The sequence below is a fragment of the Bidens hawaiensis genome, unplaced genomic scaffold (genome assembly GCF_021521415.1).
Source record: "Bidens hawaiensis isolate Kalapana, Puna unplaced genomic scaffold, B.hawaiensis_p1.1 tig00009541_1, whole genome shotgun sequence".
Lineage (NCBI taxonomy): Eukaryota > Viridiplantae > Streptophyta > Magnoliopsida > Asterales > Asteraceae > Bidens > Bidens hawaiensis.
In genome coordinates this window covers 597,435-657,280 of record NW_027491709.1, presented here as the reverse complement: position 1 = coordinate 657,280, position 59,846 = coordinate 597,435, and the positions used below count along the sequence as shown (strand labels likewise).

Sequence of the window (59,846 nt, the reverse complement as noted above, 5' to 3'; positions counted from 1 at the left end):
TTACAATCATAGTTTAATCATCATTCAAAACATTCATACAAACCTATTTATGTATAGGTTAAGTACCATTCACAATCAATCAATCAGTCAAGGTTTTCAACACCGACGGTACAGATGAATACGTTAACCTTTTCAATCAGTCAAAACTTATTTATACTCAATGAGACGAACGGGTGTTTGTCTTAACGAGTCAATCAATGTCTACATGAGATCGTGTAATCTCTAAAACGTTATAATACAAAGTAGAGAATAAAATCAACTCAGACCGAAACGCATATGTATGGATCCAAACATAACTGCCCCAATCAATCAATCAAAGGCAAGGAAGCCGTGGGCTGCAACGGTCATGACCAGTTCTCAGTTCAGGGCCGTTTGGCTCGGGGAATACCGTTATGTGTGTAGGGCAGTGGTACACATACCGGAAGTAGTAATACTTCCGCTGAGTTTGTCAAGAAAACTATGTTTGTATTTTAATCGTCATTCAAATGTTTTATTGAGTCATACGTGTTCACCAGCATATAGCTGACGTATTTTCAAACCCATTGCAGGTAATTAAGATTAAATGATATTAGCAAGGATTTGAGTCTATATGAAGATAGAAGCGCATGACGAGATGGCTCCGTTTTTTATATAAAATCCTTGTATTATGAAACATATATTTTGTAAACCGATACTTGGGTATTTAATTCCCAAGTAAATTTTCAATGTAAATTAATATTATATTCAACCTAAAGTCTTCCGCTAAAATTAATCCATAAACTCTGATATATTTACAAAACAGGTACCAACTTGTAGTCACACGCCTAGGTCCTAAGTCGGGGTGTGACAGGTTGGTATCAGAGCCATCGGTTTCAGCGAATTAGGTATTAAACGTTAGTACCTAAGCTTTAACCATTATTATTGTTGTTATTATTATTCATAGGGATAAGATAGGATTGGTAAACCTCCTATCCCTAATCTAACTAAATGCAGATGTCTTATACTAACTACTTTGGTCGTAGACACCGAGTAGCCATTCGAACAAAACCGACAATCATTTACGAACTTTCTAATATGGAAAGTAGCAATAGTTATTATACTAGCTTTTTGAATCACAATCAACCAATCAATCCGGTGATACCCTGTGGAAGTCAACCCGTGTATCTCCCAGGTAGTCAACAGTTCCCCATCGAAATTTCTGATGACACCATTGAAGACATTCCAACGTACTATCCGTCCGACATCCCAATATATCATCCTTCTGAGGAACCAGAAGTGCAGAGCAAGATCAAACAGGAAACCGAATCGGAGTCATCAAGCTGGATGAATTGTCACTCTGATCAAAGGAGATGGCAATTTGGATCTCCATCACCAAACTACCGATACCAGATCCCACCGACCACCGCTGAACCAAGCTGGAAACCAAAAATGAGGGTTACAATGCCCATGAAAAGATAACTTTTCAAGCACCAATCAAGAACCCTTATGAATCCGGCGAGGATCCTGAAGAAGAGGAGGATCCCGAGGAAGAAGAGAACGAGAATCCCGATTTTCCTCCATACTTAGGACCGAGACCATCAATCTCCGAAAAAGCAAAGGATATTCTAGAGGAGGCAAATCTCATCGAGGAGTTTTATACTAACAATATTCCCGATGAATAAATGCATGCATACGTTGCTAATCCGAATCTTTATCCAAGGGAAAATGCTTATCTCTTCCCAGCCACATCTGCGCCAACGGGATATCCAAACCTGCCAAATTCGGTGATGGACGAGCTGAGGAATGAGAAAGTTGACAAAAAGAAAATAGGGAGAAAGATTGCCAAGAAATGTGACAAGATGAAGAATATTGTTACAAAATGGATTAAGGATTAGAAATCATGGGTGTGTATTATTGTAGTTGTTGTAATCCTTTTTCTTGTAAAATAAATAATGTAATATAAAGTGTGTCTTTTCTAAATCTTGTTTTATTCATGTAACAACATGTCTAAAGTAAACAGTAATCCAGAAATTCAAGTAAACAATAAAGGAAAGACAATTGAAGAAATTTTACAAGAAAAAGCTACCGTGGAAAATATACAAGACATACCACAAAATTATGTGCTTGGTATCCACGATTTGATAAAAGAGGCTGTAAATCCAATCTATGAAATTCTGAAAAATGATCCAAGTAGAACCGCCTCACAATCCAACAAAAGAGCAAGTCGAAGTGAAACGGTTAATTCAAAAAGAGAATCAAAGAAAGAATCCAAAAAGGAATCGGAAAAGAAGGAGAGTAAGAAAAAGGAAACCGAAAGAAAGAAAGAAACGAGTGATGCAAGTTCAACGGCTGAAAACGACCTACGTGAGAAAACAAAGAAACTCAAAATACACGAAGGTTGTGATTTCAAGGTATTCAAAGTGTGTAGCCCCAAGGAATTTCACGGGGATAAAGGCGTGATAAATACCCTCCGATGGCTGGAGGAAATGGAATCAATTGTATTGATCAGCAAGTGTACGGAGAGTGAGAAGGTGCAATATACTTTCCAGATGTTCAAAAGGGAAACATTAGAATGGTGGAATACCCTGATTGGAATCAAGGGTAGAGAGAATCTATACAATCTAGACTGGGCAACGTTCAAGGCAATGATATTAAAGAAGTTCTGTCCGATAAACGAAATGGATCAAATTCAGACTAAACTGTGGAACCACAAGGTTATAGGAACAAATCTCAAGGAATACAACACCAAGTTTCTTGAGTATTGTAGAATCGTGCCTCATCTGGTCACTCCTGAAATCAATAAAGTGACACGATACATATACAGATTGCCAATCGAAATCCGTGACTTAGTTCGGTCACATATGCCGTCCTCGACGGAATCTGCTATGGAGTTAGCCGGATATTTGATGGATGGGATGCTAAGAAACAGGGATGAGAAAAAGAAGGATGATGGAAAAGTGAGTGTTGGTGGAAAGACGAAGAAGACGAAAAAGAAAAGAGAAGGGGTATTTGTGTATAGTCACCCCATCTGCAAGTCATGTAGTATGAGACATTTCGGTAGATGTCTTCGACTAACTAACACAGTTGTATGTGGATTTTGCAAGAAACCGGGTCATCTGGAAGCAGATTGCAGGAAAAAGACCGGAGTATGTTTTGAGTGTGGCGAAAATGGACACTATAGTACGGATTGCCCAAAGAAAAAGCCGATGACAAATACGGCAAGTGGCAGCGGTATCAAGACCGATGCTAAGAAGGGAAACGCTCGTGTCTTTATGCTAGACACTCAAAAGGCAGCTGACATACCGGACGTGATCACCGGTACGTTTCCTATAAATAATGTTTATGCTAGGGTTTTATTTGACTCAGGTGCAAACCAAAGCTTTATAGATTATAAATTTTGTAGTCTATTAAATGACCCTTTAGTTAAACTAGATAAACATTATGAAGTAGAAACCGCTGATGGAAGTATAAGTAGAATAACCGAAGCTTTAGATAATGCCAAAATTTCTTTAGCCAATCACGTCATACCTGTACGATTGTTACCCATGACATTGGCAGGTTTTGATGTAGTATTAGGTATGGACTGGTTATCGTTTAATCAGGCACGTATCCTATGTAATGATAGATCCATCGACATTCGAACACCTAATAATAAAACTATTCGTATAACCGGAGATAAGGAAGGAGGAAAGGTAGGAATCATTTCCAAGATCAAAGCAAGTCATTGCATAGGTAAGGGATGCCTCGCATTCATGGCCTATGTAACCAAGGAACCTGAACCCAAGAAGATGGAGGAAGTGCCAATCGTATCCGAGTTCCAAGATGTATTTCCTAACGAGTTACCACGAGCCCCTCCTGATAGAGAAGTAGAATTTAAGATCGACCTTATACCAGGAACATCACCAATTGCCAAATCACCTTATCGTCTGGCACCTACAGAAATGAAGGAATTGAAGAAGCAGTTAGATGAACTTTTGGAGAAAGGATTCATAAGACCAAGTTCGTCACTGTGGGGAGCTCCAATTCTGTTTGTAAAGAAGAAGGATGGGTCGATGAGAATGTGTATAGATTATAGGGAGCTAAACAAGGTCACGATTAAAAATAAGTATCCACTACCAAGAATCGATGATTTGTTTGATCAGCTTCAAGGAGCTTGTTGCTTTTCCAAGATTGACCTAAGGTCGGGTTACCATCAATTGAAAGTGCAAGAAGAAGATATTCCCAAGACAGCCTTTAGAACCCGATACGGATATTATGAATTCACTGTTATGCCTTTCGGACTCACTAATGCTCCAGCAGCTTTTATGGACATGATGAATCGGATTTGCAAGCCATACTTGGACAAGTTTGTTATTGTCTTCATCGATGACATTCTTGTTTACTCAAAATCCAAAGACGATCATCAAGTTCATCTCAAGATCATACTCGAAACCCTAAGTCATGAGAAATTGTACGCCAAATTCTCAAAGTGAGAATTTTGGTTGTCCGAAGTTCAATTTCTTGGTCATGTTATAAATGAAAAGGGTATTCAAGTAGACCCAGCAAAGAGCGAAGCTATACCAAGTGGGAGAAACCCAAGACACCGACTCAAGTCTGAAGTTTTCTAAGCTTAGCCGGATTTAACCGACGATTCATTCAAGACTTCTCCCGAATAGTTGTCCCATTAACTTCACTCACAAGAAAGTCAATTAAGTTTGATTGGGGACCGAATCAAGAAGAAGCATTTGAAACACTTAAACAAAAGTTAACTAATGCACCTATCCTGGCCTTTTTAGAAGGATTAGAGAACTTTACCATTTACTGTGATGCTTCGCACACGGGAATGGGATGTGTTTTAATGCAAGGAAAGAAAGTGATTGCTTATGCTTCGAGACAATTGAAAGTTCATGAAAAGAATTACACCACGCACGACCTTGAATTAGGCGCTATAATTTTCGCTTTGAAGTTATGGCGACATTACTTGTATGGTGTAAAGTTAACGATATATACTGATCACAAGAGTTTGAAGCATATATTTGATTAAAAAGAGTTAAACATGAGGCAAAGGCGTTGGATGGAAACACTCAATGACTAGGACTGTGAGATCGTATACCATGGAGGGAAAGCCAACGTTGTGGCTGACGCCTTAAGTAGAAAAGAACATGAAAAGCCCAAGAGAGTCCGAGCTCTTAGATTAGAACTCAAAATTGATCTAACCAATCAGATCAAGGAAGCTCAGAAGTTGGCACAGGAAGAAGGGAACATTAAAGCCGAAAAAGAAAATGGTACTATTGAACAACTAATCAAGGGAAGTGATGAAATTCTTAGACTTGGTACAAGAATTTGGGTACCAATGGTCGGAAATATAAGAGACAAAATTCTTGAAGAAGCACACAAGTCAAAGTACATGATGCATCCGGGTAGTGATAAGATGTATCACAATCTTAAGAATGATTACTGGTGGATTGGTATGAAGAAAGATGTTGCATTATATGTAGCCAAATGCCTAACGTGTTCCAAAGTAAAAGCCGAACACCAAAAGCCATTAGGATTGCTTCAACAACCAGAGATACCCATTTGGAAATGGGATATGATAACCATGGATTTCATTATGAAGTTACCAAAAACTTCTCGCCAAAATGATGTAATCTGGGTTATTGTAGATAGACTTACGAAGTCTGCTCATTTCATTCCAATTCAAGAAACGTTTAGTATGGATAAGTTAGCACATTTATACGTTGAAAACATAGTATCCTTGCATGGTGTGCCGCTATCCATCATTTCTGATAGAGATAGTCGATTCACTTCAAACTTCTGGTCAAGTTTTCAAAAATCCATGGGGACTCGACTAAACTTAAGTACTTCTTACCATCCCCAAACTGATGGCCAAAGTGAATGTACGATTCAAACATTAGAAGACATGCTTCGTGCATGTGTCATTGATCTAGGAGGAAGTTGGGATACCCATCTTGCTTTAATAGAATTCTCGTACAACAACAGTTATCATACGAGTATCCAAGCAGCACCATTTGAAGCTTTGTATGGACGTAAGTGTAGAATACCTGTATGTTGGTCAGAAACAGGTGAGAGCCAGTTGTTAGGACCTGAAATTGTTCAAAGAACCACTGATCAAGTTATACAAATTCGTGAACGATTGAAAACGGCGAGAGATAGAGAAAAGATCTATGCGGACATTCGTCGCAAGGCATTGGAATTTAAAGAAGGAGATAGAGTGTTGTTGAAAGTATCACCTTGGAAAGGTGTGGTACGATTCGGAAAGAAAGGAAAACTAAGTCCACGATTCGTTGGACCATTCAAGATACTTGAAAGAATCGAACTAGTTGCTTACCGATTAGAGTTACCCGATGAAATGAAAGGTATTCACGACGTGTTTCACGTATCCAATCTTCGCAAGTGTAAAGCCAATGAAACTCTTGCCATGCCATTGAAAGATGTTAAAGTTAATGAGAAGCTTAAGTTTGTGGAGCAACCAATTCAAATAGAAGATAGTAAGATCAAATTTCTCAAACACAAACGACTCAAGCTTGTGAAAGTCAAATGGGATTCAAGACGAGGACCCGAGTATACGTTGGAGCTCGAGTCAGAAATGAAGAAAAAGTATCCCTATCTATTCTAATAAATCTCGAGAACGAGATTATTCAAAAGGTGGGGAGGATGTAACACTATGTCTTTTACCCTCTTCAATTGAGGCCTAATACACTAACTTAGATAGTACAGGGACCAAAAATGTAAATTCTGAAAATTTGAACCCAGCGCGATACGCGACGGGATAACCTTGATCCCATCGCGTAGCGCGATGACTCTGATGAGTCACTGGACACGTGTCCAACCACGTGTCAACATGTGGCACGATATGACAGGCCACGTGTCACCACCGCATAAGGCGGCGCCAAATTGCGGCGCCGCGGTACGCGACGGGTCCCATGGAACCCATCGCGTACCGCGATGGGGTCCAATTTTGGCTATAAAATGGGGGTGACGGGCATGAGCTCCATTCATCCCAAACACACCTCTCTTTACACACACATAGCATTGGAAAGCGTGCCCTATCACCGTAACAAGCCGACATGTTGTTTTCTCGAGATTCGTGCAAAGAACAAAGTCATAATCAAGTAGCAATCACATAAGCGAGTAGATCAAGATCCTGCCTTATCTTATTATCAATCTAAGTACCCGCATTAAGGTAGGAGTTATGTTTAAGTTATTTAAATTATAGCTTAGACTATCAATCGAGGCTATGGTCTTTAACCTTGATCGTATTTTTCATATCATTCACAATCGTGTTTTCATAAAGTTACTTCATGATGAAGTAATGTTAAACAAAAGATATATTTTGACGGGCATGTAGTAACTGGAAGGGGGATATCACTAGTAGTAAGTTTCTTTCCTAAGGAAAAGTAATTCGTATAAATCCTAATCAACCGAGGGACCCATTTACTTACCTGGAGAAACTTACCAACGTGTTGAAACTATTAGGCCAAAGCATGCTATATCAAACGTCACATAAAACAAAGTGTTTTCATTCATAATCAAAGATAAACGATTTCAAGGTTAAGCTTATAATCATAGTTTAATCATCATTCAAAACATTCATACAAACCTATTTATGTATAGGTTAAGTACCATTCACAATCAATCAATCAGTCAAGGTTTTCAACACCGACGGTACAGGTGAATACGTTAACCTTTTCAATCAGTCAAAACTTATTTATACTCAATGAGACGAACGGGTGTTTGTCTTAACGAGTCAATCAATGTCTACATGAGATCGTGTAATCTCTAAAACGTTATAATACAAAGTAGAGAATAAAATCAACTCAGACCGAAACGCATATGTATGGATCCAAACATAACTGTTAAAGCCCCAATCAATCAATCAAAGGCAAGGAAGCCGCGGGCTGCAACGGTCATGACTAGTTCTCAGTTCAGGGCCGTTTGGCTCGGGGAATACCGTTATGTGTGTAGGGCAGTGGTACACATACCGGAAGTAGTAATACTTCCGCTGAGTTTGTCAAGAAAACTATGTTTGTATTGTAATCGTCATTCAAATGTTTTATTGAGTCATACGTGTTCATCAGCATATAGCTGACGTATTTTCCAACCCATTGCAGGTAATTAAGATTAAATGATATTAGCAAGGATTGGAGTCTATATGAAGATAGAAGCACATGACGAGATGGCTCCGTTTTTTATATAAAATCCTTGTATTATGAAACATATATTTTGTAAACCGATACTTGGGTATTTAATTCCCAAGTAAATTTTTAATGTAAATTAATATTATATTCAACCTAAAGTCTTCCGCTAAAATTAATCCATAAACTCTGATATATTTACAAAACATGTATCAACTTGTAGTCACACGCCTAGGCCCTAAGTCGGGGTGTGACAATGGCTTAAACTTGTGTTTTGTTTATTTCTTAATGGCGTGTTTATGCTTGTTAAATTATACAAATATATGACAACTTTACTAAAACTATATCATGCATTAATTTGGACGTCTTGTACAAAAATCTAACAAGCCCAAACCGTGAAACCAAACTGTTACTAATGGTTTGGTTTGGTTCGGTTTAGGAGCTCTATGTTTTTGTTTTGGTTTACAACAATAAAAAACCGTTACCAACGGTTTGGTTCACGGTTTAACCCCAAAACGTGAGCAACCCTACTTGTGAGCAATGTTGCAAAAATCCCGACTAGGCATAAATTAATCCCCGATTAATCGCTAATCTCCAGTTCACTGATTAATTTTGGGCTAGTCGGCTAATTAATCGGTCAACGGTCAAATCCAGCTAAAATCCAGTTTCCGACGAGATTTTGACAAAATCAGCGGTTTCTGGCGATATTCTAACAAAAACTAGCGGCTTCCAGCGAGATTCCATCCAAATTCCGGCCAAAATATGTTTGTGTATGTATAAAACTGAAAATTATATATAATAATGTGTGCGTGTATATATAAAACTGAAAACAGTTCGACCCGATTAATCCCGATTAATCGCTAGTCCCCATCCCACCGCCCGACTACCGACTAGCGAATTTTACAACACTGCTTGTGAGTAGTAAAGAATATGATTGATTTGAATTGCATGATTAAAGTATGAGTGGAGGGATATGTTAAAGTACATGATTAAGTTTAAGTTGATAAGTTCGAATGTATTTTTGATAAAAAAAAAATTGCTATGCTTAATTGATTTGTATTTAGTTGAATGTGAATGCCAATCTCCGTAGCAAATCAGTTTTGTGAAACCGGTTGTATATAGTTGAATGTGAACTCTCTCTATAATTTACATTGATTTGTATTCCCTTAATAAATCTCCATGGATTTGGGTAAATATGAGGTGATGATTAAGACTCAGAAAAGGTGGGTTTATGAGAAAAGCTATATGACACTAAAAAAAAAAACTAATTCAAGCAACATCGAACGGATAGTTGTTTTTCCACTATGCTATCGCGTGTATAGGCATTATACATGGTAAGCAATGCCCGGGTCTAAAAAAAAACGCTTACAACAAAGAATTTAAAAAGATGGAACGAGTCGAGGTGAACAGACCGATATCAACAAATGTGACGAGATATCAATTACTAGAACATGAAACGGTAAGAGCGAATCATTCAAATATGAATGAAATAATAAGTCTAGTAGAGTTTGAAATGCCGCCCGCCATCTTCCACATCCACCACTAGTCCATCTCGAGTTCTGGCAAAACAAGAATGTGAACATGTTTCTTGTTTGGCATGCTAAACATATAAGTTATACGAGCACGTAATATTTGCATGCTAAACATATAAGTTATACGAGCACGTAATATTTGCAAACGAATAAGTTAAGAGACGTTGACTTGATTTCTCCCAAATCCCAATCGATGACAAATTCCATACTAAACTCGATATAAACAAAAACTAAACTCTCAATACTTGTAACAATAAAAAAAAACCAAAACACCATAAATCATTCAACATCCTTGACATACCTGACTGCTTTATAAAAATCAAATAAAACAAGAAATAATTAATGAAGCCGAGCAATGTCCTCGGCTAAGAAGGATGAAACGAAAACAAGTAAAATCTGCTAGAAAGTTATACGCTCACGTCCTGTGTACAAGAAGGCAACAGATTCAAACCATACGAGTATGATGAAAGAACGTTTATCTCGCATTCTGCCTAATCTTGATCATTCGTTTCAGAGTCGCTAACCAGAAGCTGCACTCGTCCCAGTCACTTGTCGTAAGATCCACCTTTTACAAAAAAAAAAAAAAAAAAAAAAAGGTTACATTGTTATAACTATAATCTGAATAATTGAATATTTATTTTACACAAATATATGATACCTGGATTTTAAGAGCAGTAGTAAAATCACCACGATCCAACGACTGACAAAGCTGCACAAGCTTTTCCGCCGCATTCTTTGATATGTCACCACTATTTAGCTTGGCAAACAAGGCACCGAGTTTCTTGGAGTTGTCATCAATTTCCCGTCGCTTAGCTGGCGCAGCGTTTGACCCTCCCAAGGCTTCTGATGTCTCTTGAAAAAGTCTTGTCAAAGTTCCGATAACCAGCCTTTGCTGGGCTGAAAACATAACAAACAACATTCATTACCAACTAAACATGAAAAGTTAGTAGTTAATAATAATAATAATAACAACTACAACAATAATAATAATAATAACAACAAAATTTACCAGGAACATTTGACACATCAGCGGTCTGCACAGTTGGAGGGGCGGCAGGAGGGGCAGCAGGCGGTGGAGTAGACGGCTGCATTTGAGCTGAGGAAGTTCTTTGTAACCCTGTATTATTATTATTAACAGGCATAAACCCTCTGACTGGTGGTGTCACACCGTGTGGTATCTTTGGGCCGGTGGTTGCAACCATTGGAGACGGAACAGGCCCAAGTGTAACAGGGCCCGGTGGGCCAGGTTGGTAAACAGGGTTAGCATTCCCCAGAGACTAAAGGTTTAGCAGACGTTATACAATCTAGTAAAAAACAATCAAGAAGGCAAAAAAAAGTTATATATAGTATATACATACAGGGTATAACTGTGAACCGAGAGTCGGTGGCTGCTGGTATTGGTCTGCATTTCTCATAACCGGAGGTGTTGTGGGAACAAAGACTTTCGGTGCAGGCTGAGTTGTAACTGGTGGTGGATTAAATCCCACCTAAAACACAAACTCATAAATAATATCAATCAATCAATCAATCATACCCAGTAAAATCCCACCGACAGCAAAGCTATAAGTAGGGTCTGGGGAGGGTGGGATGTAGGCACACCGTACCTCTATCCAAAGGAATAAAGAGGTGGCTTCCAGAGAGACCCTCGGCTCTAAGTACATGTGTATGAAGCAAAATAAAGGAAATCAAAGTTTAACAGTTATATAAAAACTACTACTAATATTAATAAAGGAAATCATAAATAATATCAGTATATCACAAATAATACGTATATAAAAAAATATAAGTTTAATTATTAACGTACAGGTGGAATATGAGCTGCGGGAGTTGGAACAAAGAGAGAAGGTTGTTGTGGCTGTTGATATTGAGGATTGTATAACGGTTCGGGTGGTTGTTGATAAGAGCTTACATCCTGCATGGTTTTTTGCACTGAATATATTGTTTTATAATTTTATAATATTTTTTTTTAAAAAGTACCTGGTAATAGTTTCTAGAAGGTTCCACGACAGTGTTTGTTTGCTGATTTGAACCATACACAGCTCCCATTTGTGGTTGAGTGTGAACATAATCTCTAGACTGTGTTGTCTCTTTCTCTGAATAAACAAGCATATAAAAGAATTTAAAGAACATGAAGAAAATTCAAAAAAAAATGGCCTGGTTTTATTGATACTTTAATAAGTCTATAACAGATAGGCATGTAAGTGAACTAAACGTTCAGTGAACTGTTAAATAGGAAGAGCGTTTATGTTCCTTAATTTAGAATTTGAACAAACATGAACAAATACTTAATTCGTTTAACTAAACAAACGAACAAGTACACATCTCACATCCGTTCATTCCTTTATGTCGTTTATATCATTTACATTCATATATATAATAAGGATTTTCTAACATGTGCCCTAAGGGCACATGTAAGAACCATTAGTTATGGAAATATTCTTATTGAATCTATAACTTTATATTAATTACACTAATAACTACTATATTTAGCATTATATATTCTCTTTCTAAATCTTACCTCCATTGATAACTACTAAATAATTTTTTTTATTCCCTCTAAAATTACTATTTCATCGCCCACCATTTTTATATTCATTTATATGTAAAGAATATTCAAATATGAAAGTAACTATTGAAATTCTTATAACGTTTCCAAGTGTTGAACCAACTCAAAATCAGCTTGCTCCGATCTAGCGATTCAATATTCGGCTTGCAAAGAAAATGACACAAGTTTTGTTGTCAAGCATTACAAAGCGGCTCGATGGCATAAGGTGGTTTGGGATGGTAAGATGGCTGACAGGACTTGAAAAACTTTGAATTTGTCGGGATATTTTGTCGTCATGTTTTGAGTGTTCTTTTCCATACGGGTTGCTTTGAAATTTCTTTTAGTTATTGGCTATCACAATGGAGACGATAAGAGGCTCAATTCAATAATGTCTCTAAATTACACCAAGAAGGAACTTTGGATATTACATCAACTTTTACAGAAAATAATGATCCTATAGCTAATGCAATTGAGTTGGTTCAACACTTGGAGATGTTATAGGAATTTCAAAAATTACTTTCATATTTGAATATTCTTTACATATAAATTTATATGAATATAAAAATGGTGGGAGATGGAATAGTAATTTTAGAGGGAATTAAAAATTTTTATTTAGTAGTCATCAATGAAGGTAAAATTTAGGAGGAGAATATATAACGCTAAATATAGTAGTTATTAGTGTAATTAATATAAAATTATAGATTCAACAAAAATATTTCCATAACTAATGGTTCTTACATGTGCCCTTAGGGCACATGTTAGAAAATCCCTATATAATATATCAGTTCATTTAAGTCCATTCATTTGCGTCCGCTTATATCATTTTGTTTGTTCATTTACGTTTGTTTAAATGTTCATGCAAATTATTTGTTACTGTTACTAATTACATATCAAATTGGCTTTTATATTTAGAATCGTTGAACCAAATTTTAGGAACAAGTCATTTAAATGTAATAATAATTAAATATCGAACTTTTAACACTTTTACTTTTAATTGGTGTCCGTTTGTGTTCATCATTTATGCTTGTTCGTTTATGTTTGTGAACCGTTTGTTTATAATGTTGACAACCAAACATAAACTTACGTTCATTTTCTTAACAAACGAACATGAACACAAAAATCCCTTCACTTAAACGTTTATGTCTGTTTGTTCAGTTAACTTTAAAACAAACAAACGAACACATACCTGGTTCAGACGAGAGTGCAATACGATCTCTCAAAATAACAAGTTCAGGTGACAAATCTTCGGTGCCCATTAGTTTCAAATACTCCATAGCCGTTGTCAACAGGCCTCGACTTGCTAATATTTCAGCATACTTCTCAACAAGTTTGCATAAAGAAGCACTGAATCTCTTCTGTCCGGTTGCTAAAGCAAGAACCACCGTCTTCTCCATTAAATCCTAATATCAAAAAGACATAATTAGCCTTACGTTATTACTTCTCAAATAAATAAATAAAATTAAAAACTTTGATAACCTGAAGTTGTACAACATAGGAATCACCCTTGTGATCACTAGTAACATTCTTCGACCAAATTTCAACGGTTTTATCAATGTTGCCGGCACATATGTAACAAAGAGTTGCGGCTAGTGTGTTACCCGCAGCTACAAGCCTAGATGCAAGGGTGTCACAAAGTAAAGTCCATTCTTCCCTTTGTGCAAACTGTAATTAATCAACAGTAATTATAACAGGAGTCATTAGAATAGTAATTAATAATAACTCTAGGAAACTTACCGTGCATAGAAGAGCAAGCGTCTCCTTCCAGGATTTCAGTGGCCTGGTATTAACCAGACTAACTAGATCATTATTCACCATCGCAGCAACAACCTGAGTTCAAGAAAAATATACAAATACTTAAATTAACTCAAATATATACAATGAGCAACCTGTTATGAATAGTAACTTTAATATTTTTAATTCAAGTTATAAATTTATAATATAGCCCCCTAAGCTTTAGTTCACTTACTATTTGCCCAACCAGGTTACGACACATGGAACACTCGTTTTTTCGTTTTTCCTATTATAGCTTTTAAAATACAATGTTTTATTAAAATTCCAAATGTACCGTTGCAACGTGCTTAATTTTGCCTACGTTTTGGTGTAAATTTAATTTGATTCTACGTTTCAATGTAAATTTCATTCAAAAGTTTTCGTGATAATGTACAAGTCATCGAAGCACGACCGTACAAACCATCAAACCTGCTTCAAGGTTTCATCTTTTCATAGTTTTTTTTATCTTCCTCTTATAACGTTTATAATATGATTCTTCTATAAAACTCCGGAATTCTCGTCTTAACGTGCTTATTTTTATCGGCATTTCGCCGTGAATTTTGTTCACAGGATGAACACCAACATACAAGTCGTCAAAACCAATACCTACAAAATTTTAACACCCCAACCGCAGCATGCGAGTTTCGTCCACTAGTTTAAATAATTAAAAACTTACATAAAATACACGTCTTTTTTCATTTGTCCTACTTTAATAATTTTTCTCAAGAAATACAACCTAGGTAATCTATCACACTATCAGTAACCTGATGACATGGCAGCTGTTTTTAGTTTACTATTTGTTCCATTGTGTCATTCAGTCACTGACATGTCAGTGTATTAACCGGTCAACAGGTAACCAAAGATGTAAGTAGAACAAGAAACCATCTTTAAATGAAACCGATGGTACTTCATGTAATTTATCATAATATTAATGGCAGAGATATAAAATAAAATTAAAATAAATAAAGATATAACCTTTAAGTAAGGAGAACGGTTCTTCTTCAGGTATTGATCTCTCGTGGTCTCCCACAACGAAGCACCACCAACCTGTGCAATAACCAAAGCATCCGCCATCTTATCAGCAGCTATGCACAGTGCAACAGCTCCCTTATAATCTCCGACAACCAAAGCCCGTTGTACAGCATCATTAAACGAAGGGTCAGCGGACCCCACATGTAAATCACCTTCCTTTGATGCTTCTTCAAAATTAGGAACATATTCTTCGGTGTTCTTTCCAGGAGTAGAGACAGGTGTATCGCATTTAGGACTTGGAAGATTGTTGAAGAAGTCTTCCCCGTTATCGATCGGCGTTTGGTTGCCAGCTGCAAATGGTTCTTTGCTTGTTTCTTGTTCTTCAAAATTTAGGGAGTTTAATTCTTGAGATAGTTCTTGTACTTCGTCGTTTACTTCAGGTAAAGTGAAACCAAGATGGTTCAAAAGCTTTGTTCTTGCTGTTCCGTCATCTTCAAACATCACTTTCAAGAATCCCCATGTTTCTTTTTCCTCCTCGGATCTGCTCACGAAACAAAACGTATTCAAGGGTTTAAACAAGGAAAATTGGATTTTAATAATCCCAACTTAATGCAGTTGGCTGATAATAATCCCAACTTTGAAAGTAGCTGTCACTGGTCCCAACTTTCACACTATTTATTTTCATTGGACCTCTGTTAAAAATAACGTAACGATGTTATGTTTTTTTCCAAATTTCAAACTGATATTTAGGGCTTTTGATCGGAATGAGAATACGAGTCGATTGATGTAAAACTTAACTCGAAACGACGCTTCAAACAGCTTGATTTTTTTAATTAAAAGTTTAAACACCGAAATTGAAGCTTCCTTTAGTCGTTTGGACCACCGTTTGGAAGTAAGTTTTACATCAATCGACTCGTATTCTCATTCCGATAAAAAGCCCTAAAATATCAGTTTGAAATTTGGAAAAAAACATAACGTCGTTAAGTTTTTTTTAACGGAGGTCCAATGAAAATAAATAGAGTGAAAGTTGGGACCAGTGACAACTACTTTCAAAGTTGGGATTATTATCAGCCAATTGCATTAAGTTGGGATTATTAAAATCCAATTTTCCTTTAAACAATAAACAATCAAAATGAAACGATTGAACACGAACAATTAAACGGACAAGATTTTCTTGTCCGTGTTCTTTCGTTTAAAATATGAACATAGTTTGAACATAGATGTTAGAGCATAACTTAGCTAAAACCAAATTAAAGTAAATATGATTAATAACGAATATATTAACAAATGTAAACATATACTATATGAACTTTTGGACCTAAAAAGTTATTAAAACTAGATAAAATTGTAATTTGCCTACAAATATAAAGAATATATTAAGAAACGTAAACGAAGGAACTTAAACAAACGTAAACTAACAAGCATAAATGAATGTAAACGAACAAACATAACTGAATAAACACAAACAATCGTTCACGAACATAAACGAACGAACGAGACATGTGTTCATGTTCATTAGTTTAACTAGATAAACAAACATACCGCCAAACAGTTCACTAAACGTTTGGTTCGTTTACAGGCAAATACGTATGAGATTATAGAAATAAAGAAGCGTAGCCTAAATCAATCCATTTAAATAAATGGGTTAAGATTAATGAAACTTACTCAGACTCTTGAGTTTTTTTGTCACAAAGAAGCCTTAAAGTAGATCTATCTCCACTTCGCATTGCAGCTTCAAATTCAGAAGAAGTAGTCACTAAATTGTGCTCGGTAACCAAGTCATGCACATTAACCTGATGAACAAGACAGTTAAAATAACTAAAAGACAGTTACCAAAGATAACTAAGTAAAAAAATATAAATACCTCTGATGGTCCAGAAGAACCGGTTGAGTGAAACGAAACAAGCTTTCCACCAAATCCAAAAGAAACACCAGCTTTACGTTGATACCATTTTGGAGCTTTTAATGGAGCTGCATAACACGAGCCATGCATAAACATTGGCTTAGAATTATTTAAACGGTTATCGTTGATTTTAATAACAAAAAAGTTGTATAAATACATAAAATTTCTGAATATTATTACATTATATATAGTCACATTACCTGAACCATAGAAATTCTCACCAGCACTATATCGAGCACAAGCCTATGAAAAAAGAAAAAGAAAAATGTAAGCTTTTAAAACAATTAGTAGAAAAAACTCACGATTTCAACATTTACAAAGCAAATATGTGTGTTTGAGTTATGAGTGGAAGTACCTCGATATTATAAATGCCAATTTTCCCATCAAAAGAAGATGCCGATATAATTCCCGGTATCTTTGGGTACCAGTGAACATCGAAATTCCAGTTGGTGCCAGCTGGAAGTTCAGAGACGATCTACATCAAGACATTAAAGTAGGTTAGACGTTAAAAGAACCAAAAAATACAATAAAATAATTACAAAGTAAAACCATTAAACATTTAAACCAGCACAAAGATTAACAGACCTCAGTAGTATTAGTGTCCCAGCAAATAGTGCGGTTATCTTTGGCGCATGTAAGCAAATAGGTGCTGTCACTGGGACACCATGACATGGCAACCACACCTGTTACATTACATCATGACGTTTAAAAAGTTGTAAAAAATTAAAATAAAAATTAAGAGCAAATAAGTTTTATAACAATTTAATGAGAAGTATCTAAGTACGCTAAAACAATCACAATTAATTGAGAAACAGCATACCTTTACTGTGACCTGACAACTCTCGCAGTGGTGACATTGTGTTACGCATATCCCATATCTGCATGCCAAAACAAAGGTTATATACTTATATTACAAGAATAAAATACTAACTTAAACAATCACTTGAAAGATAATTTTATAAAATTAAAAGCCTAACACATTACCCTCAAAGACGGCGAATTATCATCATCTGAAGCGACAATCAGCTGAGTGGCAAAATCAGGATGCCACTGTAAAACAGAGCATCGTCTTCTAACTGAATCTGAATAACTGTATATCGGAAGTTCATACGTTAAACCTTAACGGTTCAGACACCTAACACATGCATTATAATTAGTTTTGGCATCCAAGTTGTTTACCTTATAATCGGTTTTTGCTTCCTAAGGTCCCAAACCACTGAAACAAAAACAGCAACATAATATCACATACATATCTCCAAACGTATATTAGCTTAATAAATATTGTTGTTTATGTGCATACCAGTTGTCCCGTTAATAGAAGTGGATGCTAATATGGGCTGAACTTTCCTGTTCCACGATAAGAACGAGATCTCACCCTGTTTAGCTGATGCGCTTCCCTGCATGTAGAGATTTATTATATGTCGAAGATAAACTTGGATTTTGAAGTTTGTAATTATTTTAATATATATTGTGTAGATTGATGATGTCAGAATATTAGCATCCTTACCTTGAGAGGAGGAAAATGTGTCGGTTCTGTTGGTTTTGCGATATCCCATATACAGATTTCCCCTTCTTCGGCACCGGAAGCAAGATGGTTTGGTGACAGACTACTAAACTCAAGACCACGAACCTATAGGAAGAAAAAATATTATAAAGAAAAGGCCAAGATAATATCTTGTGTCAAGCTTAACATCATAGAAACAAAAATAAAAACTTACAGGCCCTTTGTGCCTTGATAGTTGTTGAATAAGAGCGCCTTCATTATCTTCAGAACTGTAGTCAGTTAAGATACTAGCAATAAGCTTTCAAGATGATAGAAACGATACGGGAGCAATAACTATTTGTGTCATAAAAAATTAAAAAGAAGCAAAACAGTACAACTATTTAAATTGTTTGATTATCGATATCTTAACACGTTGAACGTTATAAGTACACCATTTTAAATTCTCAAACGATAAATCAACAGGAAAAAAAATCATGTCTCTTGAAATTGCGTTATCTTCCCACGATAAAAAAATAAAAACACTAAAAAATGCTATTCAAGCAGGCGACTATCTCTGATTGAAACCGAAAGAAAGATTCAAGGGCAACTTTTAGTAACATAAAACGTTGTCTCTCTATCTTTTTCATACAAGCGCCATTTTCAAAATATTATTTTTTATTCATTTGCAGTTAAAGATAAATCAATGCTAATATCATTCGAGCCCAATACAGATATAAGCTTAAGAAAAAGACCATTGATTGCAATGTAATGCAGCTAAATTACTACTGCTAGTTAACAAAACACTTATCAAACCTCACACTAAACTCTTAACAAAACCAGATCTAATCCGAAACAACTAAAACCCCTCCCTGGTACCCAAACAACTACAACACATCGTTTTCAAACGATCAATCTTCCGATCACGTATTATTATTATCCTAAATTATCTCTAATCAACTCTACATTGCCAAATTACGCATTCTCTCATAAATCAGCACACGCTTCAAATCACAAACCATTAAAAAAGCATAATTAACACAACCCAAATCAATCAAATCACAACCCGATAAGTATCCACCAACCTACCCGCAACAAGGCCATTGATAGTAAGGCAGCTAAACTACCCCTACTAGTTAACAAAATTTTCACTACCAAACCTCACACTAAAACTTCTAACAAAACCAGATCTAATCCGAAACTACTAAAATCCTATACCAGTAACCAAACAAGTACACCAAATCATATCCAAAAGATCAATCCAACGGTCCGATCAACACTACATTGCCAATCACACCACAATTATGCATCTAAATTTACATCAAATCACAAATTCATATCAAATCCACACACCCCAAATCAACAATTCGATGAATTGAATTACCCGACAAGTATCTAGGGGTTCCAGATACCAATATTCCCATCCACCAACCCACCCGCAACGAAGCCATTGATAGTAAAGCAACTAAATTACCACTAGTAGTTAACAAACTACTACCAAACCTCATTCTAAAACTTCTAACAAAATCAGATCTAATACGAACCACCGAACAAGTACAACAAATCACATTTCGAAAGATCAATCGTCTATCAAGAGATACAATTAGTAGTACCAAACACTTCTAAACAAGTTCTATCATCCTATATTATTATTATTGATCAAACTCTACATTGTCAAATTATGCATTCAAATCAAACACAACCCGAATCAATCGAATCAATCACACGATTCAAACCACAGCCCGAATCGACAATTCGATGAATTGAATTACCCGATAAGTATCTTGGGGTTCCAGATACCGATATTCCCATCGACCAGCCCACCCGCAAGGAGGCCAAGAGCGAATTCCTCCGAACCGGGGACCGGGGATCTCCCCCAGGACAATCGGTTAAAGGGTTCGGAACTCGGAACAGAGCCAGCTAAAGGGAGGCTCCGATGGTCGGATTGGAAATCAAGCGTGAAGATTTCAAGATTGGCGGAGGAGCTGAAGGACATGTCGACGGCACCGGCCATGGTGCCGGCGGCGATGAAGGGTGCATCGGGTGCGAAGGCAACAGATGCGGATCTGTTAACCTCTTTAATGCAGGCGGATGATGATGGGTCCATGGTGTGAAATGGGTTTGAGAGATCTGAGGGTTATGTGATCTGAAGAAGATGAAGATGAAGAATTTGGTGTTGGTGATGAGAGACAAAGGTGTGGTTTGTTGTTCCCTCTCGTCTTCTGTTACTTCAGTTCGTGTTGGGTGTTTGATGATCAAACTATTGTATGTATGTATGTATGTATGTATGGTCTTTAAGCCAAAGATTATGTATGTACTTATGTTATGTGATGTAACTTAAGTTTAAAGTTTTATGTTTTATGTTTCTAAATGGGGATTTGGAAATATTATTATTATTATTAATATAAGTTATTATTAATTAAAAGTTATAATAAGAGAAATTAATGTGAAAGTTTTTGTTTATGAAATTGTGATTGTGATTGTGATTGATAATATTTTGGCTTATGAGTTATGTAACGATTGTTATACACGAGCGTTGAAAATATGTTGTTAACGAGAGATTAGATTGTAAATCCAGTCTCGAGTTTGAAAGAAAAGAAGGTGGAGTCTTATGTTGTAAAACCAGGAAGTAATAACTTATTGATTAGGGTGTGCGGTGTGGAGCTGGAGGAGCGTTCAGGGAGCTCTGGGGTGAATGAGAAAACGATTTCTTCCCGTTTGGGGTGTGTGAACAATTTCAAGATTCAGGATCAGTGGTGAAGCTTGGACGAAAATGTCAACCGAGGGTCACATTCTAGGCCGAAAATGGGTACATTTGCATTACGTATACAAATTTTTGAGCGAAAAACGAATTAATTTACACTAATGCAAAAAAAACATGGGGACCTTGGCCCTCAATAAGATTTGCCTATGTCGAGGACTATCCTCTGATCTCCTCGTCGATTCTCAACTCATTTGGGTAGTTTGGGGAGTGTCTCTATGCATTTGGGGAGTTTGGAAGATGGAAGGAAAGCTAATGTGGTATTTAGGGAGATCGATGAAGATACCATCCACCTTTATAATTCAATATGTTGTCAAGGAACAAGTTGATCTCCTATGCATATCGTACAAAGAGTTGGTTGCTCAAGGTGCAGTTTTTTCAAACTAAAGATTTAAAAGATGCATTGCCCATGTATAATGAATAAGAACTTTTGTTGGGTTGTTGAAAGATACAAGAACTTTGTTACACTCCAATGTTGACTTGTTAATGTTTGATAAATATGAACTATTTAATTAATTTTGCGTGTGGTGCTCTCAACAACCTAACAATTAAAGTCTTTTCAAACTAAAGTTGTCCTCTCTTCAAGAAATTATTTGTACCATGATGCACGAAAAAAAGTGAAAATACTTCGGATTGCAAAATTTCAAGCTTTTGGTATGTTATCTTGATAATATTTAATTCATGATTGTATTCATGAAATCATGATAATTTTCACTTTGATTGTAGTGCTCTGGTTTTACTTTGATTATTTTAAGCATTAGGCTTTTAATTCAATCAAAGTCAAAATCAATGTTACAAACAAAAATACCATCTTTGGCTAATGTCTAGAACGATAAACCATAAAGATTTTAGTAGGTTAGAAGCATTTCAAATGATGATCAAAATCTCTCCTTTGGTTGTTGATTAAATCCCAACCATGGATGTGAAAATGTGATTACTAATAGTGAGTTTTTATGTCATAAACTGTCACACCCCGACCAAAGGCGGCGAAACATGTCGAGGTGTAACGATTGCCCATAAGCACATGACACTAATTAAAGCGACAATATTTAACAAACTCATTTCATTTCACAACATCAAAAATGTCACATAACAAATATCCATAAGATAGTTATAACAAGATATCACAAATATAGTAACTCATTGTTCGTTTTTGCTAAATATCCTAAAGGTCTTGATGACGTTTTCTTCAACTCCACAATCAACCTATATGCAAACCTGTAACATTTCATAAAATAAAATTTATCAACACAAAGGTTGGTGAGCAATTCATAAATTTGAGCATATAAGTATATAGTAATAAAAGTCACAAAACTTGTATACGAAATGGTAAATAAAAGCAATAACTTAGATAAATAGATATCGCTAACACATTAGCGACACCTAGCTATAAGGGGAGCCAAATAGTCTAGGATTTTATAGTTAGCGTTAACTGCATTACATTAACGACACCTTGCTATAAGGGGATGCCAAATAGACTAAGATTTTATAGTTCCACCAACCAAAAGCGATAAACATAGGCATATAATCATAGAACACCAAATCGAGCAATTATTTAAGTAAAGTATACAATAACGTTTGTGGTTTAAGAGTTAAGTATAAAGCATTTAGTTGAATAAGTATGAAATGTCACCCCCAAAACAAAAGATGAAAAACGGGGTATGAAAATACTCACTCTCAAGTATAAAAGTTGATCGGTAACGACGGGAAAACAGATGGATGGAGTTTAACGAGCAAGGCCTAAAATAAAAGTAAAAGCCTTGAATTAGAAAGGTTGTTTTATAAATCCTTTAAAATAAAAGACGAGAAATGTAAACAATTAAAGTTCAAGGTTTAAAATGTAACTATTAAAAAATTTATAATAATAACCCTTTAAAATGTAAGTTTGCTCGAAACCGGGTTAAAGTATCTAACCTTATTATTTACTTTAACCTATGTTAAGTAATAAGGTGGGTAAAAATACAAGAATGCAAGTTACTTTGGGACAAAGATACTAAAACGGGTCTTTAAAGAGTGTTCGGGTTGTTGGTTCGGGTCTTGACGGATGATCAAACCCAAAGTCAACTTTCCGAAATATTAATTATTATGAGATAACACATTAAAATATAAGAAGACTTAACCAAATATATAGTTCTATTGTTTTAGAACTAACAACGTACGTTAAGCTAGTGTTCGGTTTTGTCGGTCCAAACTTTGTTATGAGATCAAGTTAGATCCAACATTTCCAAGTATTTAAGAAAATAATTAAAAATCTGTTTGTAAACTATTTTAAAGAAATATACAAGTCTTGATATCTAAAAACACACTTGTGTGTCTTAAGCGAGTAAGAATCGGTTTAGTTCGGTTTGGTTCGGTTTCCATCTAACAATAAGTTCATAGATGATTTCCACATGCCAAATATCAAAGAACTTGTATAATAATTTTTAAATGATGATACTTGAGTTTTACAACTAAAAAGTTAACAATAAAGTCTTTAAACAAAAGTTCGGTTTTCGGTCTAGAGCTATTTACGGTCAAACCGAGGCTAGATTCTTAGAACCCATAACCATGGAACTTAAAAATAAACTAAAAGGAGCAAAAGTTAGTCATGGTTAGTATGTATAAACAAGTTATGTTAGTATATATAATCAAGAACACGAAGTTCTCCATGAAGCCTTGCCTTACGAGGCCTGAAACTTAACTAACCGGAGCCGGATAAGTAACTACCAAAGGTAACAATGGGTGTATATTATATATATGTTGTACCACCATATTCAAGTGTTAGTAAGACTATATAAGTTAACTAGAATGAAAGATTATGGTTAGTTTGACTTGGGAAGTCAAACTACTAAGAATGTGAAGAACAACCTTTGAATCTTAAGAATTGAGAGAGAAGTTGGAGTAAGAGCAAGTGTAAAATGAAGGAGATGGGTGTGTGTATATAGGGTAAGGGTCAAAGCTTATTTGCAAGGTTCTCTTTCATGTTTGCATGCAAATAGATTGGTTAAATAAACAAGCAAATCACAAAAATCAAGGAAAATCCGTAAATATGTGCAGGGGTGGCTAGGTGCCACGCGACCTCACCACCCTTCCTTGGCCGCGCGCGCGGCGTGTCCAGGGTGGGATGGGTTGGTCCAGCTCGTATAGTGTGGTTCGTTATGCGTCCGGAAGCTCGTTTTTTATGTAATTTGCTCGTTTTAAATGCGTTTTCGAATCCGTAAAAGGGGTTTTTCAAATTGAACAAATGAGAAATAAAAATCCAAAATTTTATATATCATAAGCTTCGGAATACAAAACGGGTCGGTTTACATAATAAAAGATTACAAAACAAATATAAATCGAGATCCGAAATTGACAAATGTCACATAAACCTTAATCATCGATTAGAATCACTATTGTAATTGATTTGGATAGAAGTTGAGGCTTCAAATATGAAGTATGATTAAAATTAGTGACATAAATAACTTGGGTTGTTGAATCGGTTAGCTAAATTGGTTTTAAATAAAGTTTATACTTTCACAGAAGGGTTGCAAATTCTAAATAAAAATTGCATTTCAATTAAACTATACAAAACAAATTTATAGATGTGTATTGACGGAAATTACATAGTAGGTCATGCCTTATGTCAAATTTTCACCTTTGGTCCCTAAGAATACGAAATTGGTTACGTGTTATATCTCTATATTTTAAGTAGATCCTACGGTATGTCAAATTTTCACCTTCAGTCCCTAAGTATAAGAAATTAGTCACGTGTTATGTCCCATGTCTTTTAAAAGGAGGTCAGATATCTAGTCCTTGTGATGAACTAATGCCCTCAAAATTTTATATTAAGCTGGTTGAAATTAACTATTCCCTTTTTTAAAAATAATAAGTTTTTCAGGGACCCCACCTATTGTTATAATAAACAAAATAAATAAAAATCATATGGACCTGTGATCGGTAACCCATCATCGTTGAACACCCACAATCCAGGTCTTTCAACTTCTAGTAGTTTTAACATCTCAAATATAAGATCACGTGTTGGATTGTAGCAAGGGATTTAATACAATTTAACTTTAACTTGCTTAAAGTATATGTTTCAACTCAATGGTTAAACGTCTTTAACACCTTAGCTGGTTTCCGTTTTAATTTCATATTAAAGAAAATGAGAATTGGTACTTGCACACAAGAAGTAGGAACCACAATGTAGCAACTATCACGAACAACTAATCGTATGTTTGGTTGGAAGTAATAGAATGAAAAGGGAATGGAAGGAGAGAAGGAATGAAATGAACAAGGAAATGAAACGGATCATTACTATTCATTTGTCGTGTTTGGTTAACCTATATGAATGAAATGAATAATTACTTTATGTTGTTTGGTATAAAAAAATTACATTCCTATCTCAAAATTAATTAACTTTTACAAAAAAAAAATGAAATGGCGACGGTGGTGGTGGTAGCTCCGACGATGAAAATGGTGGTGGTGGCGCTGGGGTAGTGGTGGTAGCATTGGTAGTGATGACGAAGGTGGTGGTCAGGCAACGACAGTGGTGGTGACGGTAATGGTCAGGTGGCGGAGGTAGCGCTGCTGGTAAGGTGGTGGTGGTGGGGGATGTGGTAGCGACGGCAGCAGTGGTGGTGGTGGCGGCGATGGTGGTGGGGTACGTGGTGGCGACGACAGCGGTGGTGGTGGAGGTGGTGGCGACGGTGGCGGTCAGGTGGTGGCAATGGTAGTGGTGGTGGTTGTTAGGTGGTGGTGGTGTTGAGAAAAGCAGGGTGAGGGAGGAATAGAATGAAAAAAAAAAGGAAGGGAGAAGAAATGGTTTTGATAGAATGAGATTCCATGTATAATGGTTGATTCCATTCCATTGAGCAACCATACACCACTTTCTTCATTCTCACGTAATGAATTATTCCATTTCCCATTTTATTCATGCATACCAAACGCTACCTAAGAGATTACAACTAAGGAATGGTAGGCGATAATGGTAGCATCTATAGCCTCAAAACAGTGGTAATCCGCCGATTATAGGAACCACGGAATGTTGCAACTATTAACTTGGGTAGTGGTGGGTGGGTTACCCACCAACAATGGAAACCAACCGACTGGTCGCAACCAGTCAATTGATAGCTCACCCATTGTGGCAACACACACTAGTCACGGTTGAGCCCACAAGCTGTCACCAACAAGCTCAAGTGTAAGGCCCCGTTACCGGTAGCCCTACTTTCGTGTTGGATTTACTCATAAACGCAGTTCTAAATATCAGAGTTAATTAAAACATTCGCGGAATATAAAAGCTTTCATAAAACATTTCATAGCAAAACACATGTTGTCTTAAAACAACATCTTGTCTTTCAAAATAAACAAAACATTAAACTTAAACGTCTTGAGTCTTCCGATGCCAGCCTCTTATTCAGTGCTACGTGTCTCCTCAAGCGAGCTGCCTCATCCTACTCACCTGCGTGCATACTAAAAGTCAGCTACGCTGAGTGAGTTCTAGTTAATCATACATTATACAATACACATAAACTTATATCCTTTCAATCATACTTTCATACTTTCTTACTTTCATACTTTCATACTTTCTTTTGTATTAACTTGCTTTCATATCTTACGTTATAAAGAGCATTACGCCCTACATTCCTCGAGTATTATTAGGGCCCGGTACCCTCCTTCCTCGAGTATTATTAGGGCTTGGTACCCTCCTTCCTCGAGTATTATTAGGGCTCGGTACCCTCTTTCCTCGAGTATTATTAGGGATCGGTACCCTCTTTCCTCGAATATTAGTAGGGTTCGGTTCCCTAGTTCTCGAATATTAGTAGGGTTCGATTCCCTCTTCGTTACCATACAACCATACAACATACCTCGAGTATTGTTAGGGCTCGGTACCCTTTTCATAACTATACAACCATACAACCATCCTTTCCTTCTTTTATTAACTTTATCACGTTCATACACATAAGCATACATGTCATACTTACCTTATACATAGCGTTACAACCTGACAGTACGTGCAATATCCGAAGATCGTTCACGTATCATCAAGCAATCATTCATACATTTCACATTATTCACATAAGGCATACACTTATCTCTTAGGATAAGCGTATTAACAAACATATTGAGTATGCACACAGCCCCGAAAACGTAACACATAAATGGGGCTAGAAACTCACCTGAATCCTGTTACGCTCTCCGTTAATCGTTATTCCCTTCTTGAGCTGTGCACGGCTAACTGTATAATATTTACATGTATCAATTAACTACTACTACTCTTGTTGTATTTCTATCTTTATATAACCCACAACGAACGGGGGTCCGGGGGCAGCGCCCCTGGCAGCGGGGTCTAGGGGCGGCAGCCCCTAGCAGGGTCCAAGGGGCAGAGCCTCTGGCTGGGGTCGAGCTGCCAGGTCAGCTTGGAAAATTTTTATTTCCATTAACTGTCTTAACACATTTTTCATTAGGTTTTTAATTTATTTTCTAATTTGCTAACTCCAGCGAACTTATCATTAAGCGAACTTAACAATAAGCGAACTTAACATTAAGCGAACTTACTGTAGGCGAACTTAGTGTTAAGCGAACTTAATATTAAGCGAACTTACTGTAAGCGAACTTAGTGTTAAGCGAGCTTAACATTAAGCGAAGTTAAGCATTGAGCGAACTTATCACCAGGCGAAGTTAAGGCTTGGCGAACTTAGCTTTAGGCGAAGTTATCATGGGCGAACTTATCACCAGGTGAAGTTACAGTTAGGCGAACTTGGCTTTAGGCGAACTTAGCTTTAGGCGAACTTGCTTGCAAGCGAAGTTAAGCTTGCAGGCGAAGTTAAGCTTTGCAGGGGAAGTTACCCAGCGGCGCCTCTGTTCAATAATAATCCCCCAAAATCATCATCGTTTTACTGAGAAATCCATGGGTATGGTATTTGACTAACCTGCGATCATTCCTATGGTCGTTTTTGGATAAGGTTTAACCCGAAAACACGTAAAGTTTGGACCTTTAAGTTCAAAAACGCTTAATACAAGATTTACGGTTTATCCTATACGAACCGTATATGTTTATGGGTTCATTTGATTCGTCCTAGCATCAAGTTCGTTACTTTACGTTTCGTTTAGATCCGATCTATTATCGTTTCAAGTTTCATGGCAAACCGTCTATAAAAACATGAACTTTAAGATCGAAATCTTACCTTTATGTTTCGGTTTGCGTGGTTATCTCGTATCTAGCTTGTATATCGAAGATCTAATAATGGTTGGCTTGATTTTGGTCTCGGACGTCTCTCCCTCTCTCTCGGCCGAAGTATGGTGTAGGGTATGTGTGTGTTTTGAATGTATAGAGAATAAGATGGACAAGAATGATGGTTTAGGGTTTAAGGTTGGTTTAGGGGATATTTATATCCCTTAAAGCCCATGGACCTAAGGCCCATTTCCTTTAATCCATCTTAATTAGTCCAAGTCCATGATCTTTTCCTCATTAGACGTTAATTAGTAACATTAAACGCACGACAATTTAACACAACATTCTCTATTTATTATTAGAATATTTAAGATGTTACATCAAGTAGACTAAGTCGTCGATCCAAGCCAATCTACGCTCACCCTTAAGAATGCAAAGGCGACTCTCATTAACAAGAGTGTGCAAGTGTCAAGTGGCCCAATAAACCAGTCACACTACGCTAATCGCCCACGCCATGCATGCCGTTAAGGTGCTACGCACTTTTAGGGTCTCCCTTCTTTCTATGTCTAGGGAAACAATATTCAATGAAAAGGAATGTTTATACATATATGTCACTTTAGGTTTCTTTCAAATTTAAATCCAACTCTTATTAAACTCAAAACGATAATTACAATAAAATGATAGTCAAATGGGCAACAAGCTGCACCACAACTTTTCATTAGAAGGTTTCTTTGAACCTTCTGATGAAACAATATTCAAGGAATGATTTGGTCACACATTTTCAAGAACTCACTTGTTTCGTTGGACCGTGATGGCCTCCATTAAGTGATTAATGTATTATGTCGTTTGATATAAAACTAGATTTCATAAACTTATGAGACCTTTAGAAATGTACAGTATCAAAACTGCAAAGACATGTGATGTTAAGTGTTAACATTTGACTCCATAAATTAACCATTAACACATATCTTTAGCTTATAAACAATGATCATTTAGTTTCACAATCAACAATTCAATCGAAAACGATGAACAAACCTAACCAAGACCAACATCAACACTTAGAATGGCGATATTTTAGGAAATAAAAAAAACAATAAAACGTTCAATGAACCCAATCAAGCGGCTAGAGGTTTCCCAGTCAAGAAATGTCTAATAAGTGCAAGTGAATTCTTCGGTTTATAGCCCGGCACCTGGTGACCCGCTCCGCGAACTGTTGCAAATGTTAAATCTCCTTCATACACTTGTGTAAATCCACCCACCTAGTTAAGTTTTCATGCATCAAGTTAATTAAATTCAGTTTATAGTAAAATAATAAAATAAGATAACAGTTACATACCTCCCCATGATGTACCCATGGATGCCATTGAGTCTTTACAGGCAGCTTCATCAAATTAATGGAGAATTGAGTCGACGTGACGGGCACTCGTCCATCGGTATCACCACTGCCGGACAAGAAAACACAATTCACATACATATGTACTTACTCATCTCCATTATGAACTATATATTCAAGTTAAAAAAATCAATGAAATTAATTACCTAAATATCCAGACGCGTAAGTTATTCGCCATAAATTCCTCGAGGAGAGGAATTATCGTGGAAGGACTATCGAGCCAATCCGTGATGATTTCACTGCATATTATGATATCAACTCGTTAAAAAACTCAAATAAAACTGAACATAAACAAGTTGAAGCCTAAATATAAGTTTGTTTAATAGATGAGCCCAAGCCAGAGTTTTACTTATCAAGCTCGAGACAATTGAAAAGCCCTAAACGAGTCTGTTATTCATATAATTTTTATTTAATATATTTGATATACTTATATAATATCTATTAATATATACCACACATATATATATATATAGTTATGTTAAAAGTAACTATAATAATATACATAAGGGTTATGATAATAAACATCATTTTGTATATAAAAAAACAATTAATATATGTGTATAATATATATTATATAACTAAAATTTATAAAATTTAATTAATAAATATGTAATAAACAAACTAAACTCGAGAGATTGTAAGTCAAGCAAACTCAAGCTCGAGAGCAGTCGAGCTCACCTCATCTCGTTTACACCCCCTACAAAGTTCTTTACTAGGCATTTCACTACCAGCAAACAAACTTGCCAAAAAAATTGTCAACTTGAGTAAAAAAATTGCCTAGAAGTGAAAAACAAAATTAAGAAAACGTGTACTTAGTTGAATATTGAACCATCTAATAATCCCAAAATTAAATTCAATACATAGCTGAAAATCCATAAACTTGAAATTTACCTGCATACTTCCCAATCATGATCAAGTTTTGTGACATTGGCATGAATTGCCTCCTGCACATCTTCACGATTCATATAAACATATGTGTACAAATCGCTACATGGGTCGATAACATGCGACTATTTGTACCAAAACAAAAACAAATTAGGTTAGCTTTTCACTCTTAGTTATGTATATAACATTACATATATTCATGACTAAAGATCTACCATTCGTTTGGGCTTCGAAGTGAGATCATAGTTCAAGCATTTGGGGGCATAGATGTTGTAAATATCAATTTTTTCATAAAGATCATTGTCCACGTGATCAGTCACCTTCTTGCATTCGGCGTTTCCTTCGGTTGCGTTTGGAGAGAAGTCGCAATGCTTCTGAATCTGTTCTCTTGTTTCATCCGATATTAAAGCATGCGTATGAAAATAATCATACATCCCTATACTATCCGTCTCGTCATTGATCACTGCGTTCCCGATCTGTGTATATCAAATGTATGTCATATACTATCAAGTTAATACAAGAAAACTTAACCTAAACTAAAAAAATTTGAGTAGGGAGTGTAAATGAGCCAAGCCGAACATGGGCTCATTAAGCCTCGAACTTGACTTGTTCGCAAGGCTTGCTTTAAGTTAAAAGGGCTCGTGCTCGACTTGTTTAGAGCGCTTTCGCTCTGTACTAATTATTTAATTTATATATTTTTTTATTTTATATAATTATTTACATATCAATGCTAATAATTAATTTTAAATATAGTAATTACTCAATTATTTACAACTACTTAATTATTTAATTTATATATTTTTGTATATGATATAATATACGTTACTTAATTATTTTATCGTAACTTAAATTATTCATAAAAGTAGTTATTAAGTAAATATATTTAATAGAAAATAAATAAATAAAAACTTGTTTAGCCTCGTGAGCCTCAATAAAAACATGAGCTCATTTAAGCTCAGCTCGATTTAAGTTCTTAACAAACGAATCTTGATTCAGCTTACTAAACCCCTAGACTCCAATAAAAAGGAAGAGATACTTACAATGATCCCTTTAAGATTGATTAAGGTTTTGTTAGCCATCTTGTTGTGGTGAAGAATAATATGTGCAAGCTGAGGCACATAATGTCCTGCATAACTTTCTCCTGAGATATAAAAATCTCTTTCTTTGTACTCTGGAAATCTTTCCAACCAATTCGTCACGAACACATAGTTGTCTTCCGCGGTTGATTTGTCTCCACATTTGTCATAATAGGATGATTTGTTGGAATATGAAAATCCTACGCCCGCAGGTGACTCCACAAACAAAACGTTTGCCGCTGATCAACGTTCAAAAATTAATAATAATGCATGTATGTAAACAGAAAACAATGCTTTGATTTGTTGAATGACTGAATGTGATCATACCATGATTCCATGCGAATTGATTTCTGAATAGAGTTTTGCCATCACTATTGACTCGGAATGGTCCAAGCTCTTGCATGGCTCCATAAGCAAGTGAAGAGCAACCCGGCCCTGTAAAACAGTCGGTTCATTCAATAGTGCATTTGAGTTATGTTAAATTTACCTGATGTGTTTACAAAAATTAGAAAAAATATAAATATTTAAAAGATATTTATTTAATTTGGAACTAAAAATATGAGGGAAAATGTGTAGGTAAGCAATTTTGCATATGACATAATGTAAAAATAATGGATAAAAGTTAACTAATTACGCATAGAAAATTACATTACATGTAAAAAGAATTACACAACTAATAAAATAATCACGCAACATACATAACTAACTTAGGGTAGACGTACGATTAGCTTTACTAAAACAAAAAACAAGTACAATAACATAAAATGCCAAATATAACAAATCATAGCACCTACATTAAAATGATAGTTTAAGAATTCGACTAAAGGTCGTATGAACAACAATACGTCAAATCATAGCCCCTACTTTCAAATGGTCGTTTGAGAATTCGACAAACAACCGTTAGAAGGCTAATACGTCAAATCATGGCCTTATGCTTTCAAACGGCCGTTTTTAAACCACTCTAAATAAATTGGATGAAAATAAAAGTTAAGTTGGATCCACACTTGGTCTAAGTACAAGATATTAATCAAACATGCAATAAAGTTGCACACATGTTCAACGGATTAATAATAATATGTTATAGGTAATTATGTTACCTCCATTGAGCCAAAGAAGGAGAGGTAAAGACTCTTTCGATTTCTCAGCTTCAACAAAGTAATAATAGAAAGCCCGGCCACCAGACTCGCTCACGGTAACATACCCGCCGTACTGATCAAACTTCACACGTGGTTGACCGGGCATGCTAGAAATTTTATCCTTCTCTTTGAGACCTTCTTGAGGAGGTACAGCACAACCTACATCTAGAGGTGCCTTGAAAAGACTAGTGTCAATGGTGGAATTACCGGACAGTTTCGCCCGATAAAGATTGTCAAGAGCTTGTGATTGTTTGTTGTGAGCATGGCTAATTTGAAATAAAAAGGTTGAAAAGAGAAGGAGAGATGTCACAAGACCACAAATAGTTGTGTTCTTCATTGTGACCTATAAAACTATGAAAGTGGAAGTAAGGTTTATGGGAATATATATATAGAAGTGTTTTTGAATTTTCAGTGAATATTTTGAGATATTATTGAATGTTAATGGTAATTGATAAATCATATCAATATACGTAACTGTCTTTTTGGTGTTCGGCATATTGAGAAATCAAAGCAAATTTGACAATAAATAGTGAAATCAGGACTTTATGGAAACTAATAACAAAGATTTTATTTGCCAGTTATTGTGAGTGACACCTAATATCCTCAATATAACTTTATAATTTACTATAAAGGTCCTTTAAAATGTTTGTTTACTATAAAGTATATCCAATGATGTAAAAATCGGCTTAGACGCCGATTAACTTGGTTTTAGTTAATTGGTGGAGGCTCTAGGGACATAGGTCCGGGTTTACAAAACCCATTGAGTTTTGAAAAATTATAAGTACGATTATATAAAAATTTAAAAGTGTACCCTCAACCCAATGGTATAATTTGTAGTGAACCCATACCCAAATACAAAAATAGTTCAAATGCTAAGGAGATTTGGTTTCATAGTACAGGTTACGGGTTCAAGTCTGTTTCTTGACAAAAAAATTTGAATTTTTTTTAATGCAAAGCTTTCCATAATGTTGTATCTGGATTACATTTGATAGAAATAAATTAATAATCAAATATCAACCTTCCTTCATTAAGTAACCAAAATGACTACAGCTAGAAAGGAAAGCTGTGAATAACCCATTCTATTCATTTCTCCAAAAATGTTATATTTTTGAATTGGAGAATTACTTTGATTCATGTTTGAATTAGAGAATACGTTTAAGGATGTTAACTTGTTGACATTTGAATTGTTGAATTAGTAATCTTAACTTGCTAGAAATTTGAATTAGTGATATTAACATGATGAAACTTGAATTTGATTTTTTTGGTATTATGAACGTTACTCGCCTGATGAAACTTATAGGTAGTTTGTATTAATGTTATGTGGTTTTTATTAATTTCCAATGGTGATTTTTTTAAAAATTGTTGTATTGTATTTTTATTTTGTGATGAACCTTACATAACCTGAATAGCCGAATTGACCTGGAAAATTTTATGTCTAGTCTTATAAAATTGTAGGATTTAAAAGCAATGAACCGGCTGAAATTCCTAGATCCGCCACTAAGAGGCCCTAGGCGCTAATAGGGCAAAATTGGTCCTAGTCTAAAAAAATCGTTCCAAGTCATCCAACTTGGGGTTGGTCAAAACCAGTCCTAGTCTAGCAAACTCGGCCCAATATATCCAAAAGCTTTTTAGTGAACTCCGGTCCAACAAAATTGGCCCAAAAACACTTTCTAACCTAAATGATTAGACCATAAGTTTTTAAGTACTTGATTTGTTATGTTAAAGGTTAAATGTTTGAATTATGAACTATTTCAAGTATTATATTCATCTTAATATGCACATAACCATTTATATATGAAAATTCCAAATCGATTAATTCCAATTAATCCTAGGCAGTACCCGAACACCCGACTAGCGTTTAGTAACTTCTGCAACACTAAGTATGTAACACCCCAACCCGGAGCAGGCTGACGTGTTACTATTACAGATATCATAGACCAAACAAAAACCATTTAAAAGAAATGAAAAGAATCCCACAGCAACCAAAAGTGTTAAAAACACTGAAAGAAATTCTAAGTCCAGTTTATTAAATGCTTAAAGAAAATTAAATCAAGTCCTTATTCTTGAGCTTCATTTTACTCTCATCACTGATCTCCCCGATTTCCCGAATTACCTGTTAGCAAATAAGACAGACACAAACAAGAAAATACGGCTGAGCCAAAAATTGCCCAGTAACGGAAGGAACAATAGTATAGGTAAAGGCACACATAAGACAAAACACATACTGAAGTAAAACTGAAACTATTGCGGATATAAAACCACGTTTTAGACCGAACTATAATTAGATGCGAAACATAATCCGATACCCTATCGGAACGTAATCTGAATATACTCAAATTTAACCAAATGCATATACACATATCGAAACGGACCAGAAATATAGCGAAACAAAATATAATTACTAAAATACACGACGATGATGTTAAAATAAATAGGTCGTGTAATACGGAAGCACCCAGAGCCTAAACAGAGGGGTACACAACTAGCTAGTCCATGCACCAAGGAGACGGTGTGGGTGGCGTGCACACATTGTTCCATCTCAAACAGAAGTCAGGAGTCAGGAGTCGGAGCTAAGATCGATCTATACGCCTCTAAGTGGCCAAGGTACTACATGAGTACTTTCAGAGACGCCGTGAACTTTGATTACGCACTGTCACGATAAGTGCCATGTCAGGAGTCAGGAGTCGGAGCTAAGATCGATCTATAGGCCTCTAGGGGCCAGAGTGCTTATACAAGCACAAGCTAGAGACGCCGTGAACTTTGATTACGCACTGTCACGATAAGTGCCATGTCGTTGACGCCCCAACGACAAGTCAGAAATGCTCGGGTAACAGAGTACTGAAGCTAAATTCATATAACTAAATTCGAACAGGAACATGCAACAATGAATACAAAATATATATAACCTATTGCATGTTAAAAACTTAATATTAAACATATCATACGGATAAACTGAACTCAATCTGAAACTGAAAAATAACAAAAATCCGCACTACGAAGTGACGGACATAGAATATAAAATGGACTAAATCCAATACTATGAGTGAAGAAAAACAGAATCCGTACTACGAAGTAACGGAATATAAATAATACTAAGAGGAAACAAAGACGGAAACCGTACCTTAATAGTCGATGAGCAAATAAATAAAGTTGAGTCGGTTAAGTTGTACCAGCACCTACATTTATTTATAGTTTGAAATTAAATTTACAAACTTAATTTACTCATTTTATTCAGTGGTAGCTACGGCTACAACTCCGGCGACAGAGTCGGTTAGGTATTATTATTTCTCTTATCCTTATTATTTTTCAAGACTTATTTTATTTTATTATTATTAGTATCTATTATTAACATTTTGACATTTCTCTTTGTAAATGGTTTAAAAAAAAAAATCATTCGTTACACCTATTAAAATCAAATGCCCATAAGTTTCAAAACCTCATCCTAATTATATATATTATATATTTTTAACATATTTGAACGGTCTGCTTAAAAAGTTTTTGACTCTATTTAAGCTTTACTTTTGGGATCAAAACTAACCATAATAACGATAAAGAGAATAAGAATAAAACCATTTAAGGTGCATGTTTTTGAATAATAAAACAAACATAGCATGCACAAGAAAACAACCCTGAACAAGAAGACAAACATGCATACACAACAGTATGCATGAAAATAATATGAATACATATTGACTCTACTATTAGTATAACATTCTTATCCCTTAAAAATTCAGATTTGAGTTTATAATTTCAGTTGCCGGGATCGCCAATGAGGATAAAATTGTTACCTCAGTTGTTGAACAAAGCTGGTAATGGTAATACAAAGGAACGTGACGGTGACTTAATCGGTCTCTCTAAACTGAACAGGTCGAACGCGGAAAATCGAACGGTGGTGGTTTGCACCAGCAACTAGGTTGTTCACGCGGTCAGTACATGTTAATAATCGTTCGGATGGACATCTATAAAACAAGAATTTAAGGAGTAAATAGGTAGGGCGATTCTTGCATACCTTATTTGAGTCGAAAAGAAACCGACGATGTGCAATGCTGGCGGCGTACGTTGTCGGGATTTGGAACTAGTGTCGCGAAACAGAAGCAGCTAGATTGCAAGGAGGAAAAACGGTGGTATACTATCGGCTCGTGATGGTTCGTCGGTAGTGGAGTCACCGGCGACCGTCGGTAGTTGAAACAGAGCAGATTACGATGGATGAGTATGTGGTGGGGTTGTGATGCGGTGATGGTAGCGAAACAGAGGTCGTGTGCAAATAGGAACTAGTATGGTTTCCTGAGATTGGATTTGAGAGAATTTGAGGATGCTTAAAAAGAAACGAATTGATCATCTCCCTGCCTATCTATCCGGAGGTTTGAATTTTGAAGAAGCCAACAAGATTATGATTGGATGTGATAAATAGTTTGAACTCATCCAGGTTTCAATTTTAAACTATTATTATTATTATTATTATACATTTACAGTTTAAAATAATATTTATATTAAAATTATGGTTATTCGTTTGTCATCTAATACAAAAGTTTGGGTTATTATAATTATACTCCCCTAAAAAAAAAATTTCGTCCTCGAAATTGTAAGACGGTGACACATACTTTCGGATATCACGGAAACAAAACAAACTTAAAACTTTCATAAATTCAGACATGACAATTGCAAAGTCTTGGAAACAAATATTAGGACAAATAAAACAGAATTCATATGAAATCAAAACCATCCAAACTGAAATCACCAAGTGCTAAAACGGAAATAAATACGGATATTGGGAACGAATTGTATCCTCCATTTCCCATGTAGCTTCTCGTTCAGAATGGTTCTTCCAAAGAATCTTAACGAATGGAATAGTTTTCTTTCGCATAATGCGTTCTTGACGATCAAGAATAGCTTCAGGTTCTTCTTGACTCCTGACATGGCACTTATCGTGACAGTGCGTAATCAAAGTTCACGGCGTCTCTGAAAGTACTCATGTAGTACCTTGGCCACTTAGAGGCGTATAGATCGATCTTAACTCCGACTCCTGACTCCTGACTCCTGACTTCTGTTTGAGATGGAACAATGTGTGCACGCCACCCACACCGTCTCCTTGGTGCATGGACTAGCTAGTTGTGTACCCCTCTGTTTAGGCTCTGGGTGCTTCCGTATTACACGACCTATTTATTTTAACATCATCGTCGTGTATTTTAGTAATTATATTTTGTTTCGCTATATTTCTGGTCCGTTTCGATATTTGTATATGCATTTGGTTAAATTTGAGTATATTCAGATTACGTTCCGATAGGGTATCGGATTATGTTTCGCATCTAATTATAGTTCGGTCTAAAACGTGGTTTTATATCCGCAATAGTTTCAGTATGTGTTTTGTCTTATGTGTGCCTTTACCTATACTATTGTTCCTTCCGTTACTGGGCAATTTTTGGCTCAGCCGTATTTTCTTGTTTGTGTCTGTCTTATTTGCTAACAGGTAATTCGGGAAATCGGGGAGATCAGTGATGAGAGTAAAATGAAGCTCAAGAATAAGGACTTGATTTAATTTTCTTTAAGCATTTAATAAACTGGACTTAGAATTTCTTTCAATGTTTTTAACACTTTTGGTTGCTGTGGGATTCTTTTCATTTCTTTTAAATGGTTTTTGTTTGGTCTATGATATCTGTAATAGTAACACGTCAGCCTGCTCCGGGTTGGGGTGTTACAAAGTATATCCTAACTTTTCGATGAGTTCTACTTCTTTTAATATTTTAATTTACATAACTCTTAAATTATTTAAGAACTTGAATGAACTCTTAATAACTAATGTTTTTTTAATCTTTTTGTATATGTTAATGTTATTTGAGTGTAGTTTTATCACATTTTATATCTATAATACCGAATTATGAAAATTAGTTTTTACATATATCAATTTTTTTTACATATATGTAAATTTGATATTACATAAATTTTACACATATATAAACTTGTGATTTATATATGTAATAAAAAATTTATATATAAAATATGATAAAACTAGTCTCAAATAGTGTTAATATATGAAAAAAATTAAAAAAAAATGTATGGTTATTATGAGTTCCTAGAAGTTCTACTTTTTTGAAGTTCTGAAAGGATATCAATAGTTAAAAAAAATGCAACTTCAAGATTATTCTAACAAGATTGCTAGTTTTTTGAAATGGTGAAAACATTTTAAAAACAAAAATTATATCTTTTTACATATGCACTATAAGAAATATGGGGAGGATTATTATACAATAATCGTTTATCGTATATTAGGTACGCTATCGACGCTCAAGGCAAATGCAAATTAAACTCAAGATTAAAATCTAATTACGCTCAAATCCAGATCTTTTTTCATAACTATGCAAAAACAATAATTACACAAAAAAGGCTTTTCGTTAGGAACAAGTTAAAAACTGATCGATTGACAATTCCTATGTGTTTGTTTGGATCAAATGGTGATTAATTGAATATTATTGATGACTTCGAGATCACGTGATGTACTTTTATGGATCAATTTTATCAAATATAAGTTGTCTTGTATAGAGGGGTAAAGGAAAATTAAGTTAGAATGACTAAATAATAAAAAAACAACAAATTGCATGTGTTAATACCCATTTAACATATTCGAAATTTACTTTTTGACTTTTATCTTTTAGTTGTTATAACGAGTACATCGATACTAACTGAATTAACATCACATTCATGTTGTAACACATATGTTAGTTCTAGTAGTTATTGATTATCTAATACAACGAATCAGGTCTTACTATTCTCTTCTCGGTTCCACGACAACCACACAATCTCCCATCCTTTTGAGTTGTGAACCCCTTTGATGATATAGTCTATTAGTCTAATCAATAATCACCAGTTAAACCACCTCACACCACCGACCCCAACCTTTAACGCCATCTTCTTCGTTACCACCTACCTTAAACTGAACCTAAAATCAAAACCATCAATAAACCTTCCATAAATTATTAGTGATTTATTGGTGAGCCCATGAAACACCCGAATCACATAATATCTGTTTTGACAAATCAGATTAGTTGTTATTTGATCATTCATTTTCAAATGAGCAAGGTTGCAAAAGTCGTTTGTCGGGCCCTAGTTGGCAAACTGGAGAATTGGTGTACTCGGAGTACTTGGGAAGTACTCGGACATGGTAAATATAAAAAAATTAATTTTTAGATATATATATGTCAAATATCATAAGTTTACTAATATTTATAACAAAATAGGTGAATATCTATATAAATAAGAGACATACATTTTTGAATAATAAATAATTGCTAATCATTAATTAAAAAAATATGATATTTGTTCTTTAATATTATAGAACTACAAATTATGTTTTATTTTTTAAGACAAAATCGGTCCAAGTTCACCGGCTAGATGTGATTCTGGCTGAAGTTCACCACATTTAATCGATTCTTAATAAACATGCGGAGTTAAAGAAATTCGTCTCAGCAACATACCTTTTAACGAGTACTCAGGGAGTACTCGGCCTTACAAACCTACTTTTATAACATTGCAGATGAGATTACATCAGTGACAAGTTGGTACAGGGGCACACCCACATACAAAGATCGGGAAGCAACCGTCCTTCATTAAATTCTTTTTAGGGTTATCTATACATGAAAATCGTGTTCACTTTCATAAAATCATATAAAATTACATATGAAAGAGCAATAAGTTGATGGATCGAAAAGAGATGATGGAGATTGATAGCGGTTTTGCACATTATTTAAGGAATGAGTGAATGTCATCTTTTTTAAAATCACATGCTAAAATTAGATATTCTATTTAACATGTTTAAATAAAAGTTGCAACAATTTAAATAAGAAGAACATATATGTTTCAACACAACTTGTACCATCTACACATGTAATGTACAAGCTCCCAAATAAATACAACATGATTACTTTCCGAATCAAATTTATAATTTTATAATTTTCTAATCAACTCAACGGGAATATTAAAATTTAATTTAAATATATAAATTATATGTTTTATGTAAATTACTTTTTGTTTACTATGCATACACATATAATATATTTTATTTATTTACTTATTTATTTATTTTTGCATTATTTGGTTTATTAAAATCGAATTGAATTTGAGTTTGAGCATAATTATAGTCTAAAAATTTTAAATTTTATATAATAAATTATCTCATGATCTCTATGAGGTTAATTTTACAAACTGCTGCTGGATCTATGGACCGACAAAAAACAACCCGACAATAGAAAATCAACTCGATAAACGTCTCATTTCGATCCATAATACAAAGACCAAAGTATGTTACTTTATGCTTCCTTTTGAACTTTTCATATTCTAACTTTCCCAATTTTATTGAAAAGACTGCACTAGTCCTCAAAACGTTACATAAGAAGAAAATTAAACATTTGACTTTGACTTTCAAGGAAAAAGAGTTGACTACAAACATGAGTAACCTTATGCAAAAAAATCACCCTTAACTCTTTACTTCTTTACTACATTTACATTACACGTATATTATTATACATACAAATTATGAAGCGATACATGTTAAATCGGGTCAAGTACCCAGTGTTGACCATCCGCCTTGACCCGAAACCCATTAACCCGGGCAAACATATTTACCGCTCGTCTAACACCTCTATTATCCGCAACCGTAAAATAATCATGCCCGAAAAGAATCCCACCAGGCCTAAGAAACTTATAAGCCCGATTAATATCCGACCAAGCCGAGTGAAAATCATGGCCCGCGTCAACTTCGATCAAGTCCCCAAACACGCCTCACTCGCACAACTTCTCAAGAGTCCACCCACTCGTGAACGGTAAAAACATAACCGTTTCGGTCACATTCATAGCAACCACATTTTGAATAAATTGGTACAACAACATAGTGTCACCATTTATCATTTTGATATCTTTAAACCGGTCGGGTAAGCCGGGCCACCCTCGAAAATCATCTATGCATAGTATTTGAGTTTGTAGGCCGAGTTGTCTAGTCAACTCGGCCATGTGGATAGCTGAGGCACCAAGGAAGGTGCCTATTTCGATTATGGTCTTGGGTCGGGTTTTATGGATTAGGTTCTTGAACACGGGGTTGGTTGAGCCCCAACCTTTTATTCGTGTGTGGCGTAAGAGTGGTTTAATATGGGCGTGTGGGAAATCTTGATATGGGGAGGACCCGTTGAAGACGTATTTGAAGAAACACGGATCCACTCCCCGGGTATGGGTCATGGATCCAGTGAGTCCACAGGGTACAATACGATAACTACTACCACGATATGAGTAAAGCTCCCTAAAGTCCAGTGACCGGAACCTGCAAAACAAACACCGTGAGTCTCGTTACAAGAAGGACAAGAGGGGGGGGTCTTCCTGTAACCACCCTCCGGCGTGAGAATCAGTAACGTTCGTAATAAAGAAAATACTGAAGTACAGAGACTAAGTGTAGTCAGAATATATGTGAGTGAATGAATACCTCACACCGTTTGATAAGGTATTTATAGCCGAAGGATGATGGAAGATGATTGGGGGCAGCTGTCCTCTTCTAGAAGATCTTTGATAACCGGCTGGACACGTGTCTTCTTGTGATAGGTTGGGCTATACGTCCCATGTGCATGGGTATAACCTGGACACGTGTCACCAGCTGATATGATGGATCACACCTTGACCATGTGCACGGTTATAACAAGCTGGCCAGGTGTCCTTTGTTCATTGGTTAGTATGTCACGTATTCCCCAAGTAAGAATCATGAGCCTTTCTTCTAGAAAGTATTTGAATGGTGACAGCTGTCCTACTGGCACTGTCCTCCAGTTATTTATGCGGACATATGTCTTGTCCCGCGGACGACTTTTGAGGACGCCCGGATGCTTCCGCACGTATTATGAGGACGTTCCTCCTCTATCTTGATATGCGGGTGATCCGTTTGTCCCGCGGGTGGCTTATAAGAGCAATCTCTGTGACCCGTGGGTGGTACTTAAGGGTATTTTGGTCTTTTTGGTACCCTACCTCTACATTATTATTTGGCGAATGAGTTCGGGTTGAACCGGGTTAGCACAACGGGTTTGGAACTTGTAGTGGTCGGTGTCCGCGGTTTGAGGTGGGGGGTGGGGTGATCATAATAATCATATGATGGGTTCTTTGATTGAGCGGATAAATAGCCGAGGTAATATGATATGGGAATGAGAAGGAAGTAAGCCGCGGGGGTAGAAAGTGGATGTAATTCTCGCGACAGCGCCGGGTGCGTCTGAGTCAGTGATCATGTTAGTGTTTCACGTTTTAGAACTGGTAGTGGTGGGTGTACATACGGGTTTGGAAAGACATAAAAGATTGTGGAATAGGATGATTAATTGAGAGGAAAGAATGATTGGGGGGATGATTAAACATCAGTCGCTGTTTGTACACGTATGAAATATTATTTAAGTTCACTAGATTGTACTAGACCACTATGGGTTACTAGTGCTATCAGGATTTTTTTTTGAACGACCAATTAAGTAACGCCGGGTATTTCGTATGTGGTTTCTATTGGTTAAAGGTAGCCCGAGCTGGCCACTAGTCCGGACGGACGAAGCCCTTAACGATCCACCTATTGAGGGATTCACCGGATAAAACCCGACCCCCACGTCCGCCAAATGGCACGACAGCGAGGAGCCGGTAAAACCGGGTGAGATCAGGACTCGAACCATGGCAAGCCATGGTCATCCCTCATATCTCCCATATAAATTGGTGGTAGCGAGGTTTAAATCCTCTACCTCTCACTAGTAAAGTGAGTGCTCTACCATTGAGCCACAACCAATTTATAGTGCTATTAGGATATAGCCCATGTAATATAATTGTAGCTAAAAAATACATTAAAAAAGTTAAATATAATATATACATAATAAGAAACAAGATCAAATACATTTTATTCTTAACATGAAAATAGTGAGAACCTATTTATTGTTATCATTGTGTTCATTTTTATAGGTGTTTGTTATTATTTTTTGTTTGTATTTGCTAATTTTTTATTATTAGACGTTTTAAGTGTTTGCTTATTTACATTTTGTTGTTATTATTAGATTTTTTTTTGCTGTTATAAGTATTTGCTGGTATTATTTTGTTTTTTATTTTGATTCTTTTGTTGTAATTTTTAGGGTTTTTTCTATGTTATTATAAATAATTGGTTATGTAGATTGAAATTGTAGTTGGTATTGTTTTTTACGTTCTCATTTTTTATAAATTAATATTATTTTCTACATTCTCATTTTAAGATTAAAATGTACATGTACCATCACATACATTATAATATACATTACTAATTCATAAGATATATATAATGATAAATAAAATTTTACCCTCGGGTGGGCAAAAGTGAAATTGCACTAATTTTGACGTTATTTTACCAATCTCGTGAAAATAACCTTAAAAGTGGCGAAAGGTTAATCAGGCATCATGTGGTGTCGTTGATAGCCGAAAGACAAAGGTACATGCACCAATTGGCGGGGTTTAGATGGTTGGGTGTTATGTGCCTTATGTCCAAGGCTTGATGCAAAACTACTATCGAGCCGTTAGTTTCACCGGAAACAGCCTCTCTATTCTTAAATGGTAGAGGTAAGGCTGTCTACATCTTACCCTCCTCAGACCCTACCATAGCTTTGCTATTGGTGAGATATACAGAGTACGATGATGATGATGATGAAAATTTTAAAATTATAAATATCTAAAAACCTTATTTAATACAACATTTAAAGTTATATTTTTATAAATGATAATAGTATTGGTTGGTATCTTAGTATTTGAATGACATGTAAAAAAATGATTTTGTTTTAATAGTATAGGTAGAAAGTAGTTGATTTTCACTCAATTTTATTTTAATTTATTCTATATATAGTTTAATGATTAATGATTGATTTATTTGTATTGGTGGTCGCTAGGGATGAAGGTTTGGTGATGTGATGCTATAAAAAATGAAACAGAAAACGGTATATATGGCCGATTAGGTTATTATATTTGGGCTTGTCCGAGAACATAAATTATTGTTTTTGATATGTGGATCTTTATTTATTATAGTTGACACTTGGCACTCAATTTTAGAATTTTATTTTTTGAACTTGAGCTTACTTTGTTAGTGTTGGGAAAAACGACCACCTAGTCACGAACGGTAAACTAAAAGTGCGGAATTAATCTTCGTTTGGCTAAACTTTTCCCGACCCGAATGAACCAATGAGAATGCAAACAAATAGGGTAATTTAAAAGTAAAAGACACACAATAAATTTTAGCGTGGAAAACCTCTCAAGGCGAGAGTAAAAAACCACGGGACTACTAGAGCCGCTTCAAATCCACTATCACCAATAATGAGCAATATAAAAGTTCTTCTCTTGATAAAACTAGAGGCATACACAAATCATCATATACTTGGTACAAACTAACATCAAGTATATGGAACCAAACTACAAAAGAATACGAGTAAGAGGTATCACCAACGAGAGAACGAATCGATCTCTGGCACGTCTCTTATCTTCACGAAACACCAAAATCTTGGAGCACAAAAAAACTTCTCTTCGTAAAATCTTGATACGGCAAGGCAGAAGAGGAACACTCCAAATAGGTTTTAATATTCGTATGTGTGTATGTGTTTCGACAGTAATGATGTACACCCCAATAATTAAAACCCTTTTCTATCTTATTTGTTTGTTGAGTCTTGCCCACGTAAAAGGCTTGTGGTCAACGAGGCCCAAACCAAAAATCACAATTGTGATTGTGAAACAATCTGACCCAAAATACCCTTTTTCTGTTTTTTTTTCTTATTACTTAATAATAATAATAATAATAATAGAACCATTAAGGTTAAGATTGTTGGGCTTTCTCATGAGCAAAATAATACCCCAACAAATCTCTCCCTTTTTGTCTATGAGAAAGAACTCAGCATCCCGGCGAGTGAGCAACATATCTTCAGGTTTTCCTTTGCCAAAGCTTTGGTCAACATATCGGAACAATTATCATCGGTGTGAACTTTATCAAGTTCAAACAACTTGTCTTCAATAACATCTCTAATCCAATGATACCTCACATCAATATGTTTTGTTCTCTTATGAAACATAGCATTCTTAGCAAGGTGAATAGCACTTTGATTATCACAAAGAACCACGTAGCGCTGTTGCATAAAGCCAAGCTCTTGCATAAATCTTTTCAACCACAATAATTCTTTGCATGCTTCTGTTGCTGCCATATACTCTGCCTCGGTAGTAGACAAAGCAACACACTTTTGCAGTCTTGACTGCCATTACACGGCCCCCCTGCAAATAACATCAAATATCCTGACGTGGATTTCATGTTGTCCTTATTTCCTGCCATATCAGAATCCGTATAACCAACAAGCATCGGCTCCCCATTTCCAAATGTTATACCCAATTTGGAAGTACCTCGTAAATATCTAGGTATCCACTTAACTGCTTCCCAATGCTTCTTACCTGGATTTGACAAGAATCGACTAACAACGCCTACTGCATGGGCAATATCAGGCCGTGTACATACCATTGCATACATCAAGCTTCCAACCGCTGATGCATATGGAACACCATCCATCTCTTCAATCTCTTTCTCAGAAGTATGGCAATCTTTTTCAGTTAACTTAAAGTTAGGAGTAAGAGGTGTACTAACCACATTAATTTAGACATCTTGAATCTGCTAAGCACCTTTTCAATGTATTGCTCTTGTGACATGTGCAACTTCTTTGAAGCTCTATCTCTAGTAATCCGAATGCCAAGAATATACTTAGCTGGCCCCAAGTCTTTCATAGAAAACGACTTGCTTAACTCTTTCTTCAGCTGGACAATTCTTTCCGCATTCTTGCCAACAATCAACATATCATCAACATAAAGCAATAAAATGATAAAATCATCATCACCAAACCTCTTAAAGAAAACACAGTGATCAGACACAGTCTTTCGGTAGCCTTGTTTCCCCATAACTGACTCAAATTTCTTGTACCACTGTCTCGGTGCTTGCTTCAAGCCGTAAAGACTTTTATGAAGTTTACAAACATATTCTTCTTTACCTTTAACCTGAAAACCTTCAGGTTGCTCCATATAGATTTCTTTATCCAGATCACCATGAAGGAATGTTGTCTTGACATCCATTTGCTCAACCTCAAGATCAAGACTAGCAACTAAACCAAGGATCACCCTGATGGAACTCATCTTCACTACTGGAGAAAAATCTCATCAAAATCAATACCCCCTCTTTGACTGAACCCTTTGACAACCAATCTTGCCTTGTACCTAGGTCGTGAGGTATGTTCTTCAGACTTCAACTTGTAGACCCACTTGTTCTTCAAAGCTCTTTTACCCTTAGGAAACTTCACTAACTCAAAGGTATTGTTCTCATACAAGGAATTCATCTCATCTTGCATGACTTCAAACCACTCTCTTTTATGCTTATGTTCCATGGCCTCTTTATAATACTCGGGCTCTCCCCCATCAGTGAGTAAGACATACTCATCAGTCGAATAACGAGTCGAAGGTTGACGGTCTCTCGAAGACCGCCTGAGTGAGACAAATGCATGCATATCTACTGGTAACTCGGGATGAATATCCTCATCCAAATCCACCTGCTTTTGATTATCAAGATTATCGGTACCATGTTGTTCGTCATTTTGAATACCATCTTCGTGATGTGGCTCAGAACGCTGAGTAGGAATAGGGTCCAAATCAATGAGATCATCATTATACTGAGGAACTACCTGTGTCTTCTCAATATCTTTCAAACTCTCATCTTCCACAAACTCAACATCAAGACTTCTAACAAGCTTCTTTGAAACCGGATCATATAGCCTGTATCCAAACTCATCTTGCCCATAACCAAGGAATATACACTGTCTTGACTTCACATCAAGCTTTGATCTTTCATCTTTGGGGATATACACAAATGCTTTGCATCCAAAGACCCGCAAATGACAATACGAAACATCTTTGCCACTCCAAACCCTGTCTGGAACATCATTATGCAAAGGAATACAAGGAGTAAGATTAATAACATGTACCGCTGTATGTAAAGCTTCTCCCCAAAAGGAATTAGGCAACCCTGCATGTGAGAGCAAACACTTAAACCTTTCAACCAAGCTTCTGTTCATCCGTTCTGCTAAACCATTCAACTGTGGTGTCTTTGGAGGTGGCCTTTGGTGTCGAATACCCATCTCTCTACAATAAGCATTAAAAGGACCAATGTATTCACCTCCATTATCTGTATGAACACACTTAAGCTTCTTCCCAGTCTGTCTCTCAACTAGGGCATGAAACTGCTTAAACACATCAAATACTTGATCTTTAGACTTCAAAGTATAAACCCATACCTTCCTCGAATGATCGTCTATAAATGTGACAAAATATAAGCAGCCCCCAAGTGTTCTAGTCTTCATAGGACCACATACGTCTGAATGCACCAAGTCAAGTATACTTTCTTTCCTATGAGGCGGATGACTATGAAAAGAAACTCTCTTTTGCTTACCATTCATACAATGAGAACACTTCTTCAGGTGAACATTTTTCACACCGGACAAGGCATCTTTCTTCAATAAAATAGACATCCCCTTTTCACTCATGTGAGCAAGTCTCTTATGCCACATATCAGTCGCATCAGAATTCGTCAATAAATTAACCAAGTCTCTGGAAATCTTTGGATGTGCCATGTACAACTTTGAAGTTCTTTTACCTCTTGCCACGATCAACAACCACGAGTGAGTTTCCAAATTCCACCACCAAAGGTACTGTGGAAACCATCATCATCTAATGTGCCCGCAGAGATCAAATTAAGTCTAATATCCATAACATGTTTCACATTGTGTAAAACCAAATCCATCCCAGTATCAAACTTCAAACAAACATCCCCAACACCAACGATCTTTGATAGCCCATTATTACCCATCTTGACATTCCCAAAATCACCAGGAGTATAAGACGAATAAAAATCCCTTTGTGATGTCACATGACAAGTAGCACCACTGTCAACAATCCAACTCGAATCATCACGTGCAATGTTCACACTATCATAATCACAACAAATATAAAACTCTTCGGTGGCAGTGTTAGTTTCAGAAATACCTTCATCACCGTCATCTTTCTTGTAGTTGTTCTTTTTAATGTTGCAATTAGCCTTCTTGTTCTCCTTTTTCAGTTGCCTGCAATATTTTATTGTGTGCCCTTTTCTACCACAATGATGACACTCATATTCTTCAAACTTCCCTTTGGACTTACTGCGGTGCTTTGCTCTATTACTCGGACCTCTACTATGGCTTCTCCCCCTACTTTCGGTAACTAAAGCATCTGATTGTGAAGAGGAACCTTGTGACTTTCTTCTCATCTCTTCATTTATAATATAACCTTTAGCCAATTCCATAGTAATAATACCGTTAGCTGCGGAGTTGGACAACGATGTCCTAAAAGTCTCCCAAGAATCCGGTAAAGTACCAAGAAGCCATAAACCTTGTATCTCGTCTTCAAACTTAATACCCATACCTGCAAGCTGATTAATAACACCCTGAAAAACATTCAGATGATCAGTAATAGGAGTTCCATCACGGTATTTCAAGTTTATCAACTGTTTAATCAAGAATAGCTTATTGTTCCCGGTCTTCCGAGCATACAACTCTTCAAGCTTGATCCATAAAGTACGCGCATGACTCTCCCCGCTAATATGATTCAAAACATTATCATCAACCCATTGCCGAATATACCCACAAACCTTCCGATGCAAAATATTCCATTCTTCATCAGTTTTATCTTCAGGTTTATCGGTATTAAAAACAGGCAAATAATAATCCTTCACATAAAGAAGGTCTTCCATATTGCCTTTCCAAACATGATAATTAGAACCATTCAAACTCACCATCCTACCCGTATTAGCTTCCATCGTTCAAACAAGTCTTAACCCAAGAACAAGAGCCGAAGCTCTGATACCACTCTGTTGGGAAAAACGACCACCTAGCCACGAACGGTAAACTAAAAGTGCGGAATTAATCTTCGTTTGGCTAAACTTTTTCCCGACCCGAATAAACCAATGAGGATGCAAACAAATAGGGTAATTTAAAAGTAAATGTGACACAATAAATTTTAGCGTGGAAAACCTCTCAAGGCGAGAGTAAAAACCACGGGACTACTAAAGCCGCTTCAAATCCACTATCACCAATAATGAGCAATACAAAAGTTCTTCTCTAGATAAAACTAGAGGCATACATAAATCATCATATACTTAGTACAAACTAACATCAAGTATATGGAACCAAACTACAAAAGAATACGAGTAAGAGGTATCACCAACGAGAGAACGAATCGATCTCTGGCACGTCTCTTATCTTCACGAAACACCAAAATCTTGGAGCACAAAAAACTTCTCTTCGTAAAATCTTGATACGACAAGACAGAAGAGGAACACTCCAAATAGGTTTTAATATATATTCGTATGTGTGTATGTGTTTCGGCAGTAATGATGTACACCCCAATAATTAAAACCCTTTTCTATCTTATTTGTTTGTTGAGTCTTGCCCACGTAAAAGGCTTGTGGTCAACGAGGCCCAAACCAAAAATCACAATTGTGATTGTGAAACAATCTGACCCAAAATACCTTTTTTTTTTCATATTACTTAATAATAATAATAATAATAATAATAATAATAGAACCCATGAAGGTTAAGATTGTTGGCTTTTTCATGGACAAAAAAATACCCCAACAGTCAGTACTTTTTTAACCTCAAGTTAGCTCAGTTTATTTATTATAAATTAATTTATATATGTTATATATATATATATATATATATATATATATATGTTTTCCTGTAATTTTAGTTATAGATAAATGTTAACAAGAATGAATGTCATTTCAACTAAGGGGTGATTTTTATCATTTATTTTTTTTACCAGCTGTTAAGGTTTTTGCTGTGGATTGAAGTCCAGATGGCGAGAACGTTGCATCGGGCGGCCTGGATAGAGGTCTCAACTCTCAAGCTATGGATGGGTTAAAAAGTGAAGCTTCTATTTTTTTTTATAAATTTATATGCAGGTGACATGAACCATTGACTTTTTCACTATTATGCATCAACTACTTTACAATTCTCAATTGGAGGTAGGGGTACTAAACCCACCACCAAATTAAATATAACACATGATAAAAGGGGATAAATCATGCGCTAGGCGAAAGACTTGACGCCCTAACCATAGCCTAATAGAAGCGGACAGACTGCGCGCTAAACTGGTTGCATGGCACCAAGACCATAGCGCAAATATTCCCATCAGCATGGGACAAAAAAGAAGAATTTATATTAGGAATACCACCCAACCAATGAGGATTGGACAACACATACAGGGCGGTACGAAAATAGTACAACACGTCAATGTCAAAAGGCCATGATGTCCACCAACTTCCACAAACCTCCACGACTGCACGGGTGGAGAATATAATTGGTGGAAAGTCTGACAAAGTGGTTGGCCCATATTCTCTTTCTCCTCCGGCTATAAATACCAATGCATCTTCAAACGGTAAAGGATACACGATCCAATATTACAACTCTCTCAATACTTTCTATTTGTATGATCAAGTACTGATTATCACGTCGGAGGGTGGTTACGAGAGAATCCCCCAATTCCTCGTAACGAGCTCACGGTGTTCTGTTTTGCAGGGAATACTCATCTGCGCCAAGAAGGTTTTATAACCCATCGTGGGAATACTTAACCATTACCCTCGGACTAACCTGTTAGACCTGAGGGGTGGATTTGTGTTTCTTCAGCATGTTTCCATTTGAATCTAAACTCTTGGTTTCAAACGAAACTCTTAAACATCATTTGGAAGAACCTTAGAAAGAACTTAGAATATTAAAAAAAAGTTCAATAATAAACGTAAACGACACATTAAACAAGTTTAAACATTTCACCATAACCGAACCAAACCCATTCTAGCAGCTTAGTAAGTTCTTCTCCTTGAGGCTTTCAGCAATATCCTTGATGCTTATCTCCAATGGTGTAAACTTAACGCCTAGACTTTCCGCTTTTGCCCTTGATACATCGTAAGGTAGAGGTTGAACACACTCGCCGTCTTTATACCTACCAACATTCAAAGAAACAAATTTTCTCAAAATTTTATTTCCATATTACCACCTAATAATAAAATCTTATGATCATGTAATCATGTTGTGTGTGTTACCTTTTATAATGACCAAGACTAGGGTATAGTTTATCTACAATCTTCATGATCTCCAAATGCCGAGCCACTTTGCCAACCATGCAGTATCTACCATTAGCTTCCGGTTTCTCAAAAGCTAATACATGTGCGGCAGCAACATCTCTCACATCAACAAGTATATACATCCTATCCGGAAACAAGTCTTTTCCTAGATATATAAACATAAACATCTTATACAGCATTAACTCGATTCATTCATATGAACGTATATGAACGTTAGTCGTAATCAACTTTTACCGTCTTTTAACAAGCTCAACATGCCCTCAGAAGTAAGGTTGAGAGTTGGTTGTAAGATGGGACCGATCACATATCCGGGATTTATAACCACCAAATCCAAACCGTTATCTTTTGCAAACGTAACAGCAGCATCCTCAGCCAGGATCTTTGAAACATGATACCACAACTGAAAACAACACAAAATGTTCGATTAATTACGACATTTTGTAGCTGATTTGAAATGAATTTGTACCTTTGTCTGCTCACAAACTAATGGATCTGAAAACCAAGTTTCATCCACTACACCATCAGACTCCGGAAGTTTGACACCATACATAATTGTAGCCATTGAAGAAGTCAACACCACTTTCTTGAGAGATTGAACTTTTGCAGCTGATTTAAGAACATTAAGTGTCCCCTTAACTGCAGGATCTATCAGTTGTGCCTGATGGAAAATAATTATAAAAGAAAACTTATATTTCTGCGAATAATTAAGAGAAAAGGAATGGAAGGTTGACCTGAGGATCATGAACTGGATGTAGAACCGGAGATGCTGTGTGAAAGACACAAACGCAACCATTAACTGCAGCGTCAAAAGAGCCGTCTACAGTTAAGTTAGCTTCAAATAAAAGTAGTCTTTCCTTAGCTCCATCAAGAGCAAGTAGATGTTCTGTCTTGTTTGGATCATCTGTAATATATCTCATACGAGAAACAAAATGAAATCGGATATAGAAGTTGGGTTAAACTCAAATGGATAGTTCTTATTGAATGCACTGATTTTGGTTTTGATTCATAAGTTGAAAAATTATACTTTTAGACCATCCGTATGAATAAACGTAACACCACTAGTTCCTAAATTGAATGGACGATAACTTTGGTTGTTATAGTATAAAAAATTAGCACTAGTCACCACCATCACCGGACCATCCGTGCAATTAACTCTAGAACTTACAAGGTAGCAAATAACTACACATAACACATATCAATTCATTTATCAAGAAATGAGTTGATTTGGGTAAATAAATGTTTTAAATCTCCTTTGCCTCTATTAAAATTCTACTATGGATCAATTTGAGTCCAACAAAATTAATACTTTTATAATGAGCTCGATTTAATCAGAATCCGTTTTGACATATTACCTAACCAGCTTTGCATGAGTTTATTCAAGGACTAGAAAATGGAAGAAAATAAACCTTGACTATATATTGAGGTCAAAGTCATTAACTCATTACTTTTTAAGTCAACAACCTTGTTGAACATGCCAGAAATTTAGCAACATATCCTTCATCTTTAACAATTTTTAAACATTGTTCACTGCTGTTATCATAAATTGCACAAAAAATAAAAGAGGTAGAGACTGACCAAGTGACCGAACGGTAGCATGAACGGTGTAGCCACGATCAAGCAAGAGTTTAACGAGCCACGAAGCTATGTACCCTGAAGCTCCGGTAACGCAAACCACCTTCCCTTCTCCACCCATCTGTCTCAAACAATTAAGAGTTGGTAAGGTAAGTTGTTTGGTGGTAATAAATATGCAAAAAGATTGAATGATATTTTTCTGTTATGATTTTGACTAGAATGCATGCAAACACTCGTGATTTTGATTGTTCTGTTCTGATTTTGGGTGGTGCATGTCTGCCATACCTTCATTCTACTGATTCCACATGTTCATTTTATTATGGCATATATGTCTTCTTTTTGGTGTTTGGATTGTGGTATCGTCTAGGAATTGTTAGAATAAATTTTTATTTTTCTTGTCAATAGAATGTTAGATCATCTTTTAGATTTGTTTTATTGTACTAACCTACAAATATCTTGCCTATTTTAATGAAAGTAACAACAATACAAACCTATGCATTCATGCTTGCAAAAAAGAAGAAAAAGGACTAAAAATGAGATCTCATATCCTTATTTCTAGACATGCAATTATTTTTTGGTGGTTTAGGAATTTATATATATATATATATATATATATATATATATATATATATATATATATATATATATATTATTTAGGGGGGGGGGTAATTATGTGTGAATTTTTAGGTACTCACTCGTTAGAGAAGCGGAATTTGAGTTCGCTCATGGAATAGCAAATCAAGAAACTTATTTTCCTTTCTAATAATTTATTTCATTAACATATAATTTTTAACTACCAAAGTTACGTGTTAATCTATTAGTCAAAAACCATTGCAAACCTAACTATCACAATAATTCGCAGTGCATGTATGGTTGATCTAGCGTCAAGAACATATTCATCAGATCAATATAGTTAGTTTCAACATTCTTGTTTTATCTTCATCTATATTTCTTTAAGAGCTACTTGATGCTCTGATACCTGTTGTTGTCTGAATTAACAATGCTGCACAATTTGTTCTTGTTTTCTCTTCATCTACATTTCATTCTAGTAACTTGTAAATTTAAGTAACAAGATGAATTGTTATTTAACAAGATAGTGATTATTATCATTTTTTCCAAGGTTTTTGCTGTAGTTTGGAATCCAGATGGCGAGCAAGTTGTGTCAGGTTGTCGGGATAGAGTTCTAAAGCTATGGATGGGTTAAAAATTGGTCACAAAATGATGAAAACTTTATGTATATGAAGGTGTACATGGACTATGTTTTCATTATTATGCATCAAACACTATCAATAATTCCAATGTCATAATATTAGATATAAACAATGAATCTAATTAGAACCATTGCTTTCAAACAAATTCATGAACATCATTTTGAAGCTCAGTATATTGTTCTTGAAGTCACAAAGAACTTGGTATTTATACAGACAGTACAACAAACTTTACTCATTTGACCATAATCGAATCGAACACATTATTGTCTCCTAACAAACCCATGTATGCATTTCATCAGGTGTTCTAAAAGCTTAGTAAGTTCTTCTCCTTGAGGCTTTCAACAATATCCTTGATGCTTACTTCCAATGGAGTAAACTTAACGCCTAGACTTTCCGCTTTGGCCCTTGATACATAGTAAGGTAGAGGTTCAACAAACTCGCCATCTTTACGCCTATCAACAAATAAGTAATCCGGATTTTGAGTTGCATACTGCCACTTGGAATAATAAAATGTTATTTGTATTACCTTTTAGAATGACCAAGACTAGGGTATAGTTTATTTACAATATTCATAATCTCCAAATGCGGAGCTGCTTTGCCAACCATGCAGTATCTACCTTTAGCTCCCGGGTTCTCAAAAGCTAATATATGTGCAACAGCAACATCTCTCACATCAACAAGTAGATACATCGCACCCGGAAACAAGTCTTTTCCTAGATATATAAACATTAACATCTTATACAACATTAGCTCGATTCATGCATATGAACATTAGACGTAATCAACCATTACCGTCTTTTAACATTCTCAAAATGCCGTCAGAAGTATGGTTGAGAGTTGGTTGTAAGATGGGACCGATCACATATCCGGGATTTATAACCACCAAATCCAAACCATTATCCTTTGCAAAGTTAACAGCAGCATCCTCAGCCAGGGTCTTTGAAAGAGAATACCACATCTAAAATAGACACAATCTTTTATTAGTTACAACATTTTGTAGGTGATTTAAACAAAATCTATACCTTTCTTTTGTCACAAATATCCGGATCCAAAAACCAGGTTTCATCAATCACATCACCATGCACTGGAAGCGTTGACCCGAAAACTACCGCAGCCATTGAAGAAGTCAAGACTACTTTCTTGATAGATTGAACTTTTGCAGCTGATTTGAGAACATTAAGTGTCCCCTTAACTGCAGGATATATTAATTGTGCCTGTGGATCATCAACCGAAGTTAGAATCACAGGGGATGCTGTATGAAAGACACAAACGCAGCCATTAACTGCCGAATCAAAAGATCCATCTACACTTAAGTTAGCTTCATATAAAGATAGTCTTTCTTTAGCTCCATCAAGAGCAAGTAGGTGTTCTGTCTTGCTTGGATCACCTGCAACATATTTAAAAAGAAAATAGAAATGCAACATATTCCAAAGAAAGTAAACAAAAAGAAGTAAATACAGAAGTTATGTTGATCATAAAAATGAGGGATGGTTTCTTCGTATATATTGATTTTGGTTTTGGTCTCCAACTTATAAAAATACACCTTTAGAGTTTAGACCAATAGTTCGAATATATAAAGGCAACACCGTTGGTCCTTAAATTGGATGGATAATAACTTCGATTATTTTTGATAAATGACCAAAATGCCCTTGTATTTAAAACTAAAATAATATATAGGATCTAAGATATACATTTTAAAATTTTGTTCACTGCTGTTATAAAAAATTGTACAACCAACTCATAAATTGAAGAGACCAGAGTTGAGATAATAAAGAGAATAAAACGGTAACTTTTGAACAATTTGGATATTAAAGAAGGTTGAAAGGAGAGTCTAGACTGACAGAGTAACCGGACGGTAGCATGAACGATGTAGCCACGATCGAGCAAGAGCTTAACGAGCCATGAAGCTACGTATCCGGAAGCTCCTGTAACACAAACTGCCTTCCCTTCTCTACACATTATCAGAAACTTGGACTTGGAAGTTAATACATGGAAGAAGTTGTTTGTGAGAGACATTGTTTGTTATGTTTCCATAATTCAATAAAAAAACAAAAGCCATGGGTCATATAAATTGGGATGTGTATGGGCATTGTTGGGTCCAATCATTTAATATGTACTCAATTATAAGACCCACCATAGTGGGCGTTGTGACTTGCACGTTTTAAACGCTGGAAACCCCCCCCCCCCCCCCCCCCCTCGAATTTTGGATTGAGTTTTGGCCAGCTACTTCTTAAAAAAAAATTCTTATTTATTCTATTTACTGCACAATCAAAAATCTTATTTATTTATAAAATTCTCTCCCAAATTTTAAAAAACTTCACAAAACTCTATATGGATTCTCCATCTTCTTCGGATATATACAACCAGTTTTTCGAGAATAACGGCCAAACAAACTCATGAAAATCCATTAGAAGCTCAGTAAATTGTTCTTGAAGCTCAAAAAGAACTTGGTCTTTATACAAACAGCACAACAAACTTTACTCATTTGACCACAATCGAATCGTACCCATTATTGTCTTCAAACAAATCCATGCATGCACTTCAACAGGCGTTCTAAACGCTTAGTAAGTTCTTCTCCTTGAGGCTTTCAATAGTATCCTTGATGCTTACCTCCAATGGAGTAAACTTAACACCTAGTCTTTCCGCTTTTACCCTTGATACATCGTAAGGTAGGGATTCAACACACTCACCATCTTTACACCTATCAACAAATAAGTAATCCGGATTTTGAGTTGCAAATTTCCACATGGAATAATGCAATCTTGTTTGTTACCTTTCAGAATGACCAAGACTAGGGTACAATTTGTCCACAATCTTCATAATCTCCAAATATCGAGCCACTTTGCCAACCATGCAGTATCTACCATTAGCTTCCGGGTTCTCAAAAGCTAAATATGTGCAGCGGCAACATCTCTAACATCAACAAGTGTATAAATTCCATCCGGAAACAATTCTTTTCCTGGATGTATAAAAATTAACATCTTAAACAACATAAACTCGATTCATGCATATGAACATTAATTAATTCTAATCAACAATTACCGTCTTTTAACAAGCTCAACATGCCCTCAGAAGTAAGGTTGAGAGTTGGTTGTAGGATGGGACCGACTACGCATCCAGGATTTATAACCACCAACTCCAAACCATTATCTTTTGCAAACTTAACAGCAGCATCCTCAGCCAGAGTCTTTGAAAGACAATACCATAACTGGAAAAGATACAATTATTTGATTAGTGACAACATTTGTAGCTGATTGAAATGAATCATACCTTTCTTTGCTCACAAATAACCGGATCTGAAAACCAGGTTTCATCCAACACATCACCATGTTGTGGAAGTGTTGACCCAAACATAACTGCAGCCAGTGAAGAAGTCAAGACCACCCTCTTGAGAGATTGAACTTTTGCAGTTGATTTAAGAACATTAAGTGTCCCCTTTACTGCAGGATCGATCAATTGCGCCTGTGGGTCATTAACTGAAAACAGAACAGGAGATGCTGTGTGAAAGAGAGAAACGCAGCCGTTAATTGCAGAATCAAAAGATCCGTCTTCAGTTAAGTTAGCTTCAAATAAAAATAGTCTTTCCTTAGCTCCATCAAGAGCGAGTAGATGTTCTATCTTTTTCGGATCATCTGTTACATGTTTTAAAAGAGAGTAAATAAAAATAACCGGTTATTTGGGTAAAAATTCTGATTATGCGTTCATTCAAGTCGATTAAATTTCTACTATGGGTCAATTTGTGGTCCAATAAAGTTGTTACTTTTTAAGATGCCTGTTACCAACCCATTTCAATCAACCTATTTTGACCTGAGCTTAATTTGACCAGAATCTGTTTTGACTCAATCCAACCCCGTTTTCTTTTCCGGTACTTGATTCTATCTCACTATAATCTGGAAGAAAAAACCTTCACTTTTGAGGTCAAAATTGTTGCTTTTCAAGTCAACAATGTTCTTCCAGGCGTGGCTCAAGAGGGAGTGAAATAAAGCGATCACTTTAGGCCCTCAGTTCTCTAGAGTTGCCAAATTCTTAAAAGTAACAAATTAAACGTGGATAATTTTGGTCTTTATCTACACATACGCATAGATGACATGGGAGTCACAGGGTCGAAATCGATTTTTCTTATAAAAAGCGCCCCGATTTAATATGCGCTTTGAGCCCTTAAAAAGATTGAGACGGCCCATTTTCTTGAACATGTTATATAATTTAGTATCAGAATCCTTCATGTGTAACATTTTTTCAACAATGTTCACTGCTGTTATAATGACTTTTAAGCAACTAATATCAAGGAATCAGTAGATTTGAACTAAAAGCCAAATAATTAATACCCTCTTTTAGTCTCAAACTCAAATTATGGATGAAAAGTTCTGATTTGAACTAAAATAAAATCACTAGTGATTTGGGAAGAGCTTGGATATGAAAACAGATCAAAAGTCATAATTAAAAAAGAGTGATAGAGTTACCGAGAGATCGGACAGTAGCATGAACAGTATAGCCATGATCAAGCAAGAGTTTAACAAGCCATGAAGCTATGAACCCAGAAGCACCTGTTACACAAACCACCTTTCCTTCTCCTCCACTCATATTTTCTGCAACAGTGTTGGAGTTTGTAGTGGTATGTAGTATTTGTTTGATTGAAAACATGGTTTATAATAATAATATTATTATGTTATTTCTATTTTTGTGTATTTTTATGTCTTTTCCAAATAAAGTATGATGCATACACCAACTAATTAGGCTACGTGGGTGGAACTATAAAATGGAGCGTTTTGTGTCATGTGACACCCAATGAGCAAATGATAAATATTTGTTTTAAGGGTGTAATGATGTTGTAACACAATAGATATACACATATATATACACCACACACAACACAATATAAGAATAAGAAAAAATGGTTTTTATTGGTCCCAACTATCGTCTTTTGGTCACTGCCGACCCCAACTAACGAATTGGCTACTGACGGTCCCAACTTTTAATGTATTTACTCATGACAGTATGCTATTAACAGAATTCCAACGTCCCGGAAAAACGTTTTTAGCCGGAAAACACTCATTTTTCCCGAAAACTCAATAATTTTGTCCCAAACATAGGTAACGTTGTATCGTACCTTTAGGAACCTTTTTCTAGTAAAAGCCCCAATTATTGAGGTCGTCGGAACCCTAGAACCATCGTCGGAATCAGTTGATGGTG

General features: G+C 35.8%; 4 protein-coding genes and 2 pseudogenes across 5 annotated transcripts; all 6 read right to left on the bottom strand.

Moving 5' to 3' along the window:
* Positions 1-9,812: 9,812 nt before the first annotated feature.
* Positions 9,813-20,551, bottom strand: LOC143532757 (protein transport protein SEC31 homolog B-like). The gene is made up of 22 exons (XM_077027718.1): positions 20,068-20,551; positions 18,534-18,588; positions 18,323-18,445; positions 18,116-18,212; positions 17,995-18,031; positions 17,800-17,905; positions 17,636-17,693; positions 17,401-17,498; positions 17,171-17,290; positions 17,016-17,058; positions 16,777-16,883; positions 16,578-16,705; positions 14,916-15,453; positions 13,905-13,997; positions 13,647-13,832; positions 13,357-13,570; positions 11,603-11,718; positions 11,430-11,537; positions 10,984-11,112; positions 10,635-10,902; positions 10,284-10,522; positions 9,813-10,190 (listed from the first exon to the last, which is right to left on the bottom strand). The coding sequence occupies exons 1-22, from the start codon at positions 20,400-20,402 to the stop codon at positions 10,101-10,103; spliced, it is 3,288 nt and encodes a 1,095-aa protein (XP_076883833.1). The 5' UTR covers positions 20,403-20,551; the 3' UTR covers positions 9,813-10,100.
* An 8,584-nt stretch (positions 20,552-29,135) lies between these two features.
* On the bottom strand, positions 29,136-33,015 carry LOC143532707 (serine carboxypeptidase-like 40). Its single transcript, XM_077027682.1, has 8 exons — positions 32,640-33,015; positions 31,870-31,977; positions 31,507-31,781; positions 30,682-30,942; positions 30,473-30,591; positions 29,728-29,820; positions 29,525-29,630; positions 29,136-29,447 (listed from the first exon to the last, which is right to left on the bottom strand). Exons 1-8 carry the CDS (start codon positions 33,013-33,015, stop codon positions 29,304-29,306), a joined length of 1,482 nt encoding a protein of 493 aa, XP_076883797.1. The 3' UTR covers positions 29,136-29,303.
* Positions 33,016-41,150: 8,135 nt separating this feature from the next.
* On the bottom strand, positions 41,151-41,900 carry LOC143532706 (uncharacterized; annotated as a pseudogene).
* A 9,615-nt stretch (positions 41,901-51,515) lies between these two features.
* On the bottom strand, positions 51,516-53,571 carry LOC143532750 (phenylacetaldehyde reductase-like). Its single transcript, XM_077027713.1, has 6 exons — positions 53,449-53,571; positions 52,605-52,774; positions 52,340-52,531; positions 52,108-52,273; positions 51,832-52,018; positions 51,516-51,731 (listed from the first exon to the last, which is right to left on the bottom strand). Exons 1-6 carry the CDS (start codon positions 53,564-53,566, stop codon positions 51,584-51,586), a joined length of 981 nt encoding a protein of 326 aa, XP_076883828.1. The 5' UTR covers positions 53,567-53,571; the 3' UTR covers positions 51,516-51,583.
* A 1,335-nt stretch (positions 53,572-54,906) lies between these two features.
* LOC143532747 (phenylacetaldehyde reductase-like) lies at positions 54,907-56,798 on the bottom strand. Its single transcript, XM_077027710.1, has 5 exons — positions 56,498-56,798; positions 55,679-56,043; positions 55,449-55,614; positions 55,183-55,369; positions 54,907-55,108 (listed from the first exon to the last, which is right to left on the bottom strand). The coding sequence occupies exons 1-5, from the start codon at positions 56,670-56,672 to the stop codon at positions 54,961-54,963; spliced, it is 1,041 nt and encodes a 346-aa protein (XP_076883825.1). The 5' UTR covers positions 56,673-56,798; the 3' UTR covers positions 54,907-54,960.
* A 98-nt stretch (positions 56,799-56,896) lies between these two features.
* Positions 56,897-59,237, bottom strand: LOC143532753 (phenylacetaldehyde reductase-like; annotated as a pseudogene). The gene is made up of 5 exons (XR_013135238.1): positions 59,117-59,237; positions 57,927-58,288; positions 57,699-57,864; positions 57,430-57,615; positions 56,897-57,357 (listed from the first exon to the last, which is right to left on the bottom strand). The product of XR_013135238.1 is annotated as a phenylacetaldehyde reductase-like (transcript).
* Between the last annotated feature and the right edge of the window lie 609 nt (positions 59,238-59,846).

Bases quoted from the DNA above. Each gene is read 5' to 3' on its own strand.
- LOC143532747 (XM_077027710.1), bottom strand. From the start codon at position 56,672: ATGTCTCTCACAAACAACTTCTTCCATGTATTAACTTCCAAGTCCAAG. The intron at 56,044-56,497 runs GTCAGTCTAGAC...AATATGTTGCAG, and splicing joins TGCTACCGTCCGGTTACTCT to GTGATCCAAGCAAGACAGAA. The intron at 55,615-55,678 runs GTATAGATTTTG...TGTCTATTTTAG, and splicing joins ATATTTGTGACAAAAGAAAG to ATGTGGTATTCTCTTTCAAA.
- LOC143532750 (XM_077027713.1), bottom strand. From the start codon at position 53,566: ATGGGTGGAGAAGGGAAGGTGGTTTGCGTTACCGGAGCTTCAGGGTAC. The intron at 52,532-52,604 runs GTCAACCTTCCA...ATTTTCCATCAG, and splicing joins ATCCAGTTCATGATCCTCAG to GCACAACTGATAGATCCTGC. The intron at 51,732-51,831 runs GTAACACACACA...GAATGTTGGTAG, and splicing joins AGTCTTGGTCATTATAAAAG to GTATAAAGACGGCGAGTGTG.
- LOC143532707 (XM_077027682.1), bottom strand. From the start codon at position 33,015: ATGAAGAACACAACTATTTGTGGTCTTGTGACATCTCTCCTTCTCTTT. The intron at 31,978-32,639 runs GTAACATAATTA...ACTGTTTTACAG, and splicing joins CCTTCTTTGGCTCAATGGAG to GGCCGGGTTGCTCTTCACTT. The intron at 30,943-31,506 runs GTAAGTATCTCT...TGATATACACAG, and splicing joins TCAATCTTAAAGGGATCATT to ATCGGGAACGCAGTGATCAA.
- LOC143532757 (XM_077027718.1), bottom strand. From the start codon at position 20,402: ATGGACCCATCATCATCCGCCTGCATTAAAGAGGTTAACAGATCCGCA. The intron at 17,059-17,170 runs GTACTTCCACTC...CTTTTTTCATAG, and splicing joins TTGGCATTTATAATATCGAG to GCTTGTGCTCGATATAGTGC. The intron at 10,903-10,983 runs GTATGTATATAC...CTAAACCTTTAG, and splicing joins TCGGTTCACAGTTATACCCT to TCTCTGGGGAATGCTAACCC.